The sequence below is a fragment of the Ambystoma mexicanum genome, chromosome 4p (assembly GCF_040938575.1).
Source record: "Ambystoma mexicanum isolate Mex_15411 chromosome 4p, UKY_AmexF1_1, whole genome shotgun sequence".
In the NCBI taxonomy this organism is placed as follows: Eukaryota; Metazoa; Chordata; class Amphibia; order Caudata; family Ambystomatidae; genus Ambystoma; species Ambystoma mexicanum.
The window spans coordinates 401,069,844-401,141,932 of record NC_090927.1 but is presented as its reverse complement, the minus strand read 5'-3'; positions in this window follow the sequence as shown (position 1 = coordinate 401,141,932).

Genomic DNA, 72,089 nt, shown 5'->3' with positions numbered 1-72,089 from the left:
TCGAACCTGTGTCAGCAGGCTCTGCACAGAACCGAGCACACTACTCGCTGTGCTATCTGACCGGATATCTAAATTTTCCCCCTAATAGTAGCATTAGGAAGTGCAGACAATAATAGGGATGCACAAAGTGAAAAATTATGCCTGATAAAAAGCCACTTATGTGACAAATGAGGGCCTGCTCTCTCTAAAGACGGGTGCTTTGAGGGCTTGGCAAGGGTTCATGGACTGCTTATAGAGGTAGGCCATTGCCATTGACCATAGCACCTGACAGTGACCTACCCATTGCCCTCATTTGAACCATATTTGGAGAGGCTGGTTCTTTATTTTAACTTGTTGCAAATAGCAGCCAACCAGTTGCAAATATATTTTTTGGTTTAAATTTAAGTTTCATTAAAGTATTGACAATTGTAGATCAAACAAATCAAGTCATACAGTCCACCGTTTTTCCCAAAGAATCCCAAACACCATCCTAAACAAAACCATTAGTTACTGAAGCATTTGGTCATCTGATCTATAGTTTTCAAGGCCTCTTTGAAACATGCCTGGCCCTTTTTCTATTTCTTGTTATCATTGAATTCTCTAGCACGACAGCCAAATGCCACCGAGAGACATTAGGTCGGGTGTGGCCACTGTAAGGATATTTGGCGTGTTATAGCACAGAGTACAGCACTACTGCACAGGATCAATGTGTAGCATGTTTTCTTTTATGCAGCACCACTGCATGGGTTTGGTGCATTGCTATGATGCAATTGTTTCAAGCTAATGTGTTGCCAGTGTAACATGGACATATAAGTAAGGGCAGGTTATTCAGTCAAAAACGATTTTTACATATAAAATGCAAATACATTTTTCACAGTTAAAAGCACACATCTGTACCTTCAAAATGCACACCATTTCTCACCTGAAATGCCTATGTTGCAGGAGACACATTTGGTAATTAACAAACTAATCTCACTAACAAGACTAATAATTATAACTCATTAATAAAAGAATGTGTCTTCACTGCAAAAAGAGGCAGACTCTGGAAATCATTTTTAAACACACATTCAGGTTTTTTTTTCTTGCTCTTTCTGAGCTCTGTCCACAGTAACTGCAGGAAGCAAAGACTTCGAATAATCAGGAAATCAGCTTGTTACAGTTGCAACTGTACAAGAAGAACCATTGTTAAAAGTAGGAAGATAGAACATGATTGATTCTGATTGGAGCACGTCACATCAAGCATCATGTTAGAGGCTGTGACTAGTGCTTTGCTGCAGAATCTGGGGGAAGAAAGGGAGAGACATCTTGACACAGCTCGAAGAAGGACGGGGTTGACAGCTGGGGAGGCCTGATTCCTAAAGCAGATTCAACTTGGTTGCAGAGACTGGCTTTTCCAGTCAACAAGTCCCAGTTCCAGTGACGGCAGATGCTTGTCCTTGCTGGGTGAACCCCTCCAAAAGGCGAACAGCCAAAAAAGTTACATGCTGAATAAGCCTGGTAATTATCTCGCTGAGGTGTGGGGGCTGAGTGTGTACGAGAATATTCAGTCAGTGTAGGAAAGGAGATTCCTGTGCTTTACTCACGTGTTTAATGTTGCAAATTGAGTTCTTGTCTCCGCCACTCTCTTTTCAGTGTATCACAGATAATGCTGTTACTGTGCTATTTCATTTATTTCTGTAAAGAGTGAGATCGTGTTTAAATGCAACTTTTATAATACACAAAAATATCTGAAAGCAGACTGGTGGTGTGTTTTATATTTACCAATACAGTGCTGATGATGTGGGGAGATGTTTAGACAGTGCAATTGTCATTTTCAAGGTAGCTAAACATAAGATTTGGCTGCAGCCGTGTGCACAATGTAATTCAGTATGAGCAATTATAACTAACTGTGTGTGTTGTAGTCTGCCGGAGGTCTATGAGTCGGCAGAAAGGGAGGCCCGGAACATAGTTCACTACCGTTTATATGATAGTGAAGAATACCACGTGATAGCTCGCTGCCGTAGATAAGACAGAGAGAAATTGCCCATGGTGGCACACTAAAAATGAAAATGTGGTGTTCCTCAAATGCAAGCCTGAGGTCTCTCTAGTGATTACACGAAAAATCTAAACAAAAATAAGGGGTTCTGGATATTGGGGCCACAAATAAAACAAAGGAATTATGCTCACCAAAATACCACCAATCACGCATACCATCCACGCATACCAACCACGCATGTCTGTGTGCTGAAATAATGCATGTCCACTGTATTATTGTTGTACATGGCCCAATCTGAATACAAGGAGTGATTGTTGCTAAATTATTTTGCGGCGGTAAGAAAATACCGCCAGGCCCCAAATCTACACAAAATACCCAACATATTTATCGTGCGTTGCGGGCCAGGAAAGTGATCACAGAGCATCTACTGGGCGTGGCAAGTGTGTCTCACACTGCCATCGGTACATTAAAGGGGAACCCATTTCATAATAGCAGTGTGTTACTAAAAACGAATTTCAGAATGTCACAAAGGGAAACCACATTTTCAGACCTAGTGCAATATTTAGAGGCAAAGTTGTTTGCACATGGGACGTGGTCGTCGAATAGTACCTTATAATGGCGTGACCGCATTCAGGGTGAGGTGCAGAAAGAAAAACTAGACAATATTTTTGCAAAAGGCAGCATAATTCAGGTCTGCCTTACAAGATTATTGAATGCAGCCGATAAAAGTGCAGAGAAAGACTGTTTAATACGGCTATGCGGCAAAATATGGTTTATTTTGAATAGGTCCCTGCGAATGCAGGAAAATGATACCCATCTAATTAACAGGTTAAAGACTGAATTAGATGGGGCAAGTAAAAATCAGGAAATGTTAAGAGCAGAATTGGATGTATGCCAAAAAGACATACAATTAAAATGCAGAGACTTTGATGCTCAGTTATCCAAAAGCAAGAAACAATTTGAGGATAGTGAGCAAGAATTGGTACACTTAAAAGCCTTAGTGGACCACATTAGACAGGATAAAGATGAGGTTGTTTCAGAAATGCAGATTTAACAAAAAGAACATTGTGAAAAAGAATGTGATCTCCAGAGTGCAGAACAAGAAATTATTAAAATGACTCAAGAAAGAGACAAGAGAAATAAAGAGTTCAATGAATGCCAAATGCAAATGTGCGACATGCAGGAGGTGATTAATAAGATGAGAGATGAAAACAACTATTTGCAAAATGAAGCAAACAGACTCCTTAAAAAGTATAAGGACTTAGAACAGCAAATGTGCATTCCCAGGTCCCAGGAGAGGCGGCAGGGTACCACATTCAATGGAGTGGAGGTGAATTCTAGTTCTGCCCAAAGAGCTAGTGCTCCAGTGACTGGGCCGGTGACTGAACTTGGTTGCAGCGCCCTTGGGGAATTTGATACTCCCACTGGGGGTAGCCACCAATCTCATACACCTGAAAGCAGGATTGAATCACAAAGTAGTGCAATTCCATGCATTGCAACAAGTAGCCCCATAAAAATAATGAAATCCATTAAAGCCCTGATCAAACCATTTAAAAAGGGAGGTGAATGCTGCATTGAGGATCACTTAGAAGCGGTGCATGACATTTTTAAAGCACTCCAGATACCTAAGGAACAGTGCAGACAATATTTTCATTTAACTTTAGATGCCCCGACGGCCAGCATCATAAGGGGATTAAATGAACAGCAGAATATAACCTGGGTGGAGTTTGAAAAAGAAATTAGGCATCATTTTTCTCCTTTTCAGTCATTGCAGGAGGAAAAGAAAGTCGCTTACACAATCACTGCTGGGCCTAGTACATCCCCTCGCCAATTTTTACAAGACTTAAAAAGAGCATTTTCTCTCTTTGATGTATCTTTTGACCCAAATTCCTATGAGTTTAAAACTGCATACTTCTATGGGCTACAGAAAGACATCATATCCCAATACCATTGAACAGGGAGTAAGTGGGGATGCTATAGCTCCTTCCCTGGGCAAGCAAAACAATGACCAAACACAGGTAGAAAAAGGAAATACTCAAAAGAAGAATTCTTTAAGCCACATATTTTTGAAGAGGCTGAAAGGGCTGGTACCACACTAAATGATCACAAATGCACAGAATTAAACAATGACAAATTGCTGAATGATGTTGTTACACATGTTCAGTTGGAAGGTTGTAATGTGGTCTCTGATATTACCCAGATGGATGGGCGAACAGTGGCCACACTCCAAAAAACCTCTGATCATGGAGAAATGAATAAAGTCTCTCGCGCAGAAATGGGTAAAAAGGAGGGAAACATGTCTTTCCATTTACCAACGTGCTTAGCCAAAAGTGACAAAGGCCTGAGAAAGGTGAGCCCTGAAATCAGTAAGAATTCACACTTCGTATGTGTATTAGAGGAAGTTGAGGACAGATATTATGCACCCATCACTGTAGAAGAAAAATGCCACACATTTGCTATGATTGACACTGGTGCACAGGCCACAATTATGTCCAAGGAGCTGGTAAAGAGTATCAATGAAGGGAGACCCCCACAGAGTCAGATCACAGTGAAGGAAAATCAAGGTCCAGTGAATAACTTTAATGGGGAGGAGGTGCCCATCATAGGTGTAACTGAGGTGTAACTGAGGTTGACATAAAAATAGGAAAGCACAGAATGAAACAAGAGGTATTGATCACATCTATTTGTGAAATTCCATTTCTGATGGGGACAGATTGCCTGAAAAGATTGTCTCCTCTCATACATGGGGTGAATGGAGTGCTCTGGTCCTTAACCAAAAAAACCATTGAGGCCTAAGAAACTAAAATCACAAAACAGCAACATAAATGAATGTCACACCGTTGCCAAAACAAATGATGCTGTGGAGGTATATCTCCAGAATAGTTGCATACCTAGTGTCACTGTTATATTAATGTGTCAAGACAAAATGCAGAGCGATAATGAAGGACTACCTGTACAAATCTACTTGGACGCAAGGAAAAATTGGCAGACTGCCATAGATGAGCACACATTACGTTTTTATTTAAAAGAGAAAACAATCAAACAGAATATTGCTTCTAAAACAGATTCATAAAAACACATTACCACTCTTGCTGAAATACACATGGAAGATGAGCAACCATGGGTTCATGTTGGTATAATTGACTGTTTTAAAACAATAAAGCCACGTTAGCGCTTGAACAGGAGAGGAGCTTCATTAATGAGAAATTGTTGCAAAAAATAATGGAAAGGGAGGAAATCCTGAAATTTAGGATTAAAAACCAATATGTTTCTCGGTTGGATAGTCCAGACTTTGAAAACCGAATTGCATGCAGATGCATGCTTAAAATTAGCATTGGGCAGAAAACAATTTACCATAATGTATGGATAGTGAGTGGAGCACAAAATGAATTTTACATGGGCAATGACATCATGCACAGAATGTGTATGGTGTTAGATTTCCTTAATCAAAAAATATGGTCACTCCTAGGTGGCCCGGCACCTGAATTTGAAGACAAAAGAAGGGCTTATCATTGTGCACAACTGGTTCCTTATGCAATCGAATTACAAATGAGGAAACATACTATCATTCCTGCATTTACAAAACAGTTTGCAATAATACTGAAGTGCAGAAATGGACAGCAGATGAAAGGCTCTGATGCATTTGTGTGCCTGAATGAATCCATAAAACAGCAGGTCCTGGATTATGAATACACTTCATTGGTAGATATTGGTGAAGGATCTGTAAAAATTATGGTAAATAATAAAGGTTTTCAGGATATTCATTTAGAGGAAAACTCCCCATTAGGAATGGCAATACAAAAATCACATTATACGGCAGATTTAAATAACATGGTGATTGGAAATATCCCTGAAAAGTATGTAGACGCCAAGGGTGAGTTGCCAGAACACCTGGACTCTCAGCCCAAAGGAATATTTAAAATTCATTCTGTGTATCCTTATGATTCAAATGAGACAGTGTGCTGCCATCAAGAGGATTGCATAATATTTAATTTAAATGAAAATGAAACAGAAAATCAGCCCATTGAAGTGGAAGCTGATATGCCAAAATATTTAAAAGTGGCAGCTTTACAAAAAGACACAGCCACACAGTTAGAGGAAAGCGCCGAGATTCCCTTGCCAGAAGATTTTCCAGAATTTTCCAAAATAGTAGAAGAGCAGATCTCCTTAGCAGATGCGGGTGACAGCAATGACGATAGAAACAATCTGTGGGAGATATTTATGGAGTTTAAGGATGTATTTGCAAAAGATGCTTATGATTGTGGTTTAACTGATTTACATGTGGCCACAGTACCAGAAGGGTGTAGCAGAAGTCCAGTGTTTGTACGCCAGTATAGACTACCGCTGGCATGTTTAGAATCATTGGCAGAGATTATTAAAAATTTGGAATCGCGGGGAATCATCAGGCCCATTCATAGCACATCCAATACACCTATTTTAGGTGTGTTAAAGCCAAATGGTCAATGGCGGCTATATGCAGACTTGAGAGAGTTAAATAAAAGAGTACCAGTGTCCAGATGGCTATTGCCATTCACTGATCAGGGCTTAGCTCAGATACATGGTTCAAAAGTGTTTACCACATTAGATCTCACCTCTGGATATTGGTGCGTGCCATTGGCAGAGGAGATACAGAATTTATTTTCCTTTACATTTGACAGGACTCAATACGCTTAGAACGCCGTTTGGGTACATCAATAGTGGGAGTGAATTTGGCATATTTTTGAGAAAGGCCATGCCTGATGCAGCAGAAAGAGGAACCATAGTTTACGTGGATGATCTATTGATAAAAAATGAAGGCCTGAAAAGCCATTTTGATGAAATAAGACATGTGCTTGGCCAATTGCAGAAAGCAGGCGCCAAAGTATCTTTGCAAAAAACACAATTGTGCAAGAAAAACGTGAACTTTCTAGGCCATGAAGTGACTGAACATGGGCTAAATCCACAAAAGAAGAAGATGGAGGCCATACAAAGATTAAACGATCCAAAGAATGTGAAAGGAGTAAAAAGTTTATTAGGAATGACAGGGTATAACAGAAAATTCATTGAAAATTATGCTGAAATCACTCAACCATTGACTAAACTGCTTAAACTGAACACTCCCTGGAAATGGGAAAAAGAGCAGTCTGAGGCAGTGGCTAAACTGAATGAATGTCTGGTAAAGGCACATTGTTTAGCATATCCCATAAAAGGTAGGGATTTCTTTATAGAAATAGGTTTTTCTGAACATTGTATGTCAGCAGTGTTATCACAAAAACATGATTTGAATCACAAAACAATTACCTATGCAAGTAAGGCATTTTCCCAAGTTGAAATGAAATTTAATGAATGTGAAAAGGCCCTATTAACCACTGTGTGGGCGCTACAACATTTCCGCCCCATTGTTCAGGGAGAAAAGGTGATTATTGAAACAAATCATCAACCTTTGCAGTTTTTAGAGAGTAAAAGAATTAGGTCAGGTAATCTAGCGCAGTCCAGAATCACTTCATGGACGCGGCATTACAAGGTTTTCCTGTAGAAGTGAGATATGGACAAAATAAAAAGAGCCCAATTGCTCAAGGGTTAGCTGACTTACATGACTGTGCAGCTGAACAAATATCAAATGAAATGGAAGTGGAACCTAATTAGCAGGAATTTGAACAATCACCACACAAAGCTTTTGATGAAAAAACATGCAAGGATTTGCCAACTGTATATGTGGATGGTTGTGGTTTTCACATTGAAAATGACAGTAATAAACAATTAGTGTCAGGAATAGGAAATGTCTGGTTGAAATGTGAAGAAGTCCCCAGTATAGGGATGAGGATTGGAGCTAGGAGCAGTCAAGTGGCGGAATTGGCAGCCATTTATAAAGCAATTACTACTGCAGTTGATAGAAAGTTCAGTGAAATTGTCCTGGTGACTGATTCTGACTATGCATGGAATAGTTTTGTGGAATATTTACCTGGCTGGAAAGCAAGAGGAATGATTACATACAACAAAAAGCCACTTAAACATGGAAAAATGATACAAGCCATAGACAAATTGGTGTCAGAGAATGATCTAACAATATACTGGAGAAAAATGTGTGGGCATTTAAAAACACCAGGAGAGGATAAGGAGGGAAATGATAAGGCAGACCACCTGGCTAAAATTGGGGCTGTGATGGGAGAATTGCTACCTATTGATGATTTACTGGGTGAAATACAGATTGATGCAGTAACACGTTCTAAAGCACCAAAGGAGGTAGATCAACCAGTGGTGCAATGGGGCCATGACACGCCAGACCAAGATTTGATTGAGGCACAAAAGAATGATCGAATTTTGGGAATCTATTATAATCATTTGATAGATCCTGAACAAAACCCTTTAACAGAAAATGATTGTATGGGAACAGAAGAGTTAAGGGTACTATTAAAGAATAAAAAATGAATTAGATTACAAGATGGACTCTTGATTAGAGAGTCCATAACAGGACAGATACAGTGGGTGGTACCCCTTTCATTCAGAGGGCTAATGCTACAACATGCACATGATGCAATAACTGCAGGCCACAGAGGTTCACAAAATACATTGGAAATACTGAAAGATTATGCTTACTAGCCTCATATGTCCCAAGATGTGGAATTATATACTAGAGGATGTCTAGTATGCGCCCAATTTAAACCTGCTTCACCAATGCATAGAGCACCATTGATGAAAAGAGGCCTAACTCTCCCATGGTCAGATTTGCAAATAGACTATGTAGGCCCTTTAAAAAGGTCGAGCAGAGGACACCGTTACATTTTAAGTGTGATATGTTTGATGTCGAAGTGGATTGAATGTATTCCTGCATCAGATTGTAGTGCGCAAACAGCAGCCACATTGCTGGTGAACCATGTATTCTCAAGGTTTGGGTTGCCACAAAGAATTGAATCAGACAGAGGAAGTCATTTCACAAGTACCCTAATGAGTAAGGTATGGCAAATACTGGGTGTGAAAAGGAAACTACATATCGCATATCGGGCAGCCTCTTCAGGTGGATTTGAACGGAGCAATAGGTCTGTTGTGGATATTTTAAAGAAATTCGTGGCAGAAGCAGGTTCCAGCTGGGATTTACGTTTACCGTTGGTTTTGATGGCAATCAGATCAACTCCTGCCAAAGCAACAGGTGTTAGCCCCCATGAGGTCTTGACAGGTAGGAAAATGGTGTTACCACAACACCTGCTATACAAAACACATGAGCAGATACTTGTGAGTGCATCCACAGTTCATGAGTACATTGATGAACTGAAGAAGCATTTGCAACATGCATTTGCTTTTGTGCAGAGAAATCTGGAAAGGGCTGCTGACAGTGCTAAAACATACTATGATAAAAGAACATCAGTGAGAGAATACAGTGTTGGGGATCAGGTGTACAAGTTTCATTTTGGAAAAAGTAAACAGAAAAATTCTAAATTTCTAGCAGCCTGGCAGGGGCCATTTCGAATTATAGATAAGATCTCTCCTGTAGTGTATAAAATTTTGAAGAATGAAGGGGAAACAGCGATAGAGCAGTTTGTCCATGTAAATCAGATCAAGCCATGCCATCCCAGACACGAGATCAGGCGGCTTGAGCATGTAGAAACAGAAAGCCCAGGGGCTGCTGCCCACTGATGCACACAATACAACAGAAAGTCCATTGAACACAAAAAGATACAATAATTGGGTACAGTCATGAGGCAGTGACAGAGAAGTTAAAAAGTTGATTATTATAATAGCACATAAACACTGTAATATATGTAAATAAATAAATAATGTAAAAAGTTTGAAAAAATATATATAATGGAAGCTCATGGTCAGTGTGCAGAATGAAAATGCATTGAATTTAAAATGTTGTTTCATGTATGCTTATTTTCTTTTTAACCTGTGTTTAATTTCAGAATAAAAAATGTTTTATTTTTGGCAAAAGGGTGGTTAGTATTGTGCGATATACTTAATCTGTTTCTTTTCTATTTTGGTTTAGAATATTAAAAATTTATACCAGAGATCACGGGAGACGATGGAGTCCTGGAGTCCCCTGGATGAAGACCAAAAAATGCCTGCCTCCAGGTGGAGGTGAAGACAAGATAACCAGAATGCCAAAAAAGATGACTCCTATGGATCCAAGATTGCCAAGATGAAAGAGTACTCGAATGAACCAAATGATGTGACATCGCTGGTCGGGACATATCAGAGGGAGACAAGTGTCCTGGCATATGGAGTTCCACGTATTTATTATTTTAATTATTTATTTTAATCTGTTATGTTAATTATTTGTTTTAGTTAGTTGTTTTATTTTATTGTTTTCAATTGACTTATAAAATTGAAACTCTGGACTAATGACATTTCCATTGGGAAGGCAAATGTAGAACATTTTGTAAACTGATGAACTCAGATGAATATTGTGTTGATTGCAACTTTTTCATTTATGCACATGAATATTCATTTTGTTGGATTGCTACATTGTGAAAAGAAGAAAGGGGGCAAGTTAGATTTCTTCCGATTGTGGCTTGGACAAGGGCCAAATCCTCTGAAAAGGAGCAGGTTTTTTTTTTTTGGAATTGGCTTGGATCGTAGCCAAATGAAAAAAAAAGGAGGGTATGTAAGGATATTTGGCGTGTTACAGCACAGAGTACAGCACTACTGCACAGGATCAATGTGTAGCATGTTTTTTTATGCAGCACCACTGCATGGGTTTGGTGCATTGCTATGATGCAATTGTTTCAAGCTAATGTGTTGCCAGTGTAACATGGACATATAAGTAAGGGCAGGTTATTCAGTCAAAAACGATTTTTACATATAAAATGCAAATACATTTTTCACAGTTAAAAGCACACATCTGTACCTTCAAAATGCACACCATTTCTCACCTGAAATGCCTATGTTGCAAGAGACACATTTGGTAATTAACAAACTAATCTCACTAACAAGACTAATAATTATAACTCATTAATAAAAGAATGTGTCTTCACTGCAAAAAGAGGCAGACTCTCAAAATCAGTTTTAAACACACATTAAATTTTTTTTTCTTTGCCTTTCTGTGCTCTGTCCACAGTAACTGCAGGAAGCAAAGACTTCGAATAAGCAGGAAATCAGCTTGTTACAGTTGCAAAGGTACAAGAAGAACCATTGTTAAAAGTAGGGGGATAGAACATGATTGATTCTGATTGGAGCACATCACATCAAGCATCATGTTAGAGGCTGTGACTAGTGCTTTGCTGCAGAATCTGGGGGAAGAAAGGGAGAGACATCTTGACACAGCTCGAAGAAGGACGGGGTTGATAGCTGGGGAGGCCTGATTCCTAAATCAGATTCAACTTGGTTGCAGAGACTGGCTTTTCCAGTCAATAAGTCCCAGTTCGAGTGACGGCAGATGCTTGTCCTTGCTGGGTGAACCCCTCCAGAAGGCGAACAGCCAAAGAAGTTACATGCTGAATAAGCCTGGTAATTATCTCGCTGAGGTGTGGGGGCTGGGTGTGTATGAGAATATTCAGTCAGTGTAGGAAAGGAGATTCCTGTGCTTTACTCACGTGTTTAATGTTGCAAATTGAGTTCTTGTCTCCGCCATTATCTTTTCAGTGTATCACAGATAATGCTGTTACTGTGCTATTTCATTTATTTCTGTAAAGAGTGAGATCGTGTTTAAATGCAACTTTTATAATACACAAAAATATCTGAAAGCAGACTGGTGGTGTGTTTTATATTTACCAATACAGTGCTGATGATGTGGGGAGATGTTTAGACAGTGCAATTGTCATTTTCAAGGTAGCTAAACATAAGATTTGGCTGCGGCCGTGTGCACAATGTAATTCAGTATGAGCAATTATAACTAACTGTGTGTGTTGTAGTCTGCCGGAGGTCTATGAGTCGGCAGAAAGGGAGGCCCGGGACATAGTTCACTACCGTATATAAGATAGTGAAGAATACCACATGATAGCTCGCTGCCGTAGATAAGACAGAGAGAAATTGCCCATGGTGGCACACTAAAAATGTAAATGTGGTGTTCCTGAAATGCAAGCCTGAGGTCTCTCTAGTGATTACGCGAAAAATCTAAACAAAAATAAGGGGTTCTGGATATTGGGGCCACAAATAAAACAAAGGAATTATGCTCACCAAAATACCACCAATCACGCATACCAACCACGCATGTCTGTGTGCTGAAATAATGCATGTCCACTGTATTATTGTTGTACATGTCCCAATCTGAATACAAGGAGTGATTGTTGCTAAATTATTTTTCGGCGGTAAGAAAATACCGCCAGGCCCCAAATCTACACAAAATACCCAACACCACTCATTCCCTTCTCCCTGGTACCACCACAGTAACCACCAGAGTACGATCTCTATCATCTACCTAAGTCCTATTTTCTCTACCACGGTCCCCATTGTTCGTGAAAGGACCCCATTCGGTCATTTTCAATTTCTCTGAGCTTTTCCATGAAAAATAAATCCCTGAGTTTGTTATCCCAGTCAGGCTCCTCCGGTGTCTTCCAAGATTTCCACATGTGTGCCACTGCAATTCTCCCTGCCTTAAACATAGCCTCCCACATTGTGGGATATCTCATTTTCTCCCTACTCTCATTGGGGGTGATGCCCAGCAACATATGGAGAGGGTCCAATGTGAGCAGTTACCACGTTACATCCTTCATCCTACTTAGAAGTTTGCACCAAAACATCTGAATCTTCGGACAGTACCACCACATGTGGAAGCAAGACCTGATCTGACCACACTCGCTGGGACATAGAGGGGATGAACCATGGAACATTTCGAGAGCTTGAGAGGATCCCTATGACAGCCATGTAACATTTTAAAGTTGTGTTCCATAGCCAAAGTGAATACATTGCAATGGAAAGTGACCTTATATATTCTATCCCATGTTTCCTCGTGAATAACTTTGCCTGCCAAGTTCACCCAGATCTGCTTAAAGGTTTGTCTATTTCCAATGTTGGAATTGATGAGGACTCTATAGTTTGCAGAGGATCCCTTTCCTGGTTTCAGCTGGTGCTATCACTTTCTCAAATGGGTTCAACTCTCTAGCTAAGTTATGATCCCAACTCTTATCAGACAGCCTCCCTTTAAGTCTTAAGTATCCAAAAATTGAGATTTACTCCTGACCCAAAACCTTCCAGAGTGCTTCATATTCTATAAATGCACCATCAGACAACAGCTGGCCCACACTTTTCAACCCTGTATTGACCACTGTTTAGTACATTGAAAGCCTCGTCGAGAAATGTCTACTGGGGGACCCCAAACTGAAGTCAATAGGAGGGCCACGTCGATATGAACTGATTAGATTTGTTATTTTTCCATAAAGTCCACAACTCCCCCAAGGTCGGGTGTTCTCTCAATATTTAGGTATCAATTGTGGTGGAGACCACAGTAGATTCCTGGCTTTTTTAGGGTGAGCTTCCAAATCTTTTAGGTACATCCAAAGGTTCCCCATGTTGACTCTCATGTGCTCTAATAAGACTCTCAATTGTGAAGCTTTATAATATAGGAACAGGTGAGGGAATCCAAATCCCCCCACATCTTAGGCAAGGTCAGCATAGATTGTTTTATTTCTGGTGTTCTGCCTTGCCAAACAAATTTACCACAGGCTCCCTGTATCTCTCTATAGAAGCTATTGGCAGGACAATGGCCAGATCTGAGAATAAATTTAGCAGACTTGGTAGGATATTCATTTTTATGGAACTCATTCTTCCGTAGCAAGATAAGATGAGCGGTGACCAGCAGTTGGGGTCTCGCTTTATGGACACCAACATGGGTTTCAAATTCACAGCTCCCAATTTGGAGACGTCGCTTGGTAACCAAATTCCTAGGTAGAGAATCTCTGTCTGCGCCTAGCTACCAAACTTTTTCCGGCTATTTTTAGAGGCATAACTCTTGACTTATCAACATTGAATTTTAGGCCGGAAAAAAATCCAAAACGTGAGATTTACAACATCAACTTTGCCATGGAGGTGTGCACATCGTCCAAGTATGCCAAAATGTTTTGCGCAAAGAGGGAGAGCTTAAACTTTGCCTCCCCAGATTGGATCCCTTTGATTCCCTGATTCGACCGCACTGCTATCGCCAATGACTCCATCGACAGGGCATTGAGCAGTGGTGACAGGCGACAACCCTACCATGTACCTCTCGATTGCGAGAATGGAGATGACAACAACCCATTGACCTGGACTCCAGCTGTCACGGATCAATGCAGGGCTGCTGTCCAAGTCTGAAAATGTTCTCCAAACCCCATTTCACCCAGGACCCTTGTCACATGAAGTCATTCCAACTCAAAACACTTTTCAAAGTCCAATGATACCAAGGCCACGCCAAGGTCCTATCTCTGCACCACATGCATAAGGCCTATGGTTTTTCTAATATTATCTGCCCCCTGCCACCACCTAATGAGCCCACTTGGTCACCATGGATAAAAGATGGAAAGGCACACTCGACTCTTACTAAACCTTGACCAATACACTCACATCGGTATTCAACAGGGAAATGGGTCTGTAGGAGGCACACAAAGTCGGACCTTTACCCTTCTTAAGTATAACCACTATTATTGCCCCAGTATTGTGTCCAGTTGAGCACCCCCTGCCAATATGTCACTAAACACCTTCACCAGGTTTGGTGCTAACAGAGAGCGATACATCTTATGACATTTTATAGAGAATCCATCACACCCTGGTGTTGTGCCCCCTTCATATTTTTAATCATGCTTACCACCTCTTCCACTGTTATAGGCTTGTCTATCTTGTCAGCTGACTCCTGAGATAAACCAGGCCCGGCTCCCGGAATTTTCATCTGGGTGGGCCAGGGTTGTGACCAGGGGGGCCCACATTCCATTGGGTGTGGGTCTAGGAGAACCCTATTCAAAGTGCTGACATTGATCCAGATTTTGCAGATCTCCAAAAATAAATTTGCACACCTCTATAAAAAAGTACATAGCAAAAGAGAAGCAAGGAAAATCGTATTGCAACATCAATCTACCTGTCTTCCCTTCCCATCTGCTCTCCCCTTTCTGTTATATCTGATCCTCCTTCACCTTTCACCATCCAGACACGTTCCTTCAGCTGCCCTAATCACTGTTCCCATTTACCTACCCTTTCACCTGTTCACACCAGCACCCAGCATGCATTTCCTGGCCTAGCTTAAGAGAATTCAGGGCGATGCCTCCTCTTCCTCTGAGAGGGCTGAGCAGATGGATGGTGCCTGTGGCTACTCCCAGCGGGCCCCGAAGGGGATGCCTGTGCTCCCTCCATCCTGTTGTGAAAGATAGACCCCCCACAATACTGAAGCAAGGAATAGGAGATTTTGTTTCCTACAAAATTACATTTTTTTCTAACTTTTTTTTATTTCATGAACAGAACATACCATGCCCAATCAATACAGGTAGTCTTGTTGATTTTAACAATATTTAGAGCACAACATATCCTCCAATAACATACACCTGTATACAATTCTCCCTTCACCCACCCATTCCACAAATGCCCCCTCCTTTCCAAATGAACCCCTACATTAGTCCCATTCTGAATGTCTCCCATCAATGGTTCATGTCCAATATTAAATTTGAAACACAAAATGTTATATTTTGTTGCATTTTCGCAGCACATTTTAATTGATTTGAGAGTGCAAGGCTGTTCTAGGGTTGTAAGGGCTGCATCAGGAGGCAGACGGTGCTGGTTGTGGGTATTCCAGCCTCCTGGTATCGCTCCCGGTGGAGTATGGCATGAAGGAGCGGGTCTTGCTCCTCTGTCATGCCCCTATACATCATTGTCTGGTACATACTGTTTACATCCTGGTTATAAAATGCAATTGTCCAAGATGACTTTTTGTTTGATGTGTTCACTCGTAATGAATGACACACTTTTGTTCAATAAATGTGGCCTGGATATTTTCAAAGTTAGATGTGTGTGTGTGTGTCTGTATCCTAATGCCTGTGCTGGCCATCTATTAAATCATGAGTGACGTTTTTTGGAATAGCTTGTAATGCAAACTGAATCCCTTCTAGGGGCACCTACTTTTAACAGACAAGGCATAGTGAAATGAAAAAAATATGCTGCGGATCACACACTTTGGTTGAGTGGTAAAGCCATAATTTCAGCCTAGCCTGAAATATAGATATTTGACCAAACATCTGCAGAGCTCAAGTTGGTACAAATATGTGTTGAAGTTTGGCTTCCAATAACTAAAATAATACTAAATTGTATACAGTTTACTTAAAAAATGCACCAGTCACATGATAAACCAACTTGACAATGTATTCATCATTGTAGAAACATGTTGATGAAAAGATTAAGATGGGGCATTTTGTTTTGAATCCTGAACTGCATAGAGCAGAATTCTCCTGTTTGCGCTTTTTTGCAAAAGGGGCCATTCATTAATTTTAATTGTTTCCACCAAGTACTGGAAAAGTAAAGTTAAAACAGGTGAAAATCGCTTTTGATCTTCACTTTACTACTACGTGTCTGGAAAAGTTTAAATCACCTCCACAATTAATGATTGTGCGAGTCATCCGCAATGGATTCCTTTTGACTCTGTCCACTTTTACCACGTGTAAAAGTCGGCAGATCTCATAGGAATCCATTGGATTTCAGCCAATTTAAAAATACATGCTGCTGGAATGCCAATAGGATTTGGCAGGGGGGCCTTGTTAAGTCTGATCTGCTCTCCAACTTCACTTGGCAAATCATACAAAATCCCGTAGCTCATACAAAGTGGAGCTAAATACATTTAGCTCCACTTCTTCCACTCTGCTTGACCTGGAAAAGAATCCCTTATGACTGTAGCTTTATTTTCCCCATCCTGAATGGAAGCCTACAAGCTCCAGCATAGCAATGAATGAGAATTTACAAAAAATCTCTTACAGACACAAAGTGAAATGAAATGCATGTCAAGGTTATTGTTTCACACAGCTTGTTCCGTATCCCCTTAATTACTAATCACCTAACAATCACACTTAAAAAGCTTCTTAAAACCCTATATATTTAAGTGCCACAGCAATGATCACTGCCTTTTTACCTTTTCTCATTTCTAATTTATTTATTTATTGAATTTATTTCTAAAGCACAATGACAGTGGCCCGGGGGCATAAGAGCGCTGATATGACATACAATAAAAAACATAAAGCTCAGCGAAGCCTAAGGAGAAACCTGAGAGAAACTAGTGGAGGTCAAGGATCCATTTACTCAAAAGGCAAGGTTTCCAGGACACGTTTGAACCTGGGAAGACTGGCACAGAGCCTCAAATCAGGCAGGAGAGTATTCCACAAATGAGGAATTGTGGCTGGGAAGCATCCATTTTGCACCTGTACCAGTTTGGCCTTTGGGGTGAAAAGCAACCCAGTGTTATTAGATCTTAGATTACGGCTGTTAGATAGCCACTTCAACTGTGCTGCCATATAAAAAGGGCTTATTCCATACATGCAAGCCCCTGAAATGCAAAGGGTACGAAACTTGATTCTCTTTGTAATAGGTAGTCAATGTAATGCTCGGTTTGCTGTTGAGACATGATCTGTTTTGCGCATCCCCATAACGACTCTAACTGCATTGTTCTGGACAGCTTGCAGACGATTGAGCTCTCCTTTGCCTACCCTAAGTAGACTGCTGCCACAGAAGTCCGGGCGGCTCCCTATGATCACAACCTCAAGGAATTGTCTGAGTTGTGCCAAAAGTATAATGTAATATAATGTTGAGTTTGACACTAGGCTGCTGATATGGAACCTCAATCGCGACTCCCAAGGTTTTTATTGTTTTTTCAAAGTGGGGAGCAGACGGTCTGCGATTTGAAAGAATGAATAGGACTGATCAAGCTGGCGCCACTTGGGGCTGGTACCCAGGATAGTAATCTCAGTTTTTAAGTTATTCAAGGCTAGGCCATTATACAGCATCCAGAGCTCGATTTGGTTGTATGTGGCATTAATGACCTCGGTGTCTTTGGAGTGGTCACCTGATAAAGTGAAAAGACACTGAGTATCAACAGCATATTTGGCATAGCACATCCTATTCTAAATAATCTGCCTCTGAGACTTGTTAAAAGATACAACCTCTATGGTAGGGCCTGTTCAGCCCTGATGTTTGCATGTGAGGGGTGATGGTAGAGCAGGGGAGGGGCATAGGCATGTGTCCCTTGTCTAAATGTCAAATCCACCTCTGATTGTACTCTTTAGTAAATATTGAAATACTGATTTTTATTTATAAAAGATGTACACCTTATATACTTTGCCCTGGAACATTATAGAAAACACTCCTCTTTTTTGTTTATTTTGTGGGTGTTCATGTTTAATTTCTAGCACTGCCTAAACACCCAGCACCCAGGATTTACATCATACTTTGCAAACTCTGTAAAGTTACTCAACAGATTAAGGTTATGAAGTCAGTACTTATCAGTTTGAATCATGTAACATTCTGTCAGAGTAGACTAGGCTTCCAAACAAAGATACATTCTATTTAGGTCAGAGCCCCACTGGTAAGTATGCATGAGAAGATCTAAAACTTGTCAAAACTTGCCAACCTAGCCTAATAATTTTCAGGTAGGGCCTTGTTGGACCAGCTCAGTGCAGCTTGATTCCCAAGGTGTAGCCAGCAAGACACCCACATCTGGGCATATACACATTAACTTAGGGAGACAAACAGAAGCCAACATGCATCGGCAAAGCCAACGGCTTGGGCTTTTGATTAGGCATGGATAGGCATTTGCCAGACACTTCCATAAGGGCACCACATAAGGGTACCACCTGGTCATAAAATGGGAACAGCTGGAAAATGGTGGCAGTAACTGGGCATATGATGGCATTGCCTGGCAAATGTCTAATACCTATAAGCAAGCCAAAACGGATGGAATGTGATTGCTTGTTTAAGACATGACTTCAGTGCAATCACAGAGGCATTGACAAATATATTGCTTATAAAATCAACTGGCTGAAGACGCACATTAAGAGAATTTTATTTCACCAGGTGCTTATTTACACAGGTAATTAAGTAATTAAACACTCAAAAGAATGCTTAGCTATAACACTGACAGGCCCTATACAGCAACATGTTTGGTGTTACTTTGTTATAGAGTTTGTTCATAGAGTTCTAGAAACGTTAGGTTTTTCTGGTGAGGTATTAACACAGCCATGGCTAGTCATTAGGTGGGTAAATGAACAGACACACCCATAGGAGGTGTGTTTCTTCTCACATTTTATCGCCATCCTAGCTGCGTTTCACTGCATGAGTTCTGGTTGTACCTAATATGTAAAAAGTCTATGAATCAATTAAAACCACCGTCATTGCTCTGGTCAGCCTTGCATACTATTGTTTGCATATCAGCCTTGGCCCTGTCACTAATATCAGAAGCCCGTCTCAAACTTCTAGACCAGAGGGCCTAAAAATCCATGTGGCTACTTGTGTTCCAGTGAAGATAGAAATTGAGAATGACCTGCACCTTTTGGTGGCAGCACCAAAAGTCATTTGCTAATGGCTTGTACCCTTCTCTAATGGTACAGACATACTGCAAAATGATGTCATGGAATGTTGCGCAGAGCCCTGCATGTATCACTTTTTGATTTTACTACACCCTCCCCTCCAGAATTACATTTTTGTTACAACCAACCTTATCTTTTCACTTATACTCAAGTAGTTAATGCAGCAGAATATATACTTTGAATGTAATTTGTAAGGACCCCAAGTCAGGTGACGCACCTTGCACAGAAATCTGTGTTCAAGCATCTTACCTGTCATTTATATAACTTGATACAGTTAACCATTTTATTAAGCATGATGTGAAAAACCATTATATTCTCACAAAAAATAAACACAATTTAAAATACAGAAACCAACATTGTGATTGTAGGTTTGAGAAATAGTTGTAGGCAGCCTGTTTGAATATGTGTGCTACCTCACTTAGAGGAGGTGTGTGTGGCTCTCCATTTCTCTGGTTATTTGTACTTTCATGGCTGTGGGGCATAAATCATTGTCTAGGGCAATAAAACAAATCCTGCAGTTCAGCCTCTCAGAATGTCTTTTAGGTTGCTGATTAATGTTTAGAGTGCCGTCCATCCCCCCACTCCCTTGGTTACTAGTGGTGTATCACACCACTGACATGGCCTCCTTACTAGGGGGGTCAGGGGCTGGATCTGGGGGGGGCCTGGCCCCCCTGGCCCTCTGCTGGAGCCGGGCCTGGGATAAACCCAGAATATGTATCGAGTCGAGGAACCTCAATATATGTGGCTCATCCTCATCATATTCTGAGGTGTGAAGGCACTCATAGAAATCCCTAAATTGCCTCCCTATATTTTCCGGGTTGTAAACTGTGTCACTCTCGGCTTTCCTAATACCTGCCACCAGGAGTTACGGTGCTCTCTCAATCTCCATGCCAAGATTATGGCAGCCTTGTCCTGTTTCTCGTGGTACTTTTGCTTTAAGAAGAGGAGTTTCTTTTCTGCATCATGTGCCAATAGAGCCTTAAACTGTTTTCTATATTTGTTTACGTCTGCAGCCCTTTGCAGCATCAGAGATCCTTTATGGGGACCTCCTGGCTGTAAAGCCTCCATTCTTGCCATCAACTCTACTACCTGACTCAACATCTATTTTTTCCTTTTGGTCCCTATTCGTATTGGGACACCCCTCAAGATGGCTTTGAACCCTTCCAGACATATTGGGAAATGAGATTAGTACATGTGAGAAATTATCCTATATTTGAATATGTGCACAACTTACCATATAAGTAAGAGCAAAATATTTGGCCCTTAAAATTTATACATTGAACTATTGGACATGTTGCAGGAAAGTTTCACAGTGTTGCTAGGCAACACTTGATCACATGATTAACCACATGACCAGAGACTACTTTGCATACTAGGGTTGTTATAGACTTCGGCCAACACCCTCATTTGTTGACTACAGGACCGGCTAACCTGCACTTCTCTCCTTCGTGATCGCATTAAAGCGGCAATATGGTGAGTTTCCTCCCCAGAAATGCTGCGTCAGATTTTACTCTGCATTAGGAGCGCTAGCTAGATTGTTTCACCGTAGGAATATACAATTTTGAACTACAAATTTAAACGCAAAGATTTCTGGTTTACCCTGTTAAACTTGTCACTCACTGCCATTTCCACTCGACCTAACTTTTCAAGAAAGTTCTAATGTTAAACCAGTCAATCTTTATATTTCTCATTCCATTTCACTTTTGAAAATTCTGCAACAACCATTTAATTCGGCAACCATTACCATGGAACCTATTTCAATCTACTTCCCCCTTTAACTACCCAAGTGCAAATTGGGAGGTAAGCAATGGACCTCCTTATTCAGATATATTTTTCTAGTGTGATGCTTACAGATTTACCAATTCAATGGACGCTTCTAGACCAGGAAAATGCACTTAAAGATTATGAGAGATTCCACGTACAACTAGTACCTTGTCTTTAAATCACAAGGTACCATTTAACAATCATATTATGAATTTAAATAAGGATGTTTTTGCTCACCAAGTGTCATCTTCAGCATCATCCAATTTTATATTTGATTATTAATCATGTGGAGCTCATATGTTTCACCCTTTTGTCGGGGAGAAGCTGGATCCCCCCCCACCCCCAGGGCAGTGGGGGGCCAGCAGCCATAGCCTCACCAGCTATGGGAGGCCCCAACACCTCCCATATGGCCCCCAGAAATGCAACAGAGTTCCAAGCAGGCAGCAACATGTTTCAAACTGCTTTATTTCTAGGCACAGAAGAGAAAAAAAAGCCAAAGAAAAGCATCGTGTATCGCGAGTTCAGGCGCCGTCTCCCCCGGGGCTGTCTTGCAAGTAAGTTTTATAATCACACTGCAGGCTGACCTCACAGAATTGGATCAGCTCCCAGAAACCTATCTCCTCCTGTTATTGGCTGCAGAGTGGTGGGTTACATATGTAGCACTTATAGAGAGCCTGATAATTGGATATTTACCTCCTGCGTCAGTGGGTTGATTTAGCTGTGCCAGCCCCCATTACCTAATTCTAATCATGTTGCAATGTGACTTTGTTCCCATAACTTTTTAGCTGGACAAGCAGTTCGCACCTGGTTCTGGCTTGTTACAAGTTATGTTTCAATGTTGTGCGTGTCCTTGAGAAAATGTCTTTCTTTCCCAGAAAGAAAAAAAGCACACTGGGTAGCCGTGATTTACTCGCATTTGTGGATAATTAAAAAATGTCTGTCTGCAGAAAGTAGTTTTATCTTGAATTTGCGGCCTTGGCAAGTCGGACTTGTTTTGCGAGGAATGTTGATAAGGCTCCCGCAGCCAGTGTTCAGTGTTCAGTGAGTGAAATGAACTTAGCTGTAATTTTCCTGAAACATAGCTTTACACTGTGCATTTAGACCATGTTAATTCATATAGGCATTTGCAAGCCTTTAAACAGGGATTTTTGTGTTTGTAGATTCTGATATTGCAGCATTGATTCTAATGTAGCATAGAAGTTGCACTGTTGGTGAAGTGGGTGTGTTTCAGCATATTTGTCACTCATGGGTGCGCTGGGGCGCTTGGGGTGCGGGGGCATGGATTTGGTCTCCATTTTCCCTCTTCAGTCCCCCCTCTGGTCGACTTTGTCGACCACACCACCAAGCAACATTCACCTCCTTCCGGTCTGCATATCTTTGCCAATTCCTTGAAGTGTCCATAATTTTCTGCATTGTTGTTGATCAACAGTACATATAGCAGTGTTCCCCTTCTGTGTTCCACCACACTCACTCCCCTTCGTACTTCCTCTGATCACAGGGAGTGGCCACCTTTATTACTGCTGGAACCATGTTGCGCACCGCTATCTTAGTCCGGCTCTTCCTTTCACCATGTCTCTTGTTTGCATTCCGATAACTTCTTCTGTTCTTCTTTTGCAATGTATCTCTATCTTGCACAAGGGTGCTGTGCTCGGTACTCGTCCTTCCGTTATCACCTTCAAGCAACCAGGCAGTCATGATGTCATCCATCACCATGCAAGCACTAGCTAGTTCTTTGCTTTCTCTTTTCAGATGCATTTTTTGCTGATCATTCTTTGGTATGCTTGTACTGCACCCACTCATTCTTCTTTCTCGCTCGAGAAGTAATTCCCCCCTCTTTTTACTTCTCTGTCTGTTTCTCTTCTTCCGTTGTTTTCCACCTTGGTGAATGTGTCACTCTTCACATCTTCCTTGGTCATCACCAACAAGGGCATGCTGATGCGCACCAATCAACACTCTCCTCCCCAATTCAGTGGTAGTTTCTCTTGATCTTTGGATGCATGTGCTCAATAGTAGTCCATAAGCAGTGATGTTCCTGCTCTCATCTCGCAACTTCTCTCAACCTTCTTGCATCCAGCATGATTGTCCACTTCTTGTCACTGTTGTGCTGGTAACATAACGTTGGTACCTTAACAGTATACGTCCTTCTTCAGTGACCATCTTTGCTCTTTTCTCTCACTCTGTTAGGCACTTATCATATTTTTGTCTCTTATTATTTTATTTGTTCTTCTCTCCTTTTGTTTTTCTTTCTTCTTTTATTATTTATTTATTTATTTATTTATTTCCAATCTCAATGTTGCTGTCTTCCCTTGCAATCTTCTTCGCACCTTGTCATACATGGGCGTCATGCTCTGCTGTAGTAATTTCTGTTGTAATCAATTCTCTTCCGGCATATGTTAAAGAACAGTCAGGACAGCTCTCTCCAGTGGTGTCCCTACCAATTTTGTACATGTGGGCATGTTGCTGGTCACTTCTGATATGTGTGTTATGTGTATGTTTTACTCCCCTTGTGTCTGCCCTTAACTCTCTTTACTTTAGCAGCAGCTTTTCCTTACCCACTGACGCCGTAACTGTTCCTGCTTAGGTTAGGGAATGTTAGCAGGGGATACAGCGGTAATGCTCATTATTACAAATAATTTTCAAAGTACCACCCCCATAATTTTGTTCATCATTAATAGTCCCATCGTGAAGGTAAAAGTCCTTATTTGCGTGCCCATAACCACTTACGCTGCTGGGTCCTTGCAGCTGATGAGATGATAAAGTTGCCCGCCTGAAAATCGCAAGAAAAGCGTTAATACGTTAGTACATGTTAGTAACATCAAGCTCCGCGAACTAAACAATCACTAGGGGCAAAAATCAAACCTTCCCCTGGACATTTCGTGTTTTCAAAATTTCTCAATATGGGTAGGGAAAATCTTGGGCTGTTTATTCAATGCAAGCAAGGAAATATACTTCAGGGAAACATGTTCTAAGGGGTCTGAGGTTCTTGATAGGGTGGGCAATTGAGTGGGGAATTCTTCACAATGTTTTACTCAGTGGACCTCACAGTTTCTAATGGAAGATAACATTAAGGAAATTTCCTACACATTTCTAACAGCATACATACGCAACAACCTGCATGTGCGGGGAAAAGAGAAGAAACAAAACAGTGTTACAGCTGTAGGTGCACAAAATGTAATATGAAACTCAATTAAACTTTGGAAATGCGTGTGTCAGTCCCTATTCTAGTTGCTAGTGTGCGTTGGACCATGGGATGGCCATGTTTCCCTAACTCGGGAGAGTTCGTGCTATTTTGCAGTTCATGAAAATCTCTTGCGTTGGCCCTGTTGATCGTTGCTCCCTCGTTGCCAGGGTGGCCACCGCTTTGTAGGGCTTGACGCCTTACACTTCTGACCAAGTCTGTCAGGAGGGGAAAATGTCCCACTGTAGTCCATAGCCATTGGGTGTTGGTTGTCCGTTGTCTTCAGGCCTGCCCTGGGTCCTTTGTATCTGGCGAGAAATGAAATGGAAGCGCTTGAGACCTGAGAATTTACATATTCTTCATTTTCTTGACCTAACCTCTCTGCACTACTCTCACATTATTCAGTGTCCTAGTGGGAGGAGCCAATGGTACACCTCTGCACCATCCTGTCACCACCTGGTGGCGTTCAATGGCGGTCTGACTGTAAATTATTACACAATTCGGAATGTACCCAGAAAATGGGTAGGCACTTAATTTTTGTGAAGATACTCATTACACACTTGGATCATATATATGCAAATTGGGTGCTAGTGTACAAATGGGCCTTTGGATCTTTGTATTTACTGTGCTTTTGTTGTAAGTTATTTATAGTGCGTGCCTTTGTCCCGTGGGGCATCAGGCACTGACAAGCTAAATAGGGAAACATCAGGGTGGTAAATTTGTCATATAGGGTGGCTGTGTTTCTAAATTAAGTGCACCATGTTACTTAGTTAAGATGATCGCAGGGTTTTAAAATCCTTTTTTTTTAATTTATTTATTTATTTATTTTTTTCTATGGCTCCTCTCACACTTCTCAGGGCGTGCCTCGCAGTGAACTGCAGGCACTTTAAGCTGGTACTAATGAAATCCGCTACCAATTTACTCTCATTCTCTCTATCCCACCCCATGTCCACTTTTTAAAGCTTACCTACTCTGTTAATTACTCATTTAATCTAGTATTTTATTACTCCACTACTGTAATTACTGTTACATTTAAACAATATATATTTCTAATTACTGTTACATTTAAACAATATATATTTCTAATTACTGTTATATTTAAACAATATATATTTCTCCCCCCAATATCTGCTTTCAAATTTTAATACAACCATCATTCTCCAGTTCGTGCAGCAATGACCTCTTTCCCTATGTGTGTTGGCTAATGCATTTGTGCCAGTGTTATTTTCAAAAGCGCTAGTGGCAGTACTACTTGCACTGTTATTTTGTCGCCAAATTAATTCTGTTGGGAACATGGATCATCCACTCTTTACCCCTATTTCTCTCCTCCTGTGGTGAACTGTCAATGAAATGTAGTCCTCCCCCCTCAAGTGCACCTTCTTCTACCTTGTGTGTCTCATTTAATTGTTCTGTGTTAATCGTGTATTCATGAGCCCAGTCTCCTCACTGAAAGATGTGTGCTCAAAATGTAGCTAAATGTACTCTCTTGTGATGCGCTATCATTATGCACCCCCCTCTGTATCGTGCACCCCCATTATTCTTAAACAATCTTCCTTACTTTCAACATGTGTATGTCTGGTGTTTAACAAGTTATGTATTTCTCTGTTAATAAGGTGGTCATATCCACATTGCTCATGATGTCACAAATGTCTCTTCCCTAATGCATGGCCTAGTCGCCCCACTGTCACCCAGAAAAGAAAATGTTTTGATACCTATCACCACCCCTATGCAATTGTCCTCTGCATTATTGAGTGTGCGTGAGTGTGTGTGTCGGCGCGCGTCTCGCCCGCTCTGTCGGTGAAGCGGAGCATGAGTGTGTGTGGCAGAGTGAGTCAAATCAAGTTTGTCTTGGGCTGTCCTATTAGCGGTATAATGTCAATCTATGTCCTTTGAAAGATTTGTTCCCCATCAGGAAGACCCCACCCAGTCATGTAACCGGTACCATTGCTATTGTGTCAGTGTTCTGTATGGGTGCTGGCTGCTGTGCAGTGCCCCTGTGTTGTTATTCTAGTCAGTCCTGGGGTAGTGGTGCTGTCATTTGTTGTGTCTGTACATGTAGTGGTGACAGTACCTGGATTGGTGCTTGTGGTGTCTGCTGAAATGATCCCATCCTGCCCCATGTATCCTCCCCACATGGGCGGTGCATATTGTGGTGATTGTTGACACTGCTATTGTGTGCGTGAGTGTTGAAGCTGTTTTTAACTGCCCCTCCCATCGCATGCTTGAATTATTTATTTTGTGCCTACTTGTCCTCAACTGCCTTTCTCTGCCCCTGTGTCATCAAATATTACACTCCCGGAGGTTCAGAAGGGTGAGTCCCCTCTTCCCTCTGCTCGTGTTTTTTCAACATCAGCTGACCCCTCGCATTTTCCTTTTCCTTCGTGCACACAGTTCAACTGTAGCCATGTGCTTTTTAAAGCTATTCCCGTGTAAGTGCTGTGTATGTGTGTCCTTAGCGATTGCTGCACATGTGCTTTTAAAGCTATTCCCGTGTAAGTGCTGTGTATGTGTGTCCTTAGCTATTGCTGCACGCTTCTGGAGAAGCCGCCTATGAGCAGCCATTGTCTTTTTAATTTACCTTCAGTACTTTTGAATCTTTGCACACTATGTTTTACTGACTTATTTCAGCATGGAAGCTGTGTGCTACACAACAAGTGAAGGGGAGTCATTTCTGTATTGTGTGATACATTTTACCTCTATTCAATTCGAAAATTTCGGTAGTCCGCTGTTCAGGGAGCAAAAGTTAGAAGATAATTGAACAATATTCAACTTCTGTGAGCCTTCTTGGCTCCGCACCTTAGCCAGTGCACTCCACGTGCAATCCATCTTCACCAAACCATTGCCTTCTCCGGCACACTCCCAAAATCTTGCGCATGTGTCTTCCACACACCGCCTCTTGGTCACCTATTCTCCAAATCCAAAACCACACCACTATCTCCTCACCATCAAAACTTTGTGTCCTTATGCATCAATCTGAAGGTGACGTCACCAAACTAAAAACACAATGCAAATGAAAAGACAAATGTGCATACACAGAACAATAACCCATTTCTCCCAACCCCACAAAAAATCCCAAAATAAAACCCCACAATCCCCACAGCTGTCTTCCTGTCTCAACTGGAACAAGGTAAACCACAATAAACTCTTATAATTGGACTGCACACACTGCGTCGCCTAGTGCATGATACGCTCCTCACCAGGGGACCTTAACCAGCCAACTATCTTCCGCACTCGGGAACAATGTAGCTACCTCCTGCGGGGAAACATCATCCACTCACTGAACTAAAACGCTCAATTAGCAGGGAACCTCATCTACTCATTGATCTATAACGTCAATTCATAGGAAATCCAGACCCCGTACATGAAATCACCATCCAGACCAATCAGCGCGGCAATCCTGTTCTAGACCAATCAGCGCGGCACTCCTGTTCTATGTGTAGGGAGTCACTACCCCACCCAATATGCTCAAAAACACAAGAAGGGACCACTGCCACCACCCCAGTCCCAACTACAATTCACGTGCCGATCACTACCAATGCGCTGAATTTTGTGACAATGTACAATCACCCACCACCCAATTTACAATCCCTCCCTAAAAAAAATTAAAAAAAAAAAAAAAAAAAAAACACTTTAACATTTCTACTTTAAACATTTCCCCCCCTCAGAGCCCATGTTGCTGGTTTACTTACATTTTCCTATGCTGCACTGGCAATTGCACCACTGCTGGACACTCCCTCAATGCACTTCACCGGACCCCTTCTCCTGCAGGGCTCTCACCTGCCCTCAAGCGGGGTATTTCCAAGTGGCCCCCGAAGCCTTTAGCCGGTTACGCGTTTTTCCGGTGGTCTTCAGGTGCAGGCGAGGGTCTCACAGCTTCCTTGAGTCGGCGGCAGGGAGCTCAGTCCATCACAGGGCTTGCGCAGGCAGAGCTCAATCACTCATGTTACAATGAGCAATGAGCCTCACAGAGGGCACCAACTTGTCGGGGAGAAGCTGGATCCCCCCCCACCCCCAGGGCAGTGGGGGGCCAGCAGCCATAGCCTCACCAGCTATGGGAGGCCCCAACACCTCCCATATGGCCCCCAGAAATGCAACAGAGTTCCAAGCAGGCAGCAACATGTTTCAAACTGCTTTATTTCTAGGCACAGAAGAGAAAAAAAAGCCAAAGAAAAGCATCGTGTATCGCGAGTTCAGGCGCCGTCTCCCCCGGGGCTGTCTTGCAAGTAAGTTTTATAATCACACTGCAGGCTGACCTCACAGAATTGGATCAGCTCCCAGAAACCTATCTCCTCCTGTTATTGGCTGCAGAGTGGTGGGTTACATATGTAGCACTTATAGAGAGCCTGATAATTGGATATTTACCTCCTGCGTCAGTGGGTTGATTTAGCTGTGCCAGCCCCCATTACCTAATTCTAATCATGTTGCAATGTGACTTTGTTCCCATAACTTTTTAGCTGGACAAGCAGTTCGCACCTGGTTCTGGCTTGTTACAAGTTATGTTTCAATGTTGTGCGTGTCCTTGAGAAAATGTCTTTCTTTCCCAGAAAGAAAAAAAGCACACTGGGTTGCCGTGATTTACTCGCATTTGTGGATAATTAAAAAATGTCTGTCTGCAGAAAGTAGTTTTATCTTGAATTTGCGGCCTTGGCAAGTCGGACTTGTTTTGCGAGGAATGTTGATAAGGCTCCCGCAGCCAGTGTTCAGTGTTCAGTGAGTGAAATGAACTTAGCTGTAATTTTCCTGAAACATAGCTTTACACTGTGCATTTAGACCATGTTAATTCATATAGGCATTTGCAAGCCTTTAAACAGGGATTTTTGTGTTTGTAGATTCTGATATTGCAGCATTGATTCTAATGTAGCATAGAAGTTGCACTGTTGGTGAAGTGGGTGTGTTTCAGCATATTTGTCACTCATGGGTGCGCTGGGGCGCTTGGGGTGCGGGGGCATGGATTTGGTCTCCATTTTCCCTCTTCACTTTATAATTATAAGTTTTTGTTTTCTCCCCCCCCCCCCCCTACCCTCTACCTGATTTTTCTTTTGTGACTCCTCTTGGAACAGTACAATTGTTATGCTACATGCAATATTGGTTTATCTATGTTGGATTTAATTTATTAACGTTAATATTGGACAATTGCTATGTGTTTTTTGTTTCTATTTAGTCAGCTATAGACTTACACGCCCTGAGGACAGCCCGGTTAGGGTTGAAACACGTGTTGGTGTTTATTTTTTTTCTGTTGGAACCTTGTTTTTCCAAAGTATCTGTAAAAATATAATTTATGTACATATGTACTTTGTGTTCTCAATCAGTTGTGAATACTACTCTTCGTGTTACTTATGCTTGCACCCTATGACACATGTTGTCTAATAATAACTTTTTGCAAACACAAGTGGCTACGTTACAGTTCCTTTTTACTTCTTAACTTCTTTTTCTTTTAGTAACTAATCCCTTGACTTAGGTTGGAAGCGCAAACAGTGAAGACACCCTAGCTTGTTTTAACTACCATATTGGGAAATGACTTCACCATTGCCATTAGTCTTGAAGTACCATTTATTTTCCATCAATGTTGTCTAAGCTACTCTCCTATTCCTCAGTAAGCAGGAATTACGCGCCCACCTCCCCTTCTTCATGTTGGCCCCCAATCTCCCAAATCTATATGGACTAGGTCATGGTCCGACCAGGGCACCAGAACCATTATGAACTAAGAGACCAGCCCTCTGCGGGTAAGGTCTACCAAAATAATGTCTATCATAGAAAAGGAGTTATGTATCTTTGAATAATAGATGAACGGTGGGTCTCCTAATCCGTAATTAAACATAGAGTCTGTCACTCCTGGGTCTTGATTTAACTGCTGGAATCTCTTTGTATCTATTCAGTGGTGATTCCCCTGTATCTTTCATTCTTTTCCTATATATTTCAGGGTTGAGCACAATGTTAAAGTCCCCACCTACTATCAATGGACCTTCAATGAAGCCCATGAGTTTGTCTTTCACCATCTCCCAGAAAATGATCTGCCCCTCATTGGGACAGTAAACTGATCCCACAGTTATCACCTTTTCCTCTAATTGCCACTTATAAACCCATATCAGCCTTCTGGGTCTTTAAGTTCCACATCCACTGTCAGTCCCAATGTACCTGAAGAATCTATTGCTACTCCCCTCTTCTTAGAGTCTGCTGAGGACACTGAGTCTCTGATACATTTCTATTTCAACCCCTGTACCTGCCCCCTCACCCATTGGGATCCCTGTAAAAAAAGAAAGTTGAGCCTAGATAGGTGAAATTCCCTCATCACCAGAGAATGCTTCATGGGAGAATTGACCCCTTGGGAATTGAGAGAGCCTATCACTAGACATATGCCTGGATTAGCCATTCATGATGGTATAACATTCCCCTAGTGCCACTCCTGACTGTCCTAGCCAGAGCTGGTAGATCATCCATCTAAGCAACTGTGACAAACCCCAAAAACCCATAAGCCCTTCCCTTCTCCCCATCCCTTCCCCCTTGGCATCCAGTCACTTTGCAGTGCCACTCTCTGTCCCAGACCGGACCGCCAGCTGTTTCCAGACCATCATGTCTATAACTCCAATAGCACCTTGCCTGAGCCCCTACCTTGTTCCCCCCCTTTGAGAAAAATAAAACATTGTATACACCCTCTTCCAAGCTTCCCCTTCTCACGTTGTAGTGATTTGGCCCTGACAGCCCCTCCTCCACTTCAGAAAGACTTTGATGGGTAATAAGAATAAGTCCAACCCAGCAAACTGCAACCAGATTCATAACCTTAGAAGGAATAACGGCCACCTGAACACAACAATAGTTATGATTCTAAAACCACTAATATGTTGTTTATGAATTTCCCTTTTGGGTGGGGGTATTAAACTTCTTGAATTTCCTTGAGCCTGGAATGCAGCATCTGTTTTTCACCTTGTTCCTTCTCATTCCATCTCCACTGCTTACCTCGAGATCTTGGACCTGATAGGTTACTCCGCCCATGAGTTCATTAATGACTCTCTTTATGTCATCTTCTGGCATCAACTTACATGGAAACCTCTCATATTCAAGGGAAATTGAAAAAAGGAAACCTTCAGCGATATCTCATGTCTTCTTTGTTAAGGCATTTCATAAGAGGGATGTGTGTTCTGTGTCTCGCTAGCGTAAACAAGGATTCTTGGAAGATCGCTATCTAAGTCTCGCCTTGAATGATCACCCCATCCAGTTGATCCTTTTCAAGATTTGTAATCGTCTCCTCGTAGTAGTGGAAGCGGGCCAAGACTGATCCCGGACCCCTAGCCCCTCCTCCCGTTAAATGTGCTCTATCAATCGTGGGCTTGGTAGTTGTGTCATCTCCAAACAGGCTCTTGAGCACGTCCTGTATAGCTCTCTTAATGTCCCTTTGCATCTCCCCGTCTCTCTCTGGAAATTCAAAAAACCTCAAGTTATTTCTTCTTTCTGTGTTTTTGAAGTCATCTATCTTAATAGTCGGTTCTGCTTCTCTCCTTTGCAGTGCGGACAGCCTCATACCTATTTGTGTTACCACCATCTCAGAGGAAGAATGGCACAATCTTGTGAACTTTTTTGTCCAGCTTATCCAGTCGGCATCCTATGTCAGATCTAATTCCCCTTATCTCCTCTAAAAGGGGCACAATGTCTTTCCTGATGCACATGGAGTCTTTCGCCGCCTCCACCATGATGGGCGGAGTCGATGTCCGTCCCCCTGAAGGCTGATCAGGGTAAGAGAATTCTTGTAAAGAGGTTTTCTCGTCCATCTAGACCTCTCCTGATGGAGTTTGAATCTCCCTGCATCTCCCCATTGGTGAAGCAGTGTTGTGACAGATCCATAGGAATGAGCACAATGTAGCTCACCATACAATGTGTGGCGTTTGGATCTAAGCACCCTGGTATTGGTCTTGTCTCTAGGTTTCTAAGACCATATGTAAGACGTCCAGACCAATGACGCAGTGGAGCCTGATGGTATCACCCAACCATTAGTCCAGGTTTCTACTTGGTACCCATGCTATTAATTTAGTTTTGCTTCCGCATAGCCGAGCCTCCTTGTTACTCCAGATGGATACATTTCTATGATCCGGCCCCTTCAATCCTTTTTACAGGCTGTCTGCTCACAGCCCCTCAGATGAGCTGGACAACCTTAGGGCCACACATCAAAACTGCAGAGTATTATCCCATACGGCCCCGACTCCCCGCTGATTTCAGGGCCCCACTCCACAGTGCATGTGCCTGCTTGCTGCATCCCTGCCAGCATGCCACTTCTCATGCAAACACTGTCCAGGACACCAGGGATGACAGGTTGCCGCAGCTAGCACTCACTGTGGGTCAGTGCTGTACCTCTGTGTGGGGGTCTGCTGCAATTCTTGGTCGCCTCCTCCCCCAAGCCTAGTCACCTAGCCTACACCATTTTTCTGAAGCTCCAACGACATCACTGGGAGTTTGCTATCCATTGAACAGGTTGGTGAGTGTCTGTATTCACCTCTGACGTGAATTCAGCCCTCAGCTATCTCTTCGTCCTTCTGGGTGGAGTGGGTTCCACCTGTGTTGCCCTGGTGCATGGGCATTTTTCTGCACTGCGCTGTTTCAGCCATTTTGGTGTCCGTAGGTGCGGAAATGAGAGCCGGGCTTCTTGCGTTTCGTCTCTTGCCTTGGCTGGATGAACGATTGTCTCCCGTTCTGCTTGTCAGATCCTTTGGGGATCTTGACCAGAGGCACCTTGGTTGTTCCCCAGGGTATACTCTTGAGGTGGTCAAAATGGGGGCCTAGGTCCATTTTCTGTCTGATGGGTAGAGAGTTACGTGCTTAGGAGGATTCCAGGTGTGTGCCCCCTGGTGGCCTCCCTGCACATGTTTTTTACTCAATCCGTTTGGTGGCAAATGGGTTTTAGTCATCTTCTGAAATATTATGGAGACACAAAGAGTTGATTACAATTCTTCCAGGAACTTCAAGTGTGAAATAGACATCACTGGTGCCTCCTGTGCTTGGCCAGTTAAGTATGGGTGTGTTAGGTGGTGTGATTACCTGAGGCAAAGAGTAGTATGGCCAATGATCACATGCATTAGACTGAAAACGAGGTACTTCTAAGCTTGGGGCTCTACGCTACCCACCAGCAATATATGCTGTCATAAGCTATGAATGATTGAAAGGATCACAAAGTTCTAAGATAGTGGGAACAGATTAGTTTGAAGATTCACAATATAAGTTCAACTTTGGAATGCAAATATGAACCTAGGGCATTTCATTGGACAATAGCAAGACCCAAAAGGTTAATGTTAATCATTGCATCTTAAGATTTTACATTTAGATGATCAGAATAAACAGACAATAGGTCACAAACGAAAAGGGTGCCCGTCATAAGATGCGTCATTAGGTTGTCAAAATATTCAGAAGGTGGGTCAGAAACAAAATGTTTGCCATTAAAAAAAATATGTGTCGGCGCGTGTTTCATTCAACTGTGCTTCCTCAGCGCACTAGGAATAAATGAGACTTGTTACCAAAATGCTTACCCATTCAGAGCTGTGGGAAAACCACGTGGTCATTTCAATTCTGAATAATGTCTGTTGTGACTTGTACGTCACTTATATGTGGGCAATCCTTTAAATCTGTTCTTGAGAAATCTTCAACTATTTACAGGCCTTTCTGTAGCATGAACTAGAAAGTCTTGAACTTTAGCAGTAGCGTTTACTTTATTGGCAAGTCTAGCCTCTGTTGGAAATGTCATCAGCCTGCCAGTCTATGGTCGGCCATAGCCTCAGCGCTACTAAGTGAAATATAGTGCGGAGACAGGGTTGGTGAGGTGTTTGGCCTTACAGCATAATAGCTGCCAGGCCTCCTGCACCGAAAGTGAACGCTGGTCCTGTGTGCTCACCTACAAACTGGTTATTGGTGTTAAATGCTCTCTGATGGTGGTAAATGAATGGCATTTCAATGCAACTTGCAGCCTTTCCCTTCCTCATTGGCTCCCGCATGGCTGGGCTTTTTATCATTTGTACTCATACTAACAAATGAATCTAGGGTTAATATATATCCATGAATTCAAGGGGGAGTTCCTGTGTCTCCCCCCAGGCCAGTGCAAGAAACCGTAAGGCGGTTTCACCTTCTTATTGGTCTCAAGCTTCACCAACCCTGTCACAGCCCTCTGCAACCAAATAAAAAATAGGGCCTCATTACAGGTTTGGTGGTAATCTGGCGGTAAATCCACTGGCAATACTACCAAACGGAATTACCAGTACCGTCATTTGGTCCATTGGATATACTGCCAGATACAAGTGGTGGTATGGTGGTGTAAGTCCCCATGGGGATTTCGCTGGAATTATCCCTGGTGGTAATTCATGACGATTTTGCCGCGGTTTAGGCAGTAAGGCAGCAGATTTACCTCCAGCCTTTTGCTGGAGGAAAGTCTTCCGCCTCACTGTCAAAGATGGTGTACGGCGGTGCGGTAAAAAAGCAGTAACGGTATTAAAACCACGTTGCTGTCATTTGTTACTGCACCGCCGTACTTGTGATGAGGCCCATGAGTTTATTTATAATAATGCAATTAATTCAAATTTCGATGTTTGTAATATGCATTTAAAACAACGTTTTTGTGATTAGAAAGCACTGGCAAAACCACGGGAACAGGAGCATCACTAGCAACCTTCAAAACTAAACATACTGAGACAACATACTGCTATTCAAATGATTTTTCGGGCCTAGTTAAACACAAATATTTTGGAGACGGTGACATTTATGTTTTCCCTAATTGCAGCCTGGTCGTCTACACATGTTGCAGCAGCCTGCAGGCAGAGAACGAGTATATAAATCCGTCCAGTTTCTCTTTCTACTAATCTTCTTAAACAGACTCACTGATGCCAGCCTAATGGGTGGCAAGAGAGGGTCAAGAGGCCTGCGATATCGGGGGCAAGAACATCCTCTCAAAGGGCCACGGGAGGATGCGGGGCGTGAATAAAAGCAGCAAGGGGTCAGCAGGGGAACACCCAGGGCACGCTACTTTCATCCATTGTGGCGGGATCAATAAGCTCCCACCAGGACATCTTGAGCCCGCGATTAATGACTCGGTGCAGTAGGTGTGCTATTGTGTTCTCGGAGACACTGGGGGGACTTCAGTCATCTTGTGAACGTATGGCTCACACAATGCATCCCCAAAGTGCGAAAGAACTGAAGCTCGTCAAAAAGTGGGCGGCGCTTTCAACCCTGAAAGGCTTTCAAGAACACCTCCAGCCTGGGAGGAACTGATGGGAAACGGGGTTTGGAATAATAATTTCCAAGCGATTTAGCACGTCAGGGCTACTTGTTTTTGCTCCCACTGCCATAAATACAGGCCACTGGCGCAACAACAGACGTCACTAGTACAAAAGTAGACTAATAATACTACCGGCCATTACCCCTCATCTGTCTTTGTTCTTGCTTGCGTGAGGCGCAGCCTCCAGAAACAGGTTCCCCAAACTCTGCATTCCAAACCAGCATACTCTAGAGAGCTTGCCCTGCCTAAGTCCCTTCTCCCTGTTATTTGTCTTTTGTGCTGTTATTTCTTTGTATCATGTGACCTACATAGTCCACCACCACCTTTAACAAAACCTGTTCTTTAAGTCTGTAAACCTTTCCAACTTCATTAAGAAAGGCAAGTGTGTTTTTGTTATAGTTTAGCTGTATTTGATATCTGCTGTGCAGTTCATAGCCGGATCAGACAAATTAAGCATTGCCGGGCAGGTTGATGGCCCGATGATGACCATTCTCCCTATGTTGTGACATTGCCAAGCAGGTCTTTCTTGGGATCAAGGGATCACTTCAAGCACCAGTGAATACAAGTCCGGGGCATGCAACAGTGATCCTATCAACGGTTCAGATTCCCCGATAGAGCGTGTAAGCAGCGTGTCTTACCGGTAACTTTGTGGACAAATCCATATTAGACAATGGGCCTCATTCCGAGTACGGCGCTAACCAATGGCGCTATTAACGCCTTGGTTGACGCCGTACCCGGACCGGCAGCGCCTTGGTGGATGGCGGAATCACCGCCCCATTCCAAGGTTGGCGGGGCGGTAATTCCCCATTCACCAAGGCTCTTCCCCATTCCCAAATAGAGCAGTACGCAGTGATTGCACCAGGAAAGGGGATGAGATGCCATCTGAGTGATTGCCATATTAAGCGAGAAGATGATAGGCTTGAAGGAGTGTTTGCGAAAGAGGTGATTGGGTTGAGGTTCTGTGAATGGTACAGAGCCCTAATTATGTAAAAGGAAGGGTATAAGATATGTGCCTCAAATAATAGTAACAGAAAAAACCTAAGCAGCAATGGACCATTACCAAAATGCACTGTTAAAAAGATATAGAATTCCTTTGTATTATACATATCACACACATATAATAATGCCTTAAAACACTAATTATAGCCACTTGAATGTGTCAATCATGATACATGTAATTGCACTCAAAAACCCTCACATGTAATTGCACTCAAAAGTGTACAAGTTTTTGTGCTAACAAGGCAACTAAACGCTGGACATTCATCAGGGGTATGTTTTTCCCTTGTGTGAATTGGAAATGGGATCCAGCAATAGAATTTGGCTACTATGAGCCTTGGTCTTCCTGTTGATCCTTGGTCACTTGGGAGTGATTTTCTAAAGACTCAAATTCAACCGTTAATTGGTGCTTCTACTGGCTTCCTTACTCAGGGAATGTCAGTCCTTCTTCCTCTCGCTATCCTTTCAATGGAGGGAACACCTTTGCTTTAGGTATAATCGCTCTAAATGGTGGTCAGTGTGGGGGTAGATTCCATCCACCCTTTCTCGTGCACACCCAATTCGGATCTTTCAATGGCAGCTAGCCACGGACGTCATCCCAATTTTACTCATAAACTTCCAATCTCGCTTAACTGGACAATCTCACCTCTGATCAAAGTCGTATCACTGTTTGCAAAACGCCAGCTCCTTTGCTCCTCTGGTTTTCTTTCTGTAACTATTATTTGAGGAACATATTTTATACCCTTCCTTTTGTATAATTAATGTTGAGTACCCACGAGGTAGGAAGGCTTTGAATCCCCCATGCGGGGTTAGCCGTTGTGAGACTAGTGATGGTACAGACCCCTGCACACTTTGAAGCATGCAAAGTGCTCAGCACATAGTCATGGGGATTTACCTTTCGCTTGGATCATACTGATCCCATAATCATAACAGCTTAAAATGTACCAACTGGGCCTTCAAATTGCTCGGATATAACAGAACAGGTGCATTTACTTCAGTTGGGAGGATTGGTGATTCTAACAGATGCTTATAGGGGAGACAACCTTGAAATGTCCCCGTGGGTGCCCAGAATTTAGGTACCACCATAGCCCTCCAGAGCATGTATGCCGGCCGCCCAAAAGTGTACTTGTTTGGGTGTCAATAAGTTGATTCATTTACCTTGAATTTGGTGAAGATAGCTCTGCTAATGGTTCAAGTTCAAATAATGTCTGCTACGTACATGCAATCTTTACTGTTGCTCACTTAAGTTGGCCCTGTTAAAAAACGTGTATGCTCCCTAAAGTGAAAGGATGCTGTTAGTAAAAGCCCCTGCATACTGCCGATGACCTGGCATCTCTAGCATTTTTTCGTGTGTTACCCTTCAGAACCGATTATAGAGGGCACAGCTTTTTGGCCAATTTTTAACGAATGGAGTTCAGTGAAATCCGGAATTTGAATCCCCCTGTTTTTCCCACCTCACAAGCAGCCCTTGCCTGTACAGGTTCTCCGGCTACACTGGGTCACTGGCTAATTAGCAGTAACTATAAACTTTGATCCAGATGCCTTTAAAAATGCCCGAGTGAAAGATCATTCCACTCTATCTAGGGCTTTAATCTCAATGAGAGCTTTTGTTTCATTGGACGTTGCAGCAAAGGGCAACTTCTTTCAGACCCTCGTTTTGAGGCCAACAGTTCGAATCTACCTTCAACTATTTTCATTGCGAGATGTGACATGAGCCTTTACTGCACCACTGTTGGTCCATTTTGTAGTTCTTTTCATGTTTTAAGTACCAGGGTGCTTCTTGACCCCAAACTCATTTTCCAAGCACCAGAGCATCCAGCGTCCATTGATGTTTATTGTCTTTCAGGTCACTGGTGCTCATTTTATGGACCTCAGAAAGATGAAGGATTTGAACCGGTGTTCATATGGTGAAACACAGACCCCTGTAGCAGATGTATTAGTCCATTGAGCCAGAGACACTGCTGCAATCTCTGATGGGCATTGATGAGGCTGGTTGATTTAATTGGTAACAAACAGTTGGAACATTTGTTTCTAGGTTGTTGAGTTGGACATCTCTGGAGATCGAGTATTGTGAGATGTCGGACTTGATGGCTGCTGCATGCCCGATAGCGCCCAGTTGGTCATTCTGCGCGCAGGGCTATGCTGACCACACCCTAAACCCGGCGGCCCTCCTGAACCCCATAAGAAGACCTCCAGGCCCACATAAAATGCACAGCTGAGGCCCTAGGACAACTGAACTGTATTGTATATAGTTTGTAGCAGTCCATGCACAGTGAAACATCAGTGCACCATCAAGCTGTACAGAGGTTAATGAAGCTGTTAAGCCCACATTGGCCAAGAGTGCTCTTTTAGGCCAAAACAACATGTCTTATGTCAGGCTTTACACAGGGATATATTTCAGTCATAAGTATCTCTGGGTTCTTCGCAAGGGTTCTGTTTTTGAATGTTCTGTGACTTTTCATATTTGGAAAGTTGGTGGAGTAAATAATCTCTCCACAATATTTTTGGTCGATGTTATGAAGGAATTAATATTAGGAGCAGGGAGGCAGGAATTCCTGAAGGAAGTGCTTAATATAGGTCCAAGGTCTCACTAGCTACATTGATCAACCTGGGTGGACAATTGTTTACTCTTTATATACTTGTGTTCACAAATCTTTGGCTTTGTGAAGTACTGCACTCTGAATTTTTAAAGTGGTTAGCACATGAAAGTTGCCAAGTAAAACTGTGTTCTTCTACTGGAATAGCTACCTGGCCCGAGAATGAATCCTATGTTTTCCTGACTGTGTTGATATCCTCTTCTTGTGAGAGTGTGTTTAAAGATTCAGCATTCTTGCTCTCATAATAGTGGTAGTAGAATTAAGTGCAAGTACTCAGATGGTGTAGGAGAGTTCACCTCTATGCTCCCATGGGAAATCTTAAGACATGTGTATGGCTGAGTCTAAATGGCTCAAAAATGGGTGTACAATGTCAATTGTGCACTTAAACAAGTATTGGGCAAGTTAAGATGTATGGTAATACTCTTGACTTGTTGGGTCCCCAAAGCATGTGCAACCAGATTTATTTCATAAGAATGCCCATACGGAGAAAAGGCGATGAACATTAGGTTTTCTTTATTTGTTTATTTTGATACATAGAGGAACAGTGCTCTTTTGCTCACAAAATAATGTACAATAGATAAAAAATCAGATTTGATGGGAAGCACTGAGCTTCTTACAGTGGGGTGAGTTTGAATGACATTCTGACCAGATTGTGGAGAGGAGTAAATGGAACAGTGACCAGGGACAATAATTGGGTTCCCATACATAGATTAAGAAAAAATAACATTAGACTTTTTAAAGTGCAGGTAGGTGGTACGGTCAGCTGTGTTAGGGATGTGATCATGATGGATGAAGTGCTAGAGTGGAGGCAGAGAAAGTGAGGGACAGAGACAGGTTAGAGGTGAGTGAGAAATGTTAGCTAGAAGGCAGATGAGAGGTAGGTTAAGATTGTAATTCGGAGGCAAGGAGGTAGGCTTTCAATTTGGCTAAGAACACTGTGGGGTACATTTAAGGCCTAAGGCTGAACCCCCCTACAACAAAAACTGCATTTTAGCAGTCACCCAAAAATAGCTGTGCTTTGGTCTACTGAGCACAGATGGGATGAGAGTTGAACACAGCTACCCCGAGAATAGCTGCAATCTTTTGACATTCACATGAATCCAGAGAAAACCACTCAAATTCAGAATGGCTGTACGTTGCTGTTCTGTCATTTAAACATTCAAGGCTGCACAGGAACATGACCTACATTTAACGGCATCACACTGGTGCTACTTTCATTTCAAACATCGCACAGTCTTGTTCTATTAAAACGCACATTGTTTCATCAGTAAAGTCCATGAAAAGCAAAAGAATTCTGCTTCAAGTCTGCACGGTTTGGATTTACTTTTTTAAATGAACCAACACACGCAAAGTACTTCAAAGAAAAGATGCTCTCTCTTGCCTCATGTCAATTACCAAGAAACCGTTTTCAAGCATACCTCTATGCCCAGAAACTGACCAGATCTATAAAAAGCCTTTCGGGAAAAAAAACACATTTTGTGAAATAAACATGAGAGAAAAAGAACATGGATAAATCTGTTTTTGCAAAGCAGAAAATTACATTGGGAAAGCTAAATGTGAAATAATACTGCAGCACGCACAGAAACACAATTGCACATGTGGGGAGAGGGGCTGCAAAGGTATGTATTGTGCTCTGTTTTTACCCCCCAAAAGACAAATCATCCTGGCTGAGGCCCAGGAATTTCTGTCGAATCAGTTTGGCAGCAAGGCCAATGTCGCGGGTTTATACTTTTTTACCAAATCTAATGGTTGGCATGAACCATTAGATCCAAAAATGCTACCACCAAAGGTTCAAACACCAAGGGCCTCATTACGAGGTGGGTGCAAAGGGATACCGGGCACCGTTAAGGACATTGGTGCCGGTAATCCCTTTGCGCCCTATTCCGAGGTCGGCGTTATGGATGGGGCCCGTTAAGGGTCTTCAGAGCTAATAACGGGGCCGCAATTTGGGGCTGAAATGGGAATGGGGAATTGCATTTTCAATGGGGATTTACCAGTCCCACCAAGGTCAGACTGAACCGGTAAGTCCCCATTGAATGAGGGCGGACACGGTCCCGTTATTGGTGGTAGTCATGGCGCCAATAGCGCCATGACTACAACCAACCTTGGAATGAGGGCCCAAAAGTTAAATCCTTTGGTGGTAGCATTGTAAAAAAAAAGAAACGGATGTTGCGGGGGTGTCCCCCGCATGGCCCTGCTTGCTATACTTTATAGTATAGTGAGCAGGGGTTGCAGGGGGAAACCCAGCAGGTTTTTTGTAAAAAATAAATATGAAAACAAAAGAAAAGAAAAGGACCCTGCGGCGCGCCGGTTCCCGAACACAGAAGTGAAAGGGAACTGGTGCTGCAGAGACTCAGCGTGAAGAAAAAGGTAAGTGGGGTTTATTTTGGCGGTGTGGGTGGGGGTGTGTTGAGGGTATGGGTGGGGGGTGTCATGGGTGTGTTGTGAGTGTGTGGGTATGTACATGTGTTCGCATGAGAAAGGTGAAAACTTTTGGTAGTTTGTACCTTTCTCATGCAAACTTTCCGGCTGCAGCAAAATCAGCCGCGGTCGGATCACGTAGATCCATTGTCACACCTCCCCGTGAACTAATACTGCAAGGGCAGGGGCCCTGTTCTTGAACCTGACAAGTGTGATAATTACAGGTTCTCCCAGACTGCCAGACAGAATTGCTCCCAAGGACAAAGGATGGGGGGAAGCCCTGAGATTTGCCTCAGGGGTCATTTCCCCTACATTCAAACTGGAGGACTTCAGAGGCGAATCATGGAAACCCTTGTGCAAGCTGAACCATGGGAGACAATTTGGATTGGGGGGTGGCAGCGCCACCCACATCTTTGGCAAATCAGCCTCATTGACAATGCAAGACATTTATACTTTAGACATTTTTCCCTGCAATATGAATAAGCAGTAATGTGATATTATGACAGTTTTAATGCAATTTGTGGACAAGCACAATAAGAATAGGTGCATCTTTCTGGCACGTGGTGAACTGAAATGGCAGGAACAATTCTATTCTGGGGTAAGCATAAATGGCCCAAATATTAAACTATACCAAATACTATTATGCATATGTGTAGGCATTTGCTGATTTTGAGATAAAATGTTGCTCCTGAAAACAGCAACATTGTGCCCAAGGGTGAGGCAACATCACACAGAATTGGCATACAAACCGGCATATTCCTTGTGAAATATGGGATCTGCCTATCTGATTTTTATGATGGTGACTATTGTAAATAACAACTTTTGTTCTATAACCCACTTTAGTGAGAAAAACGCTTGTGGGACAAAGGGAGTAATAAAAATGCACACACCTAAGGTGAGGTCACTTCCCTTGGACCAATCAGCCTAGAGTGAGGAGCCGACTCCTTTAGCATGGCCTATCCCATTCAGGTGGTAAGTCCTGGATACTTCCGCCAATATTGTAAAATTCTCTGATTTCATTCTGGATGTATAAGGGGCAGGCAGGGAGACACAGGGAGATTCAACATTCAAAATTCACCCATCAAGATTCCAAGACTCCAGATCCAGGCAGAACCATCTATCCAGACCCAAGCTTATCCAATAATCCGGGGAGAAAGGAGGAAAGGCCACTGATCCCCTTTAGGGGAATCCAGTGACCAGACCTTTTGCCCAGCTGACCCATCCTACTGTCCACAGTGACCAGACTTTGCCCAGCTGTTCCCCACCAGGAGAGCCCAGCTGACCCAGTAACCAGATCTCTTGACCCCGCTGCCTGTGACCCGATCCATGGCGCTGCCATATAGAGACCTTGCTGACTGTCCAAATTACCAAACCCAAGTTTGCCTTGTAAGAATCTTATCACCCAGTACCCAAAAACTGCATATCCCGCTATTTTTCCTTGCTTCCTGTTCAAACCCTATTCAAATCCCATAAAACCCTAGCCATTTCCCAAATTGCCAGTATCCTCTGTTCACCCTTTCCCTAGAAGAATCTGTTTACTCTATATCTGTTAGAATATTTCTTTTCTATTTCCTTCAGTTACCTGTGTAAGTCCCTAGTATTATTTGGAATAAATCAATTAATTCCCCATTGAAAATTCACGTTCTTTATTGTTGCACTTCAAAAGTAAGAATTTTGTCGAGTGTTTTTACTAATTATTGCCTTAAAATATAGTTTCAGTAGAACTAATCATTGTGCTAATAAAACCGATTTTGCCCATGTAGTTTGCTTTATTTAAAATCCGATTTGCATTTCCCATAAAAAAACATATCACCATCCTGTACAGAGTCATTCCTTTCCCTCAGTACCCTATCTGTTCGGTATCTTTGTTTCCCATCCCAAAAACCTTTTTTCCGATTTTGATTGCTAATCCCATTTTCTTAGCTGTTTGCCAGTTTAAAGCCAGTGTGAAATAAAAAATTGCAATTATGCCGTGTGTGATTTTGTTGCATTGTTTACCTCCCAAAATCGTTCTTCTCAACTGTGTCCACATTGCTTTAGTGTTTGGCACTGTAGCCTGTAATCTTCCTTGTCTCTTTAGTGCAGTCACACGAATTTCTGTCCTATCTATCCTATCGCAAGGGGAAGCTGATCTACAAGTAACAAGTGCAATCCAAGTATGCTATTTGAAGGTTTTCATTTTTTGTTTTGGCCTCCCATACTGGGGTGGTGGGTCGAATTTAAAATCCCTCTTCTTGATTACTCCTTGCCTCTGCTTTCCATTCACACAGAATTTTGTCATCAAGTGTTTGGCAACGTGTTGCAGGGGGAGTGCATAACCTAAGTGCCATCTATGATTGTGAGGAAAAAAAATGATTTTGCTTCCATTTCTATTTATGGATTATGTAGATGATGTCAGAAAGTTTAATTAATTGTATTATAACATTTTGCATTATATTGTCACCACACTGGTGATTGCTGCCCTAAATTTTGTTTTTCTCTGATTTTTCATTTGAATTCTAAAAATAAATAAAGATTTCTTTGTTACACACCGGCCTGGTTCATGGTCCATTGCAACATTGCAATAAGGTGGGTGTGAGACAGGTTGGGTGCCTCTTCAAGAAAGACTACAGGGTTCAACTAAAAATAAAAAGGTGTGTTTTATTGTGCGCCACTTTCAGTTTCAGTAGAAGACGTATCTGGCTGGAGTGTGCCGTGCAATAAAATCCATTACAACACATCTGTGTGGACTGTTTTTCAAATGTCCATGGGAAGAATATTCCAAGCAAGGGGAGCAAGGAGAGAGAAAGAGCAGAAGTGAGAGGAAGCACAGGGAGGGTGAGGTGCCACAAGGGTAGTCGAGGAGGGATAGCAGAGATTGCAAGACGGTTTGTAGAGGTGGATAGAGGAGGACAGTTTTAGTGGTGTCTTACTGTGAATAGATTTGTGAACTAGGTGAATACATTTAAAACTGTCCTGTTTTGCATTCTCTGCCATCCAGCCTGGTGATGGTACGAGGAAGTAGGTGTGATGTGTGTGAGTTCAAAGAGAGTCCTGGTAGTGATGTTAATGATATTGTCGGGAGGACAGGAAGCACAAATGGGGTGAACAACGATAATGTTCGCACATAAGTCTAGTTTTGAAAGGACAAGAGTGGTTAAGAGACGCTTGGCAGTGTTGAAAGGAAGGAAGTGCCTGATTGTTATAATTTTTAGGAGGTTGAGGCGAGCCAACATTGCATTTTTGGAGATGGAAGTAGAGAAGTTGTAAGAAGTGTCATTGATGACACTGAGGATTTTAGCTCAAGAGGAGTAGGGTAGAGTGTCATGTGGGAACTGCGTAGGCAGGGGAAGAGGTGAGAGTATTTGGCAGGGAAGAAGAGCACCTCTGTTTTGGTGAAGAGCACCTCTGTTTTGGTAGAGTTTAACATCAGAGATTGCATAGACATTCAGTGTTTAATGGCAAAGAGACAGTTGGACATTTTGATAGAGAGATCAGAAGAGAGTCCAAGAAAAGAAAAGATTTCGGTGTCATCCACAAAGAGTTGATACTAGAACTCAAAGAAGTAGATAAGGACCCAAGATAGATCCTTGTGGAACACCAGCAGTTAGAGGAGTGAGTTGAGAGGTGTTGGTGCACCAGGAGACAGGGAATTGGCGAGGTGCCAGGTCGGATTCAATGCAGGGAAGGGCTTGATCATGAATCTCAAGAAGAAAAGAGTATTAAGGTGATCAGATCAGAGTGAGAGACAGTCTCGAAGGCAGTAGACGGGTCAAAGAGAATTAGAATAGATAATAGCTTGGAGTGCTTAGCGGAGTGTGAGGGTTCAAAATACAAATTCTTTAATGTGATATAGTATGAAAATAAATTCAAACTTTACACATATATTAATAGACATAAACGAGAAAAAAAAAGAATCATACATATATATAAAATCATACACATAAAATCATCACATCTAAAAATCACTATTAATAACATCTAAGACAAAATACAGAGAAAATAAGAAAAAATGGCTTAGCGGAGTGTGAGGGTTCAGAAATGTGATGTGATCGACTTTGTAAAGAGTTTTCAAAATTCATCATTTTATTAAATCAAAAAGGTTGGATGAATGCCTCAATGTTCATACCCTAATGAGGATGTCCCTGCCTAAAGTAATTAACTGAAACTTTCTAATAAAGCATATCTGTCCCTCTCACTCAAATATTTAACAAATCAATAAGGTAATGCATGGTGGTTAAACACCAAAAAATATGATCACAATTGAACCTGTCAATGTTCAAAGACCTTGGCCGTGAGGCCAGCGGTGCGGGCTGCACTCCTATATCCACTTAGAAGTGGCTTATTTCAAGTGAGTCAGAAAATCAATCTCACTGGTACACACAATCTGATGCAGAATGCTTGTGTTATATATATACGATTTATTCGAACAAAAAAGCAATTGTTGTCAATTAATATCTCCTCTTAATGCAAATGCTTTCTGGGATAGGCCAATGCATTTCGGACTAAATCCTTCATCAGGGCCTGTATATAGTCATAAGTTGCACAAATTAAAGTCACAGTAATACCAAAAAAAATTAATTAAAACAAGCAATATCAAGTCCATAGTCAAAGTTGTCAAGTATGCACACAGGTGCAAAACATAGCAGTCAATGAATACCACATTACCAGAGCGTTTATCCCACATATAAATAAGTAAATATGTATCACCAAAAACATGAAATAAAAGTGCCACCATTTCAAACCCATCAGTGCACAAACCAGAAGAAATATTAAATATACGTACGGAAAAGAGCAATGTTGAGATATTGAGCGTATAACCTTACCAAAGGAGAGAAGACAGAGATGTCATTTAGTCATTACCCACAGTCACATCACTTAGGCATAATGCTAGGGAACTGATATTTACACTAACCTGGTCTCCCTGTAAATAAATGAAGCCTTCAAAAATGGCTGTGCGTTCACTAGCAGAGATCGCAGTATTTCCTCTGGCACGAACGATTTTCAAAACAACAATCTATAAATATATATATCCATTAGGTATTACTCATATAGGGTCTACTCTTCTTATCATCCATACTGCTGGAGACACGAGCTTACCTGATGCTGTGTATACACTCGTCTCAATACACGGAGAAGCCGCAGAAACTCGCGTTTCACTGAATGTCTACTGTTGTTTAAAGATTACCATGGAACCCCCATGGTGCTAATGCCTTTGCTAGGCCAACCAAAAATGGCGGCCATATTGGAGTGGTGTATTCGCTGCCTATCTCAAATGAATCTTAGTGGAAATTCGAGTGTACATCACAACAATACATAAATCCTCTAATTTAGGATTGACACCTAAGCCTGTGCGTCCTAATTCTGGAATATAGATGAAAAAATAAAAATTAAGAAAAATCCTATTACATAGAAGAAGAACTATACTTAACCAGACTGATATAATAAAGAGTCTTCAGTGTACAAAACCTAATGCTTATGTTGTGTCTGTCTATCGTGGACACGGGATGGAGCGGAGGTAAAACGGGATAAGGAAAAGGAAACTGATGTATCAACGTGTCACGTCCGTGTGGTACGATGGAAAAGACGTTGCTAAACAACGGTATCTGGAATCACTGCTGTCTGAAATCCTCAAGTGTGGCAGCGCTAGTGCCTAATTATTAAAGAATGTATCAGAGAAAGTGTATTATAAACAAAAGTAAATAGCGAAGACACACATGTTACTGTGAGCTAATATACTTCAAAAGTATATCTTACGTGGACACGTGTACGAGCAAAAAAAAGAATTGAACCTGTAACATGACCACAGTCTTGGTTTATGATCTGGGTGAATTTCTTTTCCCCAGATTCAACCGGGATTCTTGTTCCACAGTTCAAAAGAAAGTAAGAAAGTCCTTGTTGGTAACAACGTTCTAACACCGTTCTTTGTAACTTCCACTGGACTATATATAGAAAGTTCCAATACTTCAAAATAGAGTGTTCTTTTTTAAATAGGAATGAATCTAAAAATAATGTTCTCCACAATGTAACACAAATTGTCTTTGTCAGGATGATTTTGCCACAACTGAATGCTTGCAAGAAATGTAACTCCTCCACAGCAGCATTATACAATTCTTTCTTCAGCACCATAAATAATATAACATTGTATTTCAGGACCACAGTTCAGCACTTTGTCAACTACTACCTGGTCTAGTCTTATGCCAGGCCTACTACTTCAAAGGTTTGCCATCCAGGTATATTCTCCTGCCCGAACGACTCTTCAAAAATAGAACGTGCTTCAGTGGTAATGTTCAACTTGAACAATTTTGCAACCACTTCAGAATACTCTTTGGTTAGCAGTATTAAACCTTTATCAACCTTTAAGGGAAACAAGATTCGCATTTGTGCACTTTACGATTCCTCTGCAAATTATGCTTCTCTCCCTCTGAATAACCTTCTTCAGAAGGGCAGAATTTTTGCCACTACTATTTCCCCACTGCACCAGTACCTTAATATTGACAAGGGAGTATATATTTGTTCTGCTTCTTTCTTGGCTCTGGCACTGTGTGCTTATATTAGCTATTGTTATATAGTTTATAAAACATGAGTAAGAGACTTCACAACCCTGGGGTCCGATATTATTCCCCTTTTGTTTTTGGCAAAATGTGTTGGACATATATTGCTTAGGTTTCAGCTTCTCTTGGCTTGGGTAATAGTTGTAGGCATTAGCTTTCTACAATGTCGCCTCCCTGGCCAGTTGGGCATTCCATAACCTCACATGCCCAATTTTACAGTCGCTTGGTTTCTTAATAGGCCACTGCCACCTCTTTTCAATCGTTCCTGCTCTCTCTGCTCGTACTGCCCTCCTCCTGCTTTCTCCACTTCCTGCACCTAAGGGGGCCTTTTAAGCCTCACAGTCTCCCTAAGGTGTGGGTCATTTACATCAATTTGTCGACCACTCCTGCATTGTTTCTCTTCAGCCCTCTTCTTAGTCCCAGGAACTATGGGACTTGAAGTCCTGAGTAACAAAGTTTGTTTTTCTGACTTCCTTAGTTTAACAGTAAGCCATTAATAGATTGGGGTTTTGGGGAATGTTAAATAGGGGGAGGTTTCTCATTCCTCCTGACCTTCCGCCCTGTGTTATCCTTCCTCAGAACATCACCTCCAGGGTCAGGATCAGGATCAGGAAGTTTCTGCCTTTCCCTGGCCACATGAGAAGGGCCCCAGGCCAGGTTTTCTGGGGGAATCATTGCTGATACATCACAAGAGGTAATGAGATTGGAGACATTCATGAGAGCAGTTTCCATGGAGTGACAGGAGCAGGAAACTCAAAGATTGTGCATGTCTAAGAAATGTCTAAGACAATTGAACACAACTCTTTTGAGCACTTTAGAGTACTCCAGAAGGAGAGACATGGGGCAAAAATGAGCCTGTAGCTTTGGGTCAGCCCCTTGCTTTTTAGGAGATGGATGATCGTGGCCATTTTGAAAATAGAGGGAAAGAAAGCAAGCAGAGTTGAAGGACAGGTTGAAGAGTTCAGTGAGGTGAGAAGTCACTAATGGGGCAAGAGGCTTGATTAGCGGAGGAGCAAGAGGATCTGATGGGGCACAACAAAGGTTGGCCTTCAACAGTAGAGATAGCACATCTCCCATATTAGTGTCACTAACGCGGGCAATAGTGGCAGAGGATGATGGTCGAGTGGGCAGACTGTAGAATACAGGAGGAGGGTGTGTCAGGAGAGAGTTTCTCATTTTGGAAATGTTTGCAGCAAAGTATTTTGCTATTTCATTAGCTGTGAGAGTGAAGTTGATAAAAAAAAATACAACTGTAGAGGAACACACCTCAATGCATAAGAATAGTTATAAAATGTTTCTAGAAGATATTCAAAGACAATTTAGTGTGTGGGAGAGAACATAAACAACTCTGGGGCAGAAAAAGCTGCATTATCAATAGAACAAAACACAACAGTTTCCAAAGTGAGATTTACACACATATATCTGATGGATTACATTTTGTTTACAGATCATAGTCTAACCCATTGCTCTTCTACATCCTATATTACAGAATTTGCCTTAACCACACTGAATTGATTGAGATAACCACATGAGGTTTGACTCATAAGATCTCTTCTGATTCAAAGACACATATAATTATAACTATATTGGAATCTTATGATCTGTCTTTATTTTGGTAGATTGAATTATGAAAATTTGAAAATGTTGACATGAAAATGTTTGCTCCTGATGAAGGGACAGTGTACCGAAATGTGTCAAGCTTGATCCATGGATAATCCACAAAATAAACATTTGTTTTATGACACTTGTTTCATAATTTTGAGAACTACCCACATTTACTGTTTGTTTGAATTATAATTTGATTAAATTTTCTAATATATTAAATATTTAGTTGCCTTTCAACTACCAATAGTGTGCAGAGGATGAGAGTAGAATTGATAGTCACAGGTTCAGGAGGAGTGAGGAGTGAGGAGTGAGTTTCCAGTGCCCGGTAGATGGCATGGGTGGTTATATTGAGGATCAATGAGGGTGAAGTAGAATTTCCTTTTTGCTCTATCATGCGAGGATTTAAGAGGGTTTAGGGCAGAGAGGTAGAGTTGCAGGTCCTCATGGGAGTGGGTACACCTCCATTTACGCAGCAGTTGACAGATGTCTGTAACCAATTACAACATGACTGTCCTACAAAATGTTTTGGGCTGGGAGGATAGCTCAGAGGCAATGCGCTCGTCGTGGAAGCAAGACAACGCAGAGCAAGGTTTGATACCCGGGTCCACGCTTAGAAACCTCTGGGTATTAAGCGTGTTATAAATAACCAATTACAACATATAAACGGGGTGACTAATATTTGAGGATGCTGAGACTTAGGGATGAAATTTAGCAGTGGGAAGTGAGAGAGAATGAGTCATATAGTAGGGATTGGAAGCTGGAGAAGGCATCAGGTGTGAAGGAGGAGAGTGCAAATTGCAAATCAGATAGAAAGGGGGGAATGGCAAATGTTTTATAATTCCTTTTAGTAATATGTGAGGCAAGTGGTGAGGAGAGGTCAGAGGGTGGAAAGGAGATGTGGTGGAAACAATTGAGGGATAAAATGGGGTGGTGTGACAGTAGTATTAGTTACTGAGAGCTTGATATAGCAGAATAAGAGATCAAAGAGTTACCCCTGGTGTGGGTAGGTAAGTTATGGATACAGTGTAAAGTGTGGTCACTAAGAAAAGTCTGATGTTCAGATATCTGAGAAGTGGTTGGCAAGGGAAGGTTAAAGTCACCTAACAGAATGAGTTGATGTTTAGTGGTAAGTGAGTCAAGGAGTTGCTAGAGGTGATCAATGAATGGTCCAGTGAGACCAGGAGGGTGATAGATGGAGATGAAGTGAACCGAGTCGGGCAGAGCAATAGTAGAGTTGGCAAATACAAAGGAGGTAGGAGAGGATGTGGCATTGGAAATCTGTGGGGACTGACACTTCCACCTCTGCCAGTCAGACGAGGAGAGTGAATGAAGGATAGTTTGGAGTTGTATAGGGCCGTCAGAGTGTCAGTGTCAGATGGTGAAATCCAGTTTTCATTTGATGAGAAGGCAGCTGGCATGAAAGTAATCAGTGATAAAGGAAGTTGTGTTGCACATAGACTGAGCATTCCAGAGTGCAATGTTCAGTTGATGCAGTAAGGAATAGTAGAGAAGTTGAATCTCAGAGGATGAGATGTGAGGTGGATTGGTGTTAGGGGAGGTATGGTTAGCTCATAGGCTTTGTCTGTTGGAAGTAGGTAAAAGAGAGATGTAGTAGTGAGAGTTTTGAGATGTGCTTTTTATAATAGGGATAGGAAAGGGAGAAGTTGCAGCGTAATTGGAGAAGTTGTAGGTTGAGGTGAGTAGGAGGAACAGCAGGATTGATGCATTATAGATGAGTACTGCAGTGTGGAGAAGCAGCACAGTAATTAGCAAGCTAGGGCTACTCACAGGTGCAATAGGTACAAAGATAATAGCAAAGGCTTACCGGCAAAGAGGCAAAGAGACTGGTCAGTGGCTGTTTGTCAGCCTTCACGGTACCTACCTGAACGGGAACGTCCTTGGCTGGACACCCAGAGAGAGTTGAGAATTTATGTCACATGCTCTTGTGAGGTGATCAGCTAATCCATAAGTGGTTGTTATTTGATGTTTTCCCTGAAGTTGCTGGGATGTTGCGATTACTTCCTGGTATGGTGTTCCCAGAGGTGTCTCTTGTGGCCTTCAGCTGGAGAGTGGGCCGAGTCAAGATGGCAGTATGAACTGACGTCACTGATCCAAGATGGTGCCATGAAGTGATGTCACCAATACAAGATGGCCACAGGAAGTGATGCAGCAGACAGAAAGTGAAGCCACAAACCACAAGTAATGACAAATGCTCTTGGCAGCTGATCGCCTAGTCCATCAGTGGTTGGTCTTTATTTGTAAGCCCTGTGTTGCTCGGATGAGGCGATTACTTCCTGGTTGGTGTTCCCAAAAGAGTCTCCTGTGGCATTCAGCTGGAGAGTGGGATGATCCACTTATTTTAGCAGTTGATAAACATATTTGGTGTTAATGAAGCCTCTGTTTTTGCAACTAAAGTGGGCCCATTCTGGTTGTTGGAAACTTGCCCTTCTGTGGCCTATGCTGACAGGTTCTTCATGAACAAAGTTTGTGCTACTAATCCAGACCATCTTGTTCTGTGTGAAGGATACTTGGACAGTTGCAGACCACACTGTTCTGCATGAAGGACGTTTTAGTTGTTGTGGCCCAGGCTGCCCAGTTCTGGGTCATGGAAGCTTGCGCTTCTGAGGTCTATGCTGACCTATTATGTGTAAGGTCAGCTTGCATTTTATTGCATATCATTTGTACATAATCAAAGCTTGCTCTGCTATTACTAACCATCCTGTGTCTATTCTGTATGTATGAGGGAAGCTTGCACAGTCCCATGCCAAACTGACCTGTTCCCTATGAAGGCTACATTTAAAATGCTTAAACTACATGTCTGTTTTGTGTTGAGAGAAGCATGCAGTACTGCCGCTCACAGTGTACTATATTCGTAATTGGCTTTACCAGCCCTTTGTGTGTTGGGTGTCCTGACCCACGTTTAAGCTATCATGCCACAACATTTGGTGCTGTGGGCTTAGAAAATTCAAGATGGCGGAAAACCCACATGTGCGCCGAAATCCAGGAAAGCTGCGCAGTTTGTGCGCACACTAAAATGGTTGCCTCACTTGCCACCCACCAGTGCGAGAATGAAAGGCCGGGTTGCCATGAGGGAAATGGGTTGCCAAAGGAAAAACAGTAGCGCCGGTTAGCTTCAAAGCGCTTTAAAACCACCATTGGACTACCCGCACAGTAGTCTGAAACCATTGGGAATGGAAATGCTGATTGCCAAATGCAACCTAGAATTGTGGGGAATTCATTTCTTATATCCCAAAAATGGGTGCAGTACCAGTACTCACCACTATCCAAAAGCCGGCGTTTTAAAACCACTCTGTTTCCCTGAAGGCAAGTCAAAATGCCTATTTTCAAAGATTGGAATATGTGCAAAATATTTACTGAACACCAGCAGACATTTGGCAGAATGGAGTTTTGTGTGCCTACAAAATCTGGGAAATGAAGATCATAAGACAAGGTTTATAACAAGACTGGCTGAGCTGTGGATTGCAGCAGTTTAAGTTGCACTGGATTTAAAGACACTAAAATCGAAAATGTTTAGATTAAATGAGTGACCTATGTTTGGTATCACATGCCTTTGTAACTGTTGAAATGTCATAGTTTTGCACTTAGAATCAGCATCCTAGCTGCATGTGTAAAATTGCAAGTTAAGTTAAAAAGCAACAAAAAACCTGCCAGTTAGCTGAAGGTCTGGCTTAAGGAACTTGATTTTGCTTGGCAGCTACCCCCATCAGGAGTGAAACTTGAGTCACCACTGTGTTCCCAGGCCAACCTTCCTTTTGCTGCCCACACTAAGGATATGCCATCTATCTGATAATTGAATTACCTGTGCTCTGCAGGAGAGTGAACAAAGCCCTCTTCACTCAGGCAAAGGTTTTATTACGCAGTCGTAAAATGTAGCTTCCTCTTGGCAGGAGCTGGGAGGGGCACTGCCTGTGAGAGCAAGCTGGCTTGGCAGAACTGGATTAACCAGTATTTCTACCTTGTGCTGAGAGAAAACCACACCCCTTTGTAGCCAGAATATTGTTTAGAAAAAGATTAATAACTCATGGTGCGGACATGTGAAAATTTTATAAATGATACCATAATTCTTGTGATTTTTCTGCCCACAGTTTAAGAGGTTTTTAGAACCGGTGGTATGTACAGGGGGGTGTCAGCGGAAAAGTGGATATTACTCTAAATGTGTGCATGTTAAAAATCTGAAACTTCATCAGTTAATGTCCTTACTCCCTGCGCACATGTATGTAAAGTTGGGTCCATGTCAGAAATTGAAAAATCAGTTAAAAAGTCAATTATGTACCATCTCTGAATGCAAGCTCCTAGAAAGAGCAGATTTGGACAGAGACATGGCTAAATTCAGCCACACCATGTATATGTAATTTCAAGCAACTGTGTAACTGTGAAATATGTCTTTTATTATCAAATATAGAATGTGTGCAATCTGACAAGGGAGTGCCCTCTTGGCAAGCCATAAAATGACATCACTCTGACTCACAGTTCATTCCCCAATCAAGGGGAGGAATGAAAGCTGGACCAATGACAAGTGAGAGGGGCAAGTCTAGTGATGCAACACACACACCCACTCTCAAAAACACATAAAAGCAGAGAGTCAGGACAGATAGGGACCTTCAATTCCATTTGCTGCAACGCACTCTGCCGGAAAAATCCATACTTACCTCCATCAATCTTCAAAGAGCCAACCCTTAGACTCCAAGATAAACAGAGACTTCAGAACCTTAACCAAAAAGGCCACTGCCAGCAAGAGTATTTGTCAGCAGGCCTCAAAATATTTTTGCAACTGAACTCTTCAGACAGCCGGGCGAGCCGTCTGAGTTTTGCCAAGAACTTTTGCAAGAACCCGGTGACAGAGATATCCAAAGAGAAGGCAGGACCCGACCCAGAGAACCGGTGCCTAGCAGAGAGAAAGCAGTGCTGTACCCAGAGAGACCCAGACCAGACCGCTGTGAGCAGTTCCAGAGGCCAGGCGCTGTGAGCAGAACCCAGGAAGACCTGACCAGACTGTTGACCAGATCGTGACAAAGCCGCTTTCCGGTTCAAAATCTCTTGTGAGTACTCAGCAAAACTCAGAACACATCTCTTAGTTAAAATCATATCATTCAATCCATTTTTAATCTAAGTAGAACTGCAGCTTAGCAATTGTGTTATCCTGCCATCATTTTTAAAGCTGAAAAAGTGTGCGTTTAAAATTTGCAAAAACCAAAAACGACCTCTAGTAAATCGGTCATATCTCCGCAACCGTTTGGGCTAGAGACTTGCAATAACTTTCATTTGGAAGCTGAGATCCTAGGCTTTCCTAGGACCCCAAAAAGATAGAGATAGTCCTTGCGGTTCCTCTGTAATAGCGCTCGGCGCATCCGCGAATTTTGCCGCGATTTGCAAATTTCTTCACGTGTAAAAAGACAGCAGTTTTGCTTTCCATTTGCCAGAAATTCGTTTAACCCGCTAACTATCCCTGCATCATTGCTAGTGTGAGCCTGGACTAATATTAACTAGACACCACTCACCCTGAACCTCTGAAAGGGAATTAAAAGCAAATTTAGCATATTTCTCATCCATTGCTAGCACATATCAAAGCATTTGGGCTTGTGTTTTCAAAACTCCTATCTGTTTTCTGTTGTCTAAGCTTGCTGGGTTGAACTGAATTACAGTTGGTTGCATTTCTGAGAACTGTGTGCTTCCTTCCATTTCCTTGCATTGCATCAAGGGGGGGAGGGAATAGCCAGAGAAAAGTGATTACATTGTTTGGTTGAAATCATATTGAGTATTTTCTGTACTGCATTCATTGAATATTGCATCCACCTGAGCTTACATAAAGCATCCTCTACCACATTATACTTTTGTTCCTATTTACCAGTGTGCTACCTTATCCATTTCATGTCAACTCATTAGTGATTATAAGAAGTGTGCTAGTGCCAGATTCTCCGTTGTTGATCTTTATCATATCAGATTAAGTGTGCTATTCAATTATTAATTTATTATAAAGCGTGATATATATATCTATTTTAAATTATCAAATAAACCTTTTAAACTTGCAAGACAGAACTACTTCTTGGCTCAGTGGGGTCAGGGGGATTCCAAGAGAGGGGTGTTATACAGGGGTAGTCATCCAGAACGCATGAACTGGACCTAAAGATATATCAATAAGGGTTTTCATTCAGTATTCTAGACTAGGCGTTAACTTAGCTGTAGTGCTGAATTGAATCCTCTTACATGTGTGAGTTGAGAAGCCTGCAATGTGCCATAGGTTCTAACTGTTCTGTGTGTAAAAGATGCTTCTCTTCTGTCCATGATGTTCCTGTCCCTGTGAAAGGGTAGTGCTTTATCTGTACCTGTCCTGAGTTTAAGGAAAGGTTGCACAATTGCTGCTTGTGCTGTATAGTGTTTATGTCCATGCTGCCGCTGTGCTATGTGCGAGCAAAAGACTCCAGTCAATACCTGTATTAACACTATTCTCAGTGGTGACTGGTGAATTTTTTAACTGGAGGGCAGTAGATGTTTGAGTGTAAAATTCAGGAGCGTCAAACTCAGTCGGGGAGCCAAAGTCAAACTAAAGATTTTCAGTGGGGAGGTGGTTCTCCCCCAGAGAAATCCTTTCAGATAATGGGTTACAACAGTACATTTGTGGTGTATTTTACTGCACTTTCTGTGTAAAAGTGAGCGATTGGGTGGCTGTGTCCATACATGTCCATGCATGCTGCACCAATATTTGGCAGTATTATCATATAAGACCTCCCCGACAGTACAACATTCCATGCCACAGAAAAAGCACACAAAAAATATCTATACCAAAGGGTATATACAAACTCTCATGGCAAATACCATGAGAGATCGCATATACCCTTTGGTATAGATGTTGTTTGTGTTCTTGATCTATTAGCCTCAGACTCTCAGCCAAAGAAATAATAGATAGGCTTGACCATGTACTTTTTGAAGGTACAATGTCACAGAAAATAGCATATCCACACTGGCCATAACAAGGTAGGTTAGCATACCACACAATCACACTTATGTTTGCTTTTACCCTTGATGCAACGTACAAAAATACAATTACACATTAAGAATGTATATGCAGACTGACAGTATTAGTGGCAGTCTGCATATAATTTCTTAATGTGACAAGGCATCTTGTACTTGGTATCAAGAGTAAAGCCAACATAAGTGTTATTACCTGGCTAGACTGTCCAACATTCTATATATATGACTAGACTGGCTTACATCCATTGTAGACCAGTGTACCCATGTAACACCAAGGCAGGGGCAGAGGCGAAGACAAACACCAGCTCTTGCACAGGGACCAAACTGAAAGAAATCAAAAATGCCTGCAAGCATTTAAAACACTTCCATCCCCTGGCTTTGAAAAGGAAGTCAAATAGTAAATTAATGATCTTGCTGAGATGACAGAAAGCAGAGTTTGGGGGACCAAAGAGGATGCTAGCACAGTAGTCTAGTTTTGAGATGAAAAGAGTGGTTAAGAGATGCTTGGCGGTTGAAAGGAAGGAGGTGCCAGATTTTCCCAATATTTAGGAGGTTGTGGCGAGCAACCATTTCAATTTTGGAGAAGAAAGTAGAGAAGGTATGAGAAGGGCCATACATGACACTGAGTTTTTAGCTGAAGAGGATTAGGGGAGAGTGACATGTGGGAACTGCATATGAAGGGGCAGTGATGAGAGATATTTTTTGGTAAAGTTTAGCATCAGAGAGTGCATAGCCATCCAATATTTAATGACAGAGAGACAGTTGGACATTTTTATAGAGATATCAGAAGAGAGTTCAGGAAAAGAGAAGACAATGTGGGTGTCATCCGCAAAGAGATGGTACGAGAACCCAAAGGAGTATATTAGTGCCCCAGAAGCAGTGGTTTACAGTATAAAGAGGAAAAGACCCAAGACAGAGCCTTGTGGAACACTAACAGTTAGATGAGTGAGTTGGGAGGTGTTGTTGCTCCAGGAGACAGATAATTGGTGGGGTCAGGTAGGATTCAATGCAGGCAAGGGCTTGATGGCAAATTCCAAGAAGAAAGAGAGTATTATGGAGATCAGAGTGATCAACTATTTCGTAGGCAGTAGACAGGTCAAAGATAACTAGTATAGAGAATAGCTAGGTGTGCTTAGCAGAGGCAATGAAGTTGGAGACATTCACAAGAGCAGTTTCCGAAGAGTGACAGGAGGGGAAACCTTAAAGGTTGTGAATGTCTAAGAAATGTGTAAGACAACTGAACACAGCCCTTTTGAGCACTTTAGATTAGTGCGGAAAGTGAGACATAGGGCAAAGGTTAGCCGTTAGGTTCGGGTCAGCCCCTTGCTTTTTTAGGAGATGGATGACCGTGGCCATTTTGAAAATAGAGGGAAAGCAAGCAGATTAGAAGGACAGCTTGAAGAGTTCAGCGAGGTGATAAGCCACTAAAGTGGCAATAGGCTTGTCTAACTGAGGAGCAAGAGGGTCTGATGGGGAACACGAAGGATTAGCCTTCAACAGTAGAGATAGGACTTCTTCAGTATCAGTGTGACTAACATAGGCGATAGAGGACGAAGATCATGGTAGAGTTGGCGGACTGTAGAATGAAGGGAGTGTGTGAGGAAGGTCAGGAGAGAGTCTCTAATTTTGCTTCTGCTAGGTCATTAGCTGAGACAAAGAAGATGATACAAAAAAACTGTAGGGGAGCACACCTCAACATGTAAGAAATGTCTCTAGAAGAAATTGAAAGAAAACTTAGGTAACATGGTTCCATTCAGCTTTGAACCAATTTACATCATGCATACATTGGCTACCTTTGCACAATAAATTAATTGTGGGTCAGTAACACAAACAAAGAGGTCAATAGTCATGATACTGTAAGATTCATTTCATTACAGTTACAAATAAGTACATCTCGCACAAATAGAAATGTAAATGCTCTCATGATTTAAGCAGCCCCAGGGGTCTCCTTTCTTCTGGGCTGTGTATGAATTTACTCCAAAATTGTTGGGAAATGGCATAACATGTACTTGTAAGTACGTGAGTGGTGTTTGTCTCAGCTGTGTGAAATGAAACAAGAGATGGTTTCTTTAGACATATTATTTCTATGTGCAACTAACTTAAAAGGTGAAAGCAGTGTAGGGCAATAGATGCGCGCATGGCAAATCATTGAGTATGCTGATGGTCACGTGACCAGGACCTCCACTCTGTTGTCGGTCCACCACAAGTTGTTGAGCCTTCCTGGCCTATACTTAAGAACTGAAGGCCAGTTCCAGGCAGACAGCAATGAGTAGACTTCTGGTCACGTGACCAGGCACTGTGACTCAGTTGCTATGCCTAACACCTATTTAACCATTCCTCCTTGAGCATCCTCATCGCCGGCGCCATCAGCAAAGGACATAAGAAGACAATGACCTCACCTGTTTGTGGATGTTCGGTCCTCATGGGACCAATGGTCAGACCAACTATCCTGTGTTTCGCCTACAAAGCAGTTGTTACTAATGCTGCTCACCAAAAGACATAAGCATGTGCCTCCTTCTTCCACAGCCCATCCCCACTCTCACTAGGGTTCGAATGGCCAACTGCCCTGGGCAGCACCGGCAAACTGTCCCAGAGAACCTCATCAATATTGCCCTTGCCCCATCCAATACCCATGAACCACAGGCACACGCCCTGTCATGTTGATCAAGGCTTGTTCAGCAGTTGCTCGTGATGCAGAGATCGCTGCTCTCATCTTATACAACAATCATGATGCCCTGTTCATCAATGAAACATGGTTTACCCCATTCTCCCCACATATTTTTGACATACTACTAATCCAAGGCTAATGCCTCCGACATGTCCACCTGCCTGGAAGGGCAGGAGGCGGAGTGGCAATCATCCACAGGAGTGATTGGCCATGCTTCATCATCCCCTATCCCAGAACAAGCTTGTTTGAATCACTTGCTTGTCACTTCCCCTTTATTGCACAAAGAATCCATCACCTTCCACCTCATCTACAGACCACCTCACAGGAGTGACTCTTTCATTGCAGAAATATCCAACTTACTCTCCTCTGTCAAATTAGCACATTCTAATAAGTTGTTTCTCAGATAGTTGGCTGACAACCACACTCAAAGGACGCTTTTCGCACTCACCAGTTCAATGGACCTGAAGCAAATTGTACTCTCCCCATGCACAACAAAGACAATAACCTAGACTTAGGGCTTCATTATGAATGTGGCGGTGTGCCCAAAAAGGGTTCTTCATCCTTAGGCATTGACAGCAGTCTGTCCTTCCAGAAACACATAGCCAAGAAGCCCCAAACAGCCTAGCTTCGAATCTCTGCCCTTTTGAAAAATCAAACCCTTCTTCTTGCCGCAGGACTTCTGAACCGTAGTGTATGACCTTGTGGTCTTGCACATCGATGGGTGAAATGCTCTCACTATGCTCCCCTATAAGCAGTTCACCATGCTGCATCACATCTTATTATGGGAGCATGTCAATTTGACCGAATTAGCACCATCCTACGCGAACAACATTGGCTACCTCTCCAGTCATTAGTAGCACACTAGCGTACCTGGTAGATACACTCCACATATCTGGTGACACACGCTCCTAACGTAGCAAATCAACGAACCAGTTTGAATCACAACTCGTCTGCCAAGAGAGGACCCACAAACAATGCTACTCTTGTCATGCCCCCATCCTCTGGAATTCGATCCCAGTGTTGGCTTGGAATGCCCAACCAATACTCTATTTTCGCAAATCTCTCAAAACATGGCTTTTTCAACAACAGCCTACCAATGACAAATCTCAATGGATGCACATACCGTTGCACGACCTAAACTCACAGTACTGTGCTACTGTTAAAAGCCCAAATGCTGGCTACCCACACTCTCTTGAGCTAGGTCTGTGCTTTAACCAATACACAATAAAATAAAAATGAATCTCACAAAGATAATCTCAGGGCCCCTTTATTGTCATTAATGAATTCCTTAACTGTATCCAACATGGTATAAGCTATTTAGAAAGTCCAACAATGTATATGTAAGCCTCTCACGTCTAATACAATTACATTTCTCCACCAATGACATCCAGCAAATCATTAGGGACATGGAGTCCTTCTGCGGGATCGAAGCCCAGTTAGTGGACGATCTTAGTGATTCGCTGACTGACAAACTGACTCACTCCCCCTTCTGCCCCTAGCCAGAACTGAATGTTCCCTACACATTACAAGGCCCAATATTTCTGTATTATATACAGCACGCTGCCAACTGGACATATCTGAAGATTATCTTCTCATACTGTTGGCATAATGAAAAGCCTAGTGACAGGAATTTTATTCGGACCCATTTTGCCGAATTATTTTTCCTGCAATTCCTCTTTTCATGCAGCAGGTCGGGGCATTTTTAGCCCAACACAGAAGCTGCATATGCCAGACGTGCTTGTGATGCACATCAAAGGCTGGCCTGGAATGAAGGATGGGAGCCAAGGGCTTCAGGATGTCCTGTTCCTTGAAGGAAGATGTTGAAAAGATGAGGGGAGAAGGCAGAGAGATCGTTGTAGAGGGCTCACAGAGGATTATGGAGATGACTGGCTTGGGGGTTGGGGGTTGACACCACAAGAGGATGCGCATAGACGTCCTCGGGTTGCAGGGATATCCCACACATTGAAAAAGCGGAGTGAGGCGAACAAATTAGGATGTAATGATGCAGCGTGAAAGTTAGCACAAAAGGCGGGCTGCGGTATAACTGACCCCTGGCAATACATCATCAAGTTAAATATTGCTATTCTAATTCCTCTGCTCCCGGATCATGGAGCTCACATCTTCATTTTTCGTGCCTCTCAAAACCCCTGTATGAATGAGTTCACTTTTCCAATAGTGATATGCTCCATCATTCCAATCCCATTGAGGACGTTTGATTATTTAAGACTCAATAATCACTCAATGCACTCCCACCGGTAGGATTTGAAGCTTGTGGTCTAGCATCATGCCTACCCATTTGATTTGCCCAGGGGGGTTTGCAACTGTAGCCTCATTAGAATAACTGGCCATTTCCTGATATTTAGATGCTTAATGCTTCTTAAATGAAGGTCTTTCATTCTTTATTAACATATCAGCATATAAATACTGTTGCATCTTAGTAAGACGCTAAGCAGCTTGCTGCTGCTGCGTCTTGGCAGAAAAGATGCATTTCTCCCTACAAAGACCAACAGCAGTGAACCAGGCGGTGCTCCGAACAATCCACTTGACTATTAGAGAAATGCGGTTTCTTGTCCAATGTCAAAAGCATCACTCAGGTTTAAGTGAAAGGGAGGTGGTTCCTGGGCCTGTTTCAAGGTCCGGGTGTGATTTGGCTAAAGGACCACACTCTTTGCATGTCTTTTTTCTGCTTCTTCACGCTGTGCATCTTTGCAACCTGACAGATTTACGCGGGAAGTCTGGCGTAGCGAAATCTGTCGTAGTTGGTGGCAAACAAGGATAAGAAAGAATTAACTTCTGGCCTGCTGACAGTGTCTCCATCTGCCAAAGCAGCGCTGGGTAATTTGGTTCCTTTCTTCTGTTGATTTTGTGCCAACCCCAAAGAAAAGGATTAGGCAGCTAAATGCTACATGGGGAGCTCTACCCGCTTTGCCCAGAGCCCGCTGCCTGCATAGAATGACAGTAGAAAGTTGTGCCAGTCTTAAGCGTCTTGTTGGCATTGCGACAGGGGCTATCTGCCTCAGCTCCCTGAATGGAGGGATTTGCTAAGGAAACAATGTGAAACTGAAGACATTGAACGAAAGATAATGGAGCTGTGGTGTAAAGCCTATGTGTTGGGTTAATGAAATGATCAAGCATAGATCACTAAATACAACAAGACAAAGTGATGAACATGTTAATGATGTGAAGAAGTGTGTTGACTGCAAGAATTCTCGAGGGACACATTCTCAACACTGTGGACAAAGGCTTAGGCATGCTAAGTGTTCATGCAGTGTTGCTTTGTGTTCATGAGCTTTCAATTATTTTGATTTCTTGGCCATACAAATAATAAAGTTGAATATTTTCATAATACAAAAAGAAAGTGAATTGTGTTTTTGTACATAGATAATGGGTTTGATTGATTTCTTTTGCTAATGGACAGGTAGACACATGCCATGTAGTGGACAGTTAGATTTTAGAAAGACACCAAGACCAAGCTTAGTTAAGTACTTTCATTTGGGATGTGTATAGGGACACTGACATGTTTACGCTGGTATCTTCCCAAGAGAAAATAAGAAAACCAGGCTGGCCTCTTCCGAAGGCCCCTCAGTCTTTCACACACTCGCTGTGAGTGGTTATGCCTTTGAGTGGATGAGGCAACAGTGCTCATCTTCCCCACAGGCTTATTCCTTAAGGTTCCAGAGAAGCTATGTCACCCTTCTCATGCGTTGCAGTCGCAAGGGTATCCCAAGCCCTTTTCTTCTGCTCAAGATGGCCCTGTACTCTACGAAAATCAAGTCTCTGATGTCTGTTAGGTTTTTCTGGCCTGCTACCAGATGACATAGGGGTCAGCCAAGAGAGAGACTCTTATTACTTCCCTGTCAGTCTCTGAGCTACCACTAAGCTCCCTATTCTCAGCTGGAAACGAAGCAGGCCCTCAGCTAACCGTCCTCCTCTGGCTAACTAGCCCTTTCCCAGGTCTTTTACTGTGAGCCAGGCCTTCAATGAATTCACAATCTCTAAAATCTAAGTTTCTACACTGCCTCCTCCGCCTCTCATCACTGTAAGACAGATCATCCACACCATAATATACTCTGTCCTCACGCAGGTCTTCTTCAATCCAAAACACCCATGTGTCTGTGATCATCTCCTCCTCTTTGACCTTTACTGTGGTATCAATAACGCTTTAGCATGTTCTTCTCAATCCCACCTCCTCTCTACCATCTTGCAGTGCTTTTCTCACTGCAAACCCCCCCTTCACCACCTTGATCTGCTTCTCTCACCACCACCATGTGTTTTCTTCGTGCTCCATCTCCTCCAACCCAATAGCCTCTTCTCCAACTCCTCAACTATTTCTTTCTTTACCACACTGCCCCTTCTTAGTTGTCAACCCCACATCCACATCTGTCACATCTGCAACCTCCTTCTCTCCTGGTCTCAATGCTGACTTCCTCTCAGGTTTCATTACCTCCATAGCCACCTTCTCCTTATCTCTTACCACATCCACCACTCACGGTACTATCAACACCATCTTCCCTGTTGAGGTGGGGAGAGTCCAGACTAACTGGATTGGCCTATGGTGGGGCACTGTGACTGGCCCCTGCCAATTCATGCAGCCCCTGGGAGAGTCACTCTGGGATCAACCTCATTCCACCCCTGAGCCAAACATCCACTGGGCCTCATTATGTCTGTGGCGGTAATGCACCAACGGTGCTGGTAGTGCTACCGACGCCGTTGTTACCATGCCGCCACATTACAAGTACTACTCGTGGGTGCCGCTTTGCACGCCTGGTAAGACCAGGCGTGCAGAGCGGCACCCGCGAGCAGAACAGGATGGTAACAACGGTACCGTTATGAACGGTACCGCTGCTACCATCCTCCCCATTCCCATTGAGCCCTATTGGGGCTCAATGAGAATGGGGACGTACCGGCTCCGGGTCCCGCACAAGGGAAATTACCGGGCCCACAAAGGTCGGACTGGCCTGGTTATTCCTCTTTCGTGGGACCTGGTGCCGGACCCGATTTTGGGGGTAGCCATGCCCTTACAAACTTGTAATGAGGCCCACTGTCTCGGGTGACATCCGCCCCCCTGAGACACTTCCGCATAGATAGGGTGCTTCATCACATCATCAAAGGGCAAGGGAGATTGATCGACCAGACAGACTAGCAACACTTATATAAAAAGGATGGTCTTAATTTTCTTTCTGAACATAGGTCACTGATATCCTGAACGTCTTGCGGAAGGCATTTCCAGTGCTAGTAGTTGCTCAACACAATACTGAGTGAGCTGCCCAGTGCCCTCACATTTTTAAATCTAGACTAGGACACAATGGGCCTCATTATGAAGTGGCGGTACAGTGCCAATGGCGCCGGTAGTGCTAACAGCACCGCTGTTACTGTGCCGCCACATTACAAGTTCTGCTTGCGGGTGCCGTTCTGCACGCCTGGACAGACCAGGCGTGCACAGCGGCACCCGCTAGCAGAACTCGTGATTGCACCGGCACCGTTATGAACGGTGCCGGTGCAACTATGCTCCCCAATATGCCCTTAATATGGGCACGGCTACCGCCAAACTCGTAATGAGGCCCAATGTATCTGGTCTTTGACTGTCAGGTTCTTGAAAGAGAGTACCATGTAAAGTGTTCATGATGCTAAGAGGAGCTAGGCCACACAAGAACGTGTGGATGATAATCAAAGATTTAAAAGCATCTGAAAGTGTCCATGTCACCACTCTGGCAACTGCATTCTACAGACCCAGAAGATCAGAACAATCTTGCATGAGGCTCAATGAAAGAATGCACTGCAATAATACATCTCAGCATCCTCACAATCAATCAAGCTAAGGTGGCAAAATTAAGTTCATCAACAATGGTCTATGTTGTCTCAGGAGCATTAAATATGAAAATCCACAGAGTGACAACAATTCCGGAAAGACACCCATTATTATTGCCTTTCATTGCACGGGAATGGTTGGCTAGAGATGAAAAGTTGATTGTATTGTCCAATGCTCGTATTAAGCTGCTCCATGATGCAAACAGAGTGCATTGTGGTGAAATCTCTGTTACAGTGTCAGCCATACTGTGGGAAGAAGTGGACCTATTTAAGTTGGGGAGAAATGTGTTGAGTGTGTTTAAGTACTTTGTTTCCATGCTGCTTGAAGCATTTATGTATTTTACACTGTTATGCCACATTATATTGTGTTTGCTATTTTCATTGTTATAATAATAATAATAATAATAATAATAATAATTATTATTATTATTATTATTATTATTATTATTATTATTATTATTATTATTATTTTCTGAGGTGGACACTGTGCAGTAAAGAATATGCAAACATTGTTCAAATCTATAATGCAGACCGCAGGCTACACCAAATCTTCTTAGGCACTTTCTTTTCTCTATTTTTATAATGGTAGCCCTAATGGATTGTATATAAAAACGTTTACTGCCGGTAAGATAGCACAGTGAGCTAAGTGCTCGCTCCTGATATCTGTGTACAGCCTGCTGTGGCAGGTTCAAATCCCGGGAAGGATTGATTCAGCCTATCATCCATAGAAACAAAGATAAATTGAGGACCACTTTTTGGGATAATAATGTCTTCTGTTATTTCAACGCTCTGAGACCTGCGGGTGTGTAGTGCTATATAAGAAATACCTTATTATTGTTTAATGAGTTCATCATTCCATCATTCCATCATTCAATCATTCCATCATGGTCACTGTCATGAAAATAGAAAAAAGACAAGCTGCCATTGGAATAGGTGTCACTGTGGACGATCTGGATCACACACAGACATATACACTCTCTAAGTGGAACACTGAACAGCCATGTCATCTACCCTTTCTATTTCTCATACAGGAGCTGCACATGCCTATTATTGTCACCCCTTCGCATCTCTAGAATACCCGCATCCAGGGTCTAACCTAAGAGGAAGATGATGCATTGTACAATTTATGTCCAGGCCACTGTGGGCATGCATTCTTGTGGGCACTGTTCCAAAGCCCTTCCACAATTCCAACTTTTGGAAGCAAGACAACACAACACAGAGGAACACGGGTTTGAATCACGGTCCACCACTTATAGACTTGTCTCTGGTATTAAGCATCTTTTAAGAGATTCACTAATTAGCTCCTCAATCTCCATGTATGCTGTGCTTTTGGTGTGACTGTGCAATGATGTAATGCCCTCCTACCCCATTTGGGTATAGAATAATGTTTCACTTACTCAAGATGGGCAGCACATTTTGGGAGACAACTGGATGTGTGCATATTATTCCAAGACCCTTCCAGTGAAGTTGCCTGAAATTTTACATTTTTCCACTTTTTATAGCACAGATACCTAATAACCTGTCAGTCTTTGCTTGGTCTTTCAAATGATGAACCGACTCATCAAGTTTCAATGTCACAAAGTCGTGTAACTAATATGATTTATTTTAAGCTATATTCTCTCTATATTTTACAGTGTCATGTTGCTCTTTCCCATTCACCCATCCATAACACATTCACTCTACTCTTGACTCCTTCCACCTTCCCAGCTTTTACAACCCTCTTTCTGTTCCTGTCCTCTTCCACACGGGCTAAGCATAGACACCCTCACTCTTTCCCCTACGATCTTAATTACCCTCTCCACTTTTTGTTTGCTCCCATTGCTTCAATTTATCCGACCTGACACTGCCTATAACCACCCCATTGTGCCTACACCCTCCCTTTCCTCCTAACCCCTTCATCTGTCCTTAAACTCTTCCTTTATTTCCTACACATTTCGCTGTGATTATACTCTCTGCACCAACCCTCTACTTGTATGATACTGCTCTGTTCCTACTCAGTATCTTCCCTTAGTTATTCTGATTCGAACCCACGTTCCCCACTCGTTCATTTGTGTGCTCCCTATCCCCTCACTGCCCTCACACCTAACTCACACTCCATCAACGCCTCAATGAGGCCCTACTTACTCACTATTTTTTCCTTACTTTATGGTCTCATTCTCTCACTGCCTTTCCATAACCCTTCTTTCTTTTACAGGCCCTTACTGTCCCAGTCCACTCACACTGCTAGTAGACTTAAATCTAAAACTCACTGCTCACTTTCCTCCTTCACCTAATCTCTGCCCCTTTTCAGCTTCACTCTACCTAATGTGTGTGCGTGTGTGTGAATGAGAGATTGTGTTTTACAGTAATTCAATAGTTTAATGTTACAGCATGCAGTTAATTACATGAATGATCTGGCCCATTTGGCCCATGCAAATGGGGGTATGTGTGCAAGTGGTATGGGCACCTGTGGGGACTGTTCACAAGGTTAGCAAACATATGTTCTCACCTTGGGAATCAAAATCCTTGCAAAACATCCACTGGAAATAAGTATGTGGGCATGAGTGAGCACATTTGAGTGCAGGAATGCATCCTGTATGAGTGTGAAAGTTCACATATGTGTTTGTATGTGTGTTTGTATACGTTCATGTTTGTTCTGTTATGTTGTTTGTTATGTTTTATTCTCTTCTCATTTCTTATCTTATGCTATGTCATGTTAATAAGCATTTACACTGCACCCATCAACACACTAGTGATGAATATGAGTTCCTGTGTGTGATGTGTGAGTATATATGTCTCTTTATAGTGGGAACAGACAGACATACCACAGCAATATACACCTGTGAGAGGAGTACCTCACCGTAAGGGAACATTACCTGGGCATACAGTGAAAATAATATGTTGTTTTCTGGTGGAAGTACATAGACATATGATAGATATGCCATAGAATTGGTTTGAGGGATTTTCTTGGCATATGATGAGAATCCTTGATATATGGGAGAGAAAGAAATATTCTCTTCCACTTTTCTGTTAACAGCTATATTGGGTAGACATCACAAGATTTAGTACTGCACTAGACACACATCAGATGTTATCACTGTATAAACCATAAATTGAATAGGCCACACAATCACAGCCTACCACACAGGCTTACAATTCATACTTTTATATGAAGATTTTTTAGCTCAGTCAACAGGGTAATGGGAATTCAATTTGCATTGGTTATATATATGAAAAATGCAACATATTCAAGGTATACAATTAAACATATTCCAAAATCAACCAGCAAAACATAAATTCAACTGTGAATTTTGTTAGAGAAAAGGAAAACAGAACATGCAATTTTACAATAACAGTTTTCTTTGGGATCTAGAAACCCTAATTAACATTCATTGATAATGTATGTCCCATTGAATGACATCATTGGCTGCTTCCCTTCTGTTTCTTATTGGTAGTGCATTTTAAAAACAGCCTTAACTCTCATTTACCCTTTGCCTCTTAACTAAGGTCGCGTTATTCTGAGGTTAGAGATAATGAACTCTCTTGCATAGCAGAATTATTCCCATAATCAATTTTGATTTAGGCAACTTCCTTGATCCCCAGGGACCATGGAGATAGAGCGAGCTATGCCTTCTGGGTCAGTTTGACCTGGCCAAATCACCCCTTGCAAGAGATTCCAGTTTCTGTGTATGCTAGTGATACTCACTTGAGACTCTTGTACAACCAGCCTTTCTGCCCTGCTTGTAGTTTCAGCACCACTCAAGAGCCCCCTCCATTCAGCCTAGGCCTCTCTGGGACACTGTCTTGGAATTCTGTTGTGCAGCCAGTCATCACAGTCCTCGTTCAAGGCCCAAGCAAAAATTGGCAAGATGCCTTATGCTCAGAAAGCACAGCTACCAAACAACCAGTCTGTCTTTCTTGCCTGAGGATCACTTTCCAAATTTGAAAACCACAGCGCCATGCCTTTGCTCAAAACCAAAGTTTGTTAAAATTCTGCCTGTTTTAAAGTCTCAGACAGGCCACGCCCAGAGCAGGCTCTGTCATGCCACAAAACAAACCTGTAAACAGCCACAGACTATAAGTCCCATGCAGAAAATTCACACAAAAAGCCCAGCCTTCCAGCTCGCAGTCTATTATAAGGCTTTCTCAGAACACAGCTCAGTATATATAGATTCTGCACATTTCCATCGACCTCTCTGGTGATGTCACTTCCTTTACTCCAGCCCCTTGTGTCACTCCAGACTTTAACACGTGACAGAGACGTCAGGTCAAAATACAACTCTTCCTCGGTTCACCCATCTCATGTCATTTTCAAGCTCGGCTCTCCATTTTATTGGCAAGCTGTACCCCTGCCAAGCGTTGCTTCATTCGCTCAGAAGAAAAGGAAACATCCATCATCCTTTCCAGTGCCTCAACATTGACCATGTTTTTCATTTTCCAAGGCCTGTCATCTTGTTACACCACGCATTTCTCCTGGCAAAGCAGGCTGTCCCCCCTTTTTTCTGCTTTTATTTGCTGAATCTAATCCTCACAAACAAAGCTGTTTTAAACAAGCAAAGCTGTTTTGTCCATGCACATGCTGTAATGTAATATTTTAAAGCCTGAAACCACCAAATCTACCCCCCTTTGGTTTATCCTCAATGCTACACATTAGTACTAATTCACCGAATCATATATAACATGTGCTCCAATGTTAGCATCAGTTGAAATGGTGGCAAACCATTTCTGTCAAAATGAGTGACACACCATCTCTGTTGAAATTAGTGGCACACCATTTCCCTACATCAGGAAGTGGTTGGTTTATGATGATACCCAGAATGTATTTGTCATACTTTCCTTTACTTTATTATATTTATATCGCGCACCACTGACCTGGATGCTAAAGGGCGCCAAACATAAGAAAACAGACAGTAAAAGAAAGGACACAATGTCAGGTCTGGCGGTGATACAGATACTCTGGCAAGGGACTGGTTGGTCATGGAACAGTACAGTTGGCATTAACTATCTGAGCAGAAAAGTCTTAAGCCTTTTCCTGAACAGGTCGGTTGATCTTTCTTCCCTGATGTCTGGCGGAATAGCATTCCAAGTGGGGGGAGCTGCCGCAAAGAACGCTCCTTTTTTACCCGGGTCATCCTTTGGGCTGGAACTCTGAGTTTATTGGTGTTATTGGACCTAAGATTGCATGCACTCGATGTTATTTCCAGTACTACACGCAAATACACTGCCGATGATCCCATCAGGCACTAATGTGTTATTAGAAGCCCAAAGTCCATTCTGGCTTCTCTTGGTAGCCAGTGCAGGCTCCTTCTATGCCTCTGATACACGATCCCTTCTTTTGAGATCCATAATAGCTCTGACTGCATAATTCTGTATAACCTGAAGCTGACTGATGTTAGACCTTGATAGGCCTGCAAGAATACTGCTACAGTAATCAAACCTAGAACCAACTATGAGCTTAGCTAATATCTTGTGGTTTGCTCTTGAAATAAAAGGGTGTACTTGTGTCAGCAGTTTGATATAATATGAAGCTGAGGACACCAAACTGCCATCCTGAGCCTTCATGTTGAGATGACAATCAAAAAGGACCCCCAGAGTTTTAACTTTATTTTTGGCTTTTATGTCACAACCATCAATTTGAAACTGGGAGTACCCAATTCCCATCTTTGGGATTTTAGCCTCAGTGTCCACCACCATCAATTCAGTTTTTCAGTTTTTCCAGTGTTCAGGACTAGCTCATTGTTCCTCATCCACCGTTGGATCAGTCCATAGACCCGATTGATGGTTTTCTCATCCTCTACATAATTACCAGAAAAAGGGATAACACATTGTGTTTCACTTGTGTAATTAGTGAAATCATTCTTATTTTCTTCTACAAGGTTTAGGAATGGAACAGTAAAGATGTTATAAAAAATAAATACTTGAATAATATTTGAGTATCTGTAGTACATAGGGACATTATATCAATATGTGCCATGTGACCTAAGGATCTATCATATATACATTCACTAATCCACCAATACCTATACAAATCTACAAAACCTATTCTTGTGCCAAATACAATCTGAGTAAAATCTGCATCGTACAAGTTAGTATTTTGTGTTCTATTCAGCAGTTATTGTTTATGCCAGTTTTCAGACACACTGTTCACAGGAAATGACCCATATTCCCAAATCATAGTTCATGTGCAATCTGGAAATAGACAAATGGATATAAATAAGATTAACATTAGGTGTTCATATATTGTTTTAAGACAGACTCTTCCATCTTCTAAGCACTTTATATAATAACTGCCAATATTGCTCAATTGAATGGGGTTCAACTTATCGGCAATGGACGGGGAAAGGCTTAGTCAGCTGTGCTTGAGTTTCAAACCTCTGCTGTGTTAGCAGAACACACCAACATTACATGATTTATTTAGTTTGATACTTTCCTGTGGTTTCTCATTGCTAAGAGTTTGTCAGTGGCCTAAATAAATAATTGTATTATACATTCTCCCTAACTTGTATTATTAAGAAAGCTATGTGTGTGCTTAACTAAACCCTTCACCACTCTCACACTTACCAAGTCTAAACCGTGCTGCTTAATCACACTACCCAGATAGAGTTTGTCTAGAAATTAGAATGTTTTCCTGTTCACCAGGATAGGGTGTCCTCCCAGAATCCATACACATACACAGAATCCATACACAGGGTTGAATCTGAAAGTCCATCGTAACAGGTATGTAAACAAAAATTGAGGTTAAGATGTCAAAATTGGGTGAGCCATCACAAATGAAACTGTGATTGAGATCTTACGTTCAAACCAAGCAATGGATTTTTGGAAATGTATAAATCAGACAAATGACATACAGATATGCGCACAATCTTATCGCATCGCTGAACAGGAGTGAATTGCTCATTTCAAACTATTGTATGGAAGA